At 55.7% G+C, this 51,656-nt stretch overlaps 2 protein-coding genes across 6 annotated transcripts; one reads left to right on the top strand and one right to left on the bottom strand.

Moving 5' to 3' along the window:
• Positions 1-12,274: 12,274 nt before the first annotated feature.
• Positions 12,275-34,210, top strand: PRCC (proline rich mitotic checkpoint control factor). Its single transcript, XM_019807679.2, has 7 exons — positions 12,275-12,742; positions 21,731-21,778; positions 24,519-25,085; positions 27,701-27,796; positions 29,604-29,747; positions 31,603-31,668; positions 33,776-34,210. Exons 1-7 carry the CDS (start codon positions 12,275-12,277, stop codon positions 33,860-33,862), a joined length of 1,476 nt encoding a protein of 491 aa, XP_019663238.2. The 3' UTR covers positions 33,863-34,210.
• On the bottom strand, positions 32,013-47,642 carry SH2D2A (SH2 domain containing 2A). 5 transcript variants are annotated; one of them, XM_034667416.1, is made up of 9 exons: positions 47,484-47,642; positions 46,744-46,958; positions 45,884-46,068; positions 45,188-45,277; positions 44,870-45,038; positions 41,479-41,625; positions 40,993-41,289; positions 39,295-39,465; positions 32,013-32,358 (listed from the first exon to the last, which is right to left on the bottom strand). In XM_034667416.1, exons 1-8 carry the CDS (start codon positions 47,515-47,517, stop codon positions 39,298-39,300), a joined length of 1,305 nt encoding a protein of 434 aa, XP_034523307.1. In that variant the 5' UTR covers positions 47,518-47,642; the 3' UTR covers positions 32,013-32,358; positions 39,295-39,297. The 5 variants fall into 5 exon arrangements, with proteins under 5 accessions (XP_034523307.1, XP_034523306.1, XP_034523304.1 ...); XM_034667415.1 differs by lacking the exon at positions 32,013-32,358 and adding an exon at positions 34,147-35,840; XM_034667413.1 differs by lacking the exon at positions 32,013-32,358 and adding an exon at positions 35,794-38,818 and having other exon boundaries at positions 47,484-47,641.
• Between the last annotated feature and the right edge of the window lie 4,014 nt (positions 47,643-51,656).

The following is a 51,656-nucleotide window of genomic DNA, read 5'->3' as shown; positions in this document are numbered from 1 at the left end:
GGACGCCCGGCGGCGCGCGGCGGCACAGGCATGAGGAGCCGAGCGCCGAGCTCGCCGAGCGGGCTTTGTGTGCGGCTGTCGGGGGGCGCCCGCCCGCCCGCCGGGAGAAGCTGGCGCCCGGCTGGACGGAGCGGCCTAGAGCCCCTCCCCTGGCCTGGGGGGCGCTCGCACGCGGGGCCCGACGCGGCCGCGGGTGCCCATGTAGGCGCCGGCTGTCCCTGCCCTCCGCTCCTTCCGTGTCCCCGTGCGTGCGGGGCACCGACGTGCAGACACCCGGGGATCCGAGCGGCCTCGGCGGAGGGGAAAGGCTCGAGTTTGGGAGCCGGGAGGTGTCCGAGGGCTTGTGGCACAAAGCGGCCACGTTCTGGGCGCTACTTCCTGGCAAAAGCGAGCTGGGCTCCGCGACCCGCTAAGCCCGCAAAGATGAGCCCTGTTCTCGGGGGAAGACACCGCGCAATGCCAATCAATCCCAAACCGTCAATAAACCAAACCGTGAAGCCTGGGGAGCCGGGCACTACCTCTCTGGGGGTGGGGGATGGAGGATGGGGGCGTGGGACTGGGGCAGAATCTGGGAAGACTTCACAAAGGTGGTGACTTGGAACTGGGCATTAAAGAATGAGTGATTTTGCTGGATTCCAGAGACTAGGTTTTAGCCAGGCTTCTAGGCTGACAAGTGGTGGAACTAAAACTTGAACTCGGGTCTCTTCCCGTTAAGCCAAACAGAGCAACTGTAGTTACTTCTTTGATTTGTTGTCATTGTTGATCTTGAATTTGCTGAAATCCGGACACCTATGGTCTCTTAGAAATAAAATACTTGGATCTCTGATGGCACTTCCAGATCCTTAAAATTTTGCGACTGGATATTCTGGCTTTGAATAGGTAAAATCAGCATGCATGCTTTTCTTCCCACAAGTTTCATGATCCACTTCAACCATGTGCAAGGTCTCCCTGCAAGGAAGGGCAGGATGTAGCCCAAAGACCCAGGTCCACATGCTGCTCCTGAGAACAAGGACCCCTTGAACTTCCCTGACTCACTTTCCTCCCTGGTAAAATGGGCTAGCACTCCTCCCATGCAGACATCAGAGGCATGGGATGGCTGCTCATGTTAGTTGAGGCTGTTGCCTACAGTGCTTCGTATCAGCTGGCTGTCCTTATACATAATGTCCTTATGGCAATGCATTTCACAAGTTTTGCCTTTATAACTATGGCCTCTCAGCATAATTCCCCCTTGTGATAGGAGTCCCTCTGGCCCTGTCCACAGGGGCTGCTGGCACAAAGGGACACTCCTGTTGCAATAAAAGAGGCAGGCATGGCCTCAGCCACAGACTTGTCGATTTGTTTCAATAGCAAATCCAAACTTGTTGCAACAGAGCAGCTAGATTCCAGTTGTTTACTCTGCAAGGAATTCCAGTTTGAAATGCTGTCAGTGTGATAGTCCAGATTCTGTGCTTTTCTTTGTTGTTATTGTTGTTAGCAGAGAATCTGGTCACAGATTCTTAAACCTGTTTCAGTAAATCCTGTGCCCCGATAGGTTTCCTTTAAGTGTCCAGGCCAGTGTTATAAATACGCAGTGTTTCAGTGCAACAAACACATTCTAAACTGTTTTCCGATTTAGTGCACCCCGTTCAGTTAAAACCGAGAGCCCTATCCATTTCTCCACTCTGTGCAGCATAATAGCCTGTTGGGAGGTGGCAGCAAGGCTTGAGAATTCTTCAACAAACCTCGTCTTTCTGTCCATCATGCAGATGCTGGTTGCAATGAAACTAGCAGGATTCCCTTTGTTGCAGTAATCTCCCAGGCCTTGGGTGCAATTTAATATCCAAGTTCTCCTTACAGTAACATGCTCAACTACCGCACAGCTGGCCCCAACAACCCAGCAGAGCGCAGAGGGTCAGTTATACGGGTGGCTGGGCACAAGCCTGCCTCCCCTGGGAATCAGGTCTAACTTAGTGCACTGCCAACGAATCATCTGAGAATCCTCCTAAAAAGCAGATTCTAACTCAGTGGGTTTGGGGTGGCTGCCTTTCTAACAGCTCTCAAGGTGCTGCTTCTACTTGGGACCCACCGTTTGAGTGGGGGGATCTACAACGCACAGGTCACAGGCCCCCAGATTCCCAGCCCAGTTTGGAGCCAATTCACAAACATCTCCGTGAAATCATTCCGTGGATGCTGGTGTTTGGTTCAACTTCTATGTGGGAGGGAGGTCAGGGGATTTGGGGCCCCACAGCAGAGAACACTGTGGATGCTGAACTGACTCTCGGGTTCTGAAGCCTGTCTCTGGAGGAGCAAGGTCAGGGGGATGGCCCTTATGATCTCTCTGGGGAAGGGGGAGTTAACACGGTAGCCGGAGGGCTGGTTCTCAGGGTGCTTGGGAAGGGGGCCGTGTGGTCTGGTGGAAACCACCTGGGTCTGCCTGTCAAGGAAACTGGGTTTTAGTGTCTGTTTGTTTAAAGATTTTATTTATTTGTCAGAGAGAGGGAGAGAGAGAGCGCGCACAAGCAGAGGGGGCGGCAGGCAGAGGGAGAACCAGGGTCCTTGCTGAGCAAGGACCCTGATGTGGGATTCAATCCCAGGACGCTGGGATCACAACCTGAGCAGAGAGCAGACGCTTCACCGACTGAGCCACCCAGGTGTCCCAAGGAAACTGGTTTGAATCTGGCTTTTGGCAAATGACTTAGATAGAATTTCTAAACAAAATTCTCTTCCACTGTAAAACCGTGATACAGAGACTACTTTGTGGGGGTGTTGTGAAGGGAAGAGGAGCTCGGCCCTGTGAAAACCTCAGATGCTTCGTTGGTTCAAAAGAAAGTTCAGTTGCCTTCCCTTGGACTCCCAAGTCAGGGGTTCAGCTCCTGTGCTGGGCTCTGTGGGAAGCCTCCTGTCCCCCATTTACGCTCTGGAAAACGGAGGTAGGGAGGGTGGGTAGTTCAGACCGGCATCTGCATTGCCCCCTCCCACTAGAGCCACCAGATGTACAAAAGGGGGTGTGCATTTATCCGTTTTACCGGGCGTCCAAGGGGCCCAGTGGCCTCCTCCTCTGAGCCCCTCTCCACCCCCGCTACCCTAGCAGAGCTACCTAACCACCCAGTCTCCGTTTGCATGTCTGTAAAGAGGGCTTTTGAAGAGAGGGGAATGAATAAATGTATCTAGGTGCGCCTGGGTGGCTCAGTTGGTTGGGCATCTGCCTTGGGCTCAGGTCCTGATCCCGGGGTCCTGGGATCGAGCCCGGTGTCGGGCTCCCTGTTCAGCAGGGAGTCTGCTTCTCCCTCTGCCCCTGCCCAGCTCCTGCCCGGCTCCTGCGCTCTCGCTCTCTCTTAAATAAATAAATAATAAATCCGAAGCGTTTTGAGCAGAACCTGAACATGGTCCGTGTCTACTCCATCTGCCATCGCGGTATTTATTGTTCTACTAGACTTTCAGTGACCTGCACTTTGAGAAAGTGGGTCCCTCTGCATCCGGCTGCTCGGGCACCAGCCTGTGCCCGGTCCAGGTGGGGGAAGTGCCTGGCTTGGCTCGGGTTTGAGTCCCAGCCCCACCACTGTCCGACTGGGACCTGCTTCTGGTTAACAACCTTCCTGTGGGGAGGGGACGTCCAGGAATCCGTTCATGTATGTGCTCTGTGTGAACGCTGAGAACGGTGGGGGTCTGGTATGTCATTGGCTGCCCTGTGTTAGCTGTTAGCTGCTCGTATAATCTTAGCTGTTTTTCTTTTTTCTTTTTTCTTTTTTTAAAGAGTTTATTTATTTATTCGACAGAGATAGAGACAGCTAGCGAGAGAGGGAACACAAGCAGGGGGAGTGGGAGAGGAAGAAACAGGCTCATAGCGGAGGAGCCTGATGTGGGGCTCGATCCCATAACGCCGGGATCATGCCCTGAGCCGAAGGCAGACGCTTAGCCGTTGTGCCACCCAGGCGCCCCTTAGCTGTTTTTCTTGAAAATGCCTCTGTGTTATAAGTCTTCCATATGTATAATATCCTTCCTAATAAAGAAATATGTTTTTAAAGATTTTATTTATTTATTTGACAGAGAGAGAGGCAGAGAGCCCAAGCAGGGGGAGTGGCAGAGGGAGAAGGATCCTGGGATTGTGTCCTGAGCTGAAGGCAGACACTTAACCATCTAAGCCACCCAGGCGCCCCTAAAGAAATATTTTTTTTGAAAAGAGGGCTCTGTTTTACAAAAAGTGACAATCATTGGATTCATATTCTAAGACTATACTGTCCAATAATATGTGACTATTGAAACTTGATTAATATTAAGCACAATTAAATGTTCAGTTCCTCAGTCATTCAAGCCACACTCAAGCTCTTGGTAGGTAGCCTCGCATGGCTGGTGGCCTGTGTATCAGACAGCACAGACATAGAACATTTCTGTTATCACAGAAGGTTTCTTGGACAGCACGGCTCCAAGGCAATGACTTTCCACTTGAGCTCTACGTTAGAGTTAGTTGAAGAATTAAAAAAAATACTAATGCGGGGGTGCCTGGCTGGCTCAGTTGGTAGAGCATGTGACTCTGGATTGTAGGGTCGGCAGTTCAAACCCCATGTTGGGTGTAGCGCTTACTTAAAAAAAAAAAAAGAAAGAAAGAGAGCTAATGCATGGGCCCAAGTCCCCAGAATTTAGCTTTAATTGGTTGATAGTGGGAGCCATTAAAGGGTTTGGGCAGGAGAGAAACATGAACAGAGGTGAACTTCTGGAAGTTTCACCAGGTGGAAGCACGGAAGTGGAGGGGCCAGGGATTGTCAGGTCAGGGGAGAGGGCACCGCCTGGCCCCTGCTGCTGCTGTGTCCCCTGTGGGGAGGCCGCAGGGGCCCTGGGGTTCTTCTCTCCACTCTCCCCAAGCATGGCAGAGGGGACAGCTCCATAGCTCTCAGGGGAGGGACCTCGTGCCTTCCAGAGTGGGAAGGGGCAGAGCATCTCAAGATCTCTGTGAGGCCACATCATCATTTTAAAAACTCAGTGTAATTTTTCTGATAAGTAATTGGTACATGCATATGATACAAGATTTGGGAGATAAAGAAGGTGACTTTGAGAAAAGCAGTCTCCATGGCACCTTTCTCTCCTAGCTTTACCAATTTTCTTCTTAGAGACAACAGATATGACAGATTTCCCCCTGAGTCCCTGGGGTTTAAAGGAAGGAGGTCTGGGGCCAGGGTCAGGGCGACAGAATTGTCGGGGCTCTAACCACGTTTGGCCACACTCCGCAGCCAGGGACAGAAGCCTGGGGAGTAGAGGAGCTGGGAGGTGATGGGCGAGGAGGGGTCAGGTTCCTTTCCTGGCCTGATACGATTGAGCCCCCCTGGACTCGCTCCCTGTTCCTCCCTCTCAGGAGCTACAGCATCCCTCCAAGTGGGGCATCAGGATTGGCCCTGTGGGAGGAGGCTGATGGTGGCTTCTGTGAGGACAGATGGCAATGGAGTACTGCAAAGTCATTCCCGCCACCACATTGCCTATGACTTGGGACTTCATTCATTCACCTAGTCATTCATTCCTTCACCCCCACACATTTCCTCGGGCATTGTTAGTTGCTGTGCCAGGCCCGCAGTGAGTTTGCTGGGGGAAAGGGGTAGGTCTGGAGATGAACGAGACAGGTGGCTGGCCGTGAACAGTCTGGGCTCCAGCCTTGGGTCACCTGACGCACGCACCCTGGTCCTGCCCTGACTTCATGTTTCAATTTGGAAGCTTCTAGTTTTCTCACTCCAAATTCACCTTCCCTCCTTTATTTTTTGATATTTGTTTTTTCAAAGTATTCATGCAAACCAACCTAATAATGTCAAGACTATACAAAGAACACTTACAAACACTTAGTAAAGGACAAACAACCCAACTGAAGAACGGGCAAAGCACAGGAGCAAGAGTTTCAGACAAGAAAAAAGAAATACACGTGGCCCATACATGTGAGAAGATACTCAACCTCATTAGTGATCCGCAAAACTCAAGACCACTGTAAGAGACCACGTGTGCTTGTCCAATAGGCAAAAATTAAGAAGCCAGCAGTAGCACCAGCTGCTGGGGCTGTGATCACTTCTGTGTTGCTTTGGAAGTCAGTTTGCCAGCAGGTTGTAAGGTCTGACTTTCCCATATTCTGTGACCCATTATTTCCACTCCCAAGTGTGTACACAAGAGAAGCCATTGTGTGTGTGTGCGCTCGGCGATGTGGGGAAGGAACATCACAGCCTCGTTCATAGCAGCAGAAACCCGGAGCAGTTCAAAGGCTTGTCAGCAGGAGAATGGATAAATAAATTGTATATTAACACGAAGGAATTTCAAAACAAAAGACAACAGACAACGCTCAATGTGGATAAATTTAAGGAATATACTATTGAGTGAAAAAGAAATCGTTAATACCCTTTGATAAAGTTAGAAACAGCTAAGAATGACCAGTATATTTTCAGGAGTACGTATGGATGTGAGAAAGCTGTATATATGCAGAAAAGTTTTCAGGACCCTGGATAGGAGTGTTGGGGGCGGCAGGGAGCGTGATGGGCCGGGGAGCCCAGGACAGCATGGTCAGCAGGAATGGCTGGCAGGTGGGTACGTGGGTGTTGATTACACACATACACATTTTTCAGTAGATAAATCAAAGAGGGTCCTGTGTGGACCAACAACGAAAGCAAATGAAGAACCAACCAGGGGTTACGGTCACCCCACTTCTGTGCACTGAGTTTCGTCACCGCCGTTGATCCATGAATGCACAGGGTTCAGAGAAACAGAGTTCTAGAAGTTTTCATCCAAAACAGTAGTCCCGGCCCCTACTTTTCTCTATTCTCTCTCCAGAGACAACAACATTCAACATGCAAAGTATTTTAATTAATTTTTGGTGATTTAATTCTGTATTTCCAAGCAGCATGTTTTTACGGCTGTGTCTTGATTTCTTCAGTTGTGGGCATTATCCATTGACAGAACCTTCTGGAATACATTTTGCTCTTTCCTCTGTCCATCTCAGCTGTAGGGACTCGTCCCATCCCCCAAATTTCCCCCGTCCCAGCAGAGGCACATGATCATTTCTGTTGTATTCATATTCAGTCCTCACATATCGTCTACCTCCGAACCATGATTATTTTTTCTCTTATGTGTAACATTCTGTTTTCCCTAAGTTGTTAACTATTTTTTGTTTTGTTTGTTTGGTAGGTTGGTTTTCTAGATTCTCACTCACCGAATCAGCCACACATCCCTACTATTTCCATCTCTTCTCAAAATATTTGGACACCTCAGATGCACTACCAATTTCAAATTCTTGCTGATGTGGCAGTTAAAGCCCACTGTCCTGAACCAGACCATGGGGGAGGGGGCCCAGCTGCCCCGTGGCCTGGACTCTCCCTCCCCAGCACCCAGGGCCCCGCCCCTTCCATGTTGTAGGGTGTGTATTGTAAATCCTAGGTGTTTCTCTTTCATGATTTAATCCATCCCCCAGCCCAGGTTTTTGATGGAACACATCCTCTAGTAGCTTCCTGAGAAAAGGTGCTCTTAACAGACATTTTTGGAGAACCCCCATGTCTGAAAATGTCTTCATTCTCCCCCTGCTCACTTGGTTGATTGTCTGGGTCTTGAATTCCAGACTGGAAGTGTTTCTCCTTCAGAGTCTGGAAGGCCTCGCCCCCGTCATTAGCTTCCAGTGTGTTCTGTAGGACGTTTGCCGGCACGCTCTCCTTACCTGTCTGGGTCTTGTCTTCCAAAGCTTGTAGGATCTTCTGTCTCCAGCATTCTGAAATTTCCTGATGGTGCGGATCTATTTTTATGCATTATCCTGAGTGGCTGGTAGGCCTTTCACTCTGAAAACTCCTGTCCTTCAGATCTGGTGTAAACGTTCCCTCAGGGGCACCGGGCTGGTTCCATCGGTGGAGCATGTGACTCTTGGTCTCAGGGTCGTGAGTTCAAGTCCCACGCTGGGCATAGAGCTTACTTAAAAAGAAAATTCCTTTAATCATTTCCTCCTCTCTGTTTTTTTATTACCCCCCCACCCCATTCTGTTTCTGGAACTCTTATTACTCAGATGTCAGACTTCCTGGGAAGGTTCTCTGGTTTTCTTGTGTCATCCAACTCTCTAAGTGAGAACTTTATTTATGCTTTTACATTTTTATATCTCAGGAGCTCTATTTTATTTTCTGCATATTACCCTTTTTTTAGGGGGGTAGGGGAAGGGAGGGAGAGAGAATCTTAAGCAGACTCCACACCAGCGCTGAACCCCACACAGGGCTCGATCTCACAACCCTGAGACCGTGACCCGAGCCAGAATCAAGAGTAAGACACTTAACTGACCGAGCCACCCACGCGCCCCAGCATATTACTTTTTAGGGCATTCTGTTCTGTTTCATGGATCCAGTATTTATTTGTGTTTATCTGGGAAAATTATTGATAGGTTTTTAAAGTTTTCTTTTCCTTGCACTTTCCCTATTTCGGTTGTTTGCTTTGTCTCGTCCCTCTTGCTGGAGGCTTTCCTCAGCATGTGACCCCCCTCCTGCCCCTGTCTAAGAACGAGGGACTGAAAGGCCTTCTTCTCCCTCTGGGCCTATTGCAGCCTAACTGAGAGCCTCACACCTGGGCTTGGCTGGTTGGAGCATTGGTAGGGGGAGTCCCTGATATCACACTCCATGGGTCTTTCCTCTCTGGCTGAACAGATTTTCCCCAATATCTAGCCTGGAGGGCAAAAGCCAGTGGCCAGTCTTCTGGAAGAAATAGGGCTGGGGTCTGGTATTTCATGTGCATAGTGTTTTAATTCTCCTTTTTTCTATGCAGTGCCTCTGCCCCTGTGCCTGGTTTTCCCCACAGCAGAAACCCTCTGTTTCAGTCCCTCTTGAGGAAAAGGGGAAAAAAAAAAACCAAACACCTTTGATTTTTTCTGGGGTTGGGTAGAGGCAGTCTCCCACCAGCATGAAGTGGGGGAGGGGATACAGGGATCTGTTTCTTTTCTCTAAGATTTTATCTTAAGGAAGCTCTATACCTATACTGGGCCTGGGGCTCGAACTTACAACCCCAAGATCAAGAGTCCCATGCTCCATTGACTGAGCCAGCCGGGCGCCCCTGGATCTGTTTCTTTCTTTCTTTTTTTTTTTTTTTAAGATTTTATTTATTTATTTGACAGACAGAGACAGCCAGCGAGAGAGGGAACACAGGCAGGGGGAGTGGGAGAGGAAGAAGCAGGCTCCCAGCAGAGGAGCCCGATGTGGGGCTTGATCCCAGAACGCCAGGATCACGCCCTGAGCCGAAGGCAGATGCTTAACAGCTGAGCCACCTAGGTACCCCTCTTAAGCAGTTTTTAACCGGTCTTCACTTTTGTTCCCTTCCCTTCCCCTTCCCTTCCAGAGGTACATGCTGTCACCAGTCCTGAGCCTCCGGAGGCTTCCACAGCAGGTCAGTAATGATTCGCACCGTTCCCCGAGGCCGGCGTGGCTCTCAGCTCCCCAGGGTGTGCCCTGCTGCCACCATGCTCTGCCCGTCTCCCATCTTTGTGGGTTGAAATCTGTTCAAAATGATCTTTAATGCCTTGTCCATAAACATGCCTTTGTTGACGTTTTAGTCACTCAGGAGGGAACCAAATTATATGTCTGTTCAATTCACTATCTATTACCGGAAGACTTTAGTATTGTAATTACTACTTTAGGATAGGTCACATATGTACAGCTCACACATTTCTGAAGGTATAAAAGGGGACACAGAAATAAATCCCCTTCCCATCCCTGCCATGAAGTTTTATCATCAATTTTTGCGTGAAAACAATTTTTGAGGGCAGCTATATACCTAATAAGACAAATCGTTAATCTTTACAGTAAGAGGACCCAGCTCAGACAGTATTTGGGGCTTCTCTTCTTTGCAGGACAGCAAGATGTGCGGGCAAGCAACGGCAGTCATTTTCCTCTGAAAGTTTCTCATTCTTTTAGGTTCTAAATCATTTCATTGTGTGTCGATATGAGGTGTTTCTCACAGAAGTAAGACAGGGCTCCTTAATACTCTAGCCATTTTTCAAAGAAAATTGAGACTCAGAGAAATGACTGCCCAAAGTCACCAGAAAGCAGGCTCAGGAGCCTAGATTTGTTTTTTGTTTTTTAAAGATTTTATTTATTGGGACACCTGGGTGGCTCAGTCAGTTAAGTGTCTGCCTTGGCTCAGGTCTGATCCGGGGGTCCTGGGATTCGGGTCCTGGGATCGAATTCCACATCAGGCTCCCTCTGCCTGCAGCTCCCTCTGCTTGGGCTCTGTCTCTCTCTCTCTCTCAAATAAATAAATAAAATAATAAATAAATAAATAAATAAATAAATAAATAAATAAATAAATAAATAAAATTTATTTGCCATAGAGAGCAGCAGGCTTCCTGCCAATGCGCGGCTCGATTACAGGACCCTGGGATCATGAACTCAGCCAAAGGCAGATGCTTAACCATCTGAGCCACCCAGGCGCCCTTGGGAACCTAGATTTGAAAAGCAGGTGTTTGAAGTCAGCATTGTGCAAAGCGTGCCAGCTGTGAGGTGGGACCGGGAGGTCTAACTTCTCACTGTGGTCCTCGGTGCACCTGCTTTGCAATCAAATGAGGAGTTTCTTAAAAATCCAGACTTCTGGGTTCCTCCCCACACCTATTGAATAGGGATCTCAGGCTGGGATTCAGAGATCTGCATTTTTAAGAAGCTTTCCCAGTGATCTCGGGCACATTAAAGTTCAAGAATTGGTACACGGGAAAACTGCTCTGTGCATCCAGAGCAGGGACCAAACAGACTTAAGGAGGCTTCATGGAGAAGATGGCATATGAGTTTGTCTATAAAGGCAGAGTGAGATTTTAGACCCATCGACAGGCTGTGAGAAGGGGGCCGCGCACGCTTATTTGATGGAAGAGTCACTGTCCCTCTTGGTTGTTGCCATCATCATCGCCCCCCTCAGGAGCCTTTCCATCTTCCTCTTGGGCTTCCTCCCCAAACCTCAACAGTCTCCAGGGCTGAGCTCCGCGGAATCTCCTGCTCTGGGAGCACAGAGGCGGTGCCCACCGAGGTGGATTAGCACGTGAAGGACATGCACAGAGTGGACAATAGAGGACATCCAGTCACAGGCGGACAGGAAGGGGCCGAGATGGGTAAAGAAGGAAGGGAACAAAACCATAGGTGGACAGGGACGCAGTCGCGGGCAGCCGTCCACGAGCTGGAAAAGGCTGGACATGAAGGTCACAGGACCACGAACACCGGGCCACGAGGTGCAGAGAGACGGATGCAGAGGGTGTACGCAGATGGACAGGTGGGAGGCTCTGGTGGACAGGATGGGTTCAGGTGATGCCTCAGATCCCCCAAAGCGCTGCGGGGAAGGGACTAAGCTCAAGCACCTGGCTCTGCCTTCCAGGCGCTGCCCATCTTCCTTCTCACTGGCCTCTGCAGAGAGGGGCCAGGCGCCAGGCTGGACGAGCCAGGTGTCCTCCTGGATGTGCACCTTGGTCAGGGCGACGGAGTCACCCCCCACCCCCGGGGTCACATTCACTTCAGCTCGCAGACGTGTATCGTGAGGTCTGAAGTCTCGCTTCTTTCTCACTCATCCCCCACTTTCGTACACGTTTCTCGGGCCCCGGCTCTTACTGGGGTGTTTTATTCCAACACCCAGTTTCAGGCGACTGGGGACCTGCGTTTATTCAAAGATCACTTTCCCTTTAATGGATTTTCCCCATCCGCCACCTTCGCAGGCTCCTTCTCCTTCCCGACACCGCTTGCAGTTTCTAAGAGCACTACATCTCCCATCAACCTTAGCGCCCAAGTGGCTACCCCAAGGAACTTCAAGTACCGAAGTGCTCTCCTACACGCCTCCGTGACTACCGCGGTGACCGATGGGGCTTGTAGTCCCCTCCAAATTGCCAAAAGCCCAGAGAAACTACTCATCCCAGGAGTCCTCGCGTCAGAGGCGGGTTTCCCTCCGGGCTCTCTGCGCGACACTTAATCCTTCCTCGGACTCTAACTCCCGCCGTGCCTTGCGCTGAGCTCCCGGCGGCAGAGAATGGAGTTGTGGCCAAAGTGTCCTCTGGGAGTTGTAGTTTCCATGTTGGTGAGGCGAAGAGGAGGCGGAGTGACTCGGCGGCCATTAGCTGTGTGTAGTTGCCCGGGGCTGGGAGCTTAAGTGAAGAGGGAAGCCTTACTCGGTGGAAATCAACCGTGGCCATGGGCTCCTACCGGGGCTAGCCCCAGAGTACGGAGAAGGCGGGCTTTTCGGTGACCCGCCCCGCCCACTGGCGGGGCCCACTAGGCCTCCGGGCATCCCCGGTCTCAAGTAGGCCTCGTCTGCCGGCAAGGGCGCCCCAAAGGCGGGAGGCGCCATGTCGCTGGTTGCTTACGCCAGCAGCGATGAGAGTGAGCCGGATGAGGCCGAGCCGGAGCCGGAGGAGGAGGAGGCGGCGGCCCCTACAGCTGGGCCCACTTTAGGGGGCTTGTTCGCTTCTCTTCCCGCACCCAAGGGCCCGGCCTTGCTGCCTCCGCCCCCCCAGATGCTGGCCCCAGCTTTTCCCCCGCCGCTCTTGCTGCCCCCGCCCGCCGGGGACCCCCGGCTCCAGCCTCCTCCGCCCTTGCCCTTCGGCCTGGGAGGCTTCCCCCCACCTCCGGGCGTGAGCCCGGCTGAGGCGGCGGGAGTCGGGGAGGGGCTGGGGTTGGCGCTCCCCTCGCCCCGGGGCCCTGGCCTCGGCCTGCCCCCCTCCATGGGCGGTGCCGGGCCCCCACTGGGCCTTCCCAAGCCAAAGAAGAGGACGGAGCCCGTGAAGATCGCGGCGCCGGAGCTGCATCAGGGGGATGTGAGTATCCGGGGAAGGCAGCCCCGCATGGCCCCTCGGTCGGGCTTGGGCCGGGCTGCGCGCGGGACCTGGGAGGCTCCGGGACTGCCTCCCGTACCTGCGGCCGGTGCTGCGGACCGCGGGATTCCTGCTGCCGCGAGATCCGTGGAGCAGGTTCGTCAACTCTGGGATCTGTCCGTGCGGGTTTCTGGAAGCTGGGCCCGCCCTGGCCCGCCACCCTGGGTTCCGCTCCCCCGTTGCATCTGCACCTCGGGCCGCTTCTCACTCGTCTTCTTACCTTGTGAACAGCGTGAAATCCGGCCCCTGAGGAAGCGACAGGAGACAGGATTCCTGAGCCCCTGCTGGACATTTGGGGCGCACTCTCCCCTGGCATCCAACATAAAACCATCAGAATATGAAGGAAAAGAATAGGGATCCCAGGTTCTGTGTTTGAGGGTGGTTAGGGAAGAAATGGAGCAAGTGTTGAGTACAGGGCATTAGCCAGGTGTCGGCCCTTCCCTTCCGTTATTGTAGAACTCAGAACATTCTAGTTTTTACACAGGAGAAGCAGGCGTGCAGTGTGTGAGGTCTTACCTAGAAAATGGCACAGTGGAGGTGAAGAGCTGGGTGGGTCATCTCCAGGCCTGTGCCTCGGTTTCCCCATTTAGGTATTGCTACGCCACATGAGTTAGGCCGTGTGGGTCTTATTTCTAGAAGAGGTAGCCAAGCTTACGTTGTTTTCTGTATGTTGGAGCAGAAGACAGAAGGCCTTTTCTGGGGTGAGAGCTTTGGGAATAAAGGAGACGTGAAGCCTGGCGGGCAGGTGGTGTTTTAGGTTATCCTGAATTCGTTCCTTTCTCTCTTGTGTGAAGTTCGTTGGTCAGGCCTTTGCTCCCCTTTGGCGACCCTCGGAGAGAAGCTTATTTTTGCTCTCGCTTTTCTGCAGGCTTCCAGTTCTGGCTCGGGGCCGGTTCTGTGTTTGGTCTCACTGGTCCCTCAGCTTCTTCTCCAGACAGCCTGCCATTCTCTCCCTCACCTCCTTCTTGGACAGGTGCTCGGTGAGGACGTCTAGCCTCCTGTTGCTCCTTCTGTGTCTGCGCGCACTCGCTGGCCATGTGGCTGCTTCTCTTCTTCGGCTGTTGTGCAGGCTCCGCGAGGGCAGGGCCGGCTGCTCATTCTGTCCGCTACTCTGTCCCTCGCGGTTGAAACTGCTTGGCACCTGCCGGCACTACCTGAATATTCTCTTGAGTCAATGAGCTCGAATGAATGTGTACTATTCCTGAAAAGGAGGTTCCAGAATCTCCCTCACTGACCTGTTCCGAACCTTCCACATTATTTCCCCCTTCTTTCTCAACTGAGTCTGTCGTTTCTACGTCTAGGATCCAAAGCAGCCTTCTTTCGCTCCGCTGAAACTGATTTGGGCCTTGATTTAACCTCCAGCAAAGAAGAGTCCCTGATTAAGGCAGAAAAAAAGAGGTTCCTTTCCTCGGCCTTCTCTTTTTCCTCCTCTTCGCGTTCCTCCGCCGTGTTTGCGTCGGAGTAAGTGAGCCGTCTGGGGGAGGTGGCGCTTCGGGCCGCCGGCCCTCTGCACCGTGACAGTGGAGAAGCTCAGCTCCAGGTCTGTGAAGGCGGCCTTAGAAAACGTAGCTGGAAGAGGTCGTAGAAGCTTCTATTCAGGCTGGCTCAGGTGGCGGATCACTCTGAGGACTCTGCGGTCTGGCCTTCCTCTGTCGGTGGAGCTCACAAAATTCCTGAGGTGAACGGTGACGGGGAGGAACCAGATCTGAGCCCTTAGCTTCTCCTGTTCCTGGTTTCGTCCTGCCTGCGTTGGTGGTGGTCTGTGCGGGAAAGCAGCCTCGGAAGGTTCAGGACGGCCAGGGGCGGGCGGCCGTAGCCCCTGCAGGTTCGGAGTGGCCCTGCACCTAGTAGGCCCTGAGTACGCGTTTGAAGAAATGAATGAGGTTTCCTTAAGTGACTTCCTCTCAGGGTTTGGTGTGGAAGTAGAGTAACTCGGAACTCTTGTTCGTTCGTTCGTTCCTTCCTTCAGTACGAAGCTGCTTGTCTGTGCCAGGAGCCGAGAGTACAGGGGTGAACGTGACCGGCTCTGCCCACAAGGACCTCACGGTCTACTGGAGGACACTGACGAGGAGGTAGATTTTAGGTCAAGTCAGAAGAACTGCACGAGATCCGGTGCCGTGGGCACACCTGGAGGGCGCTAATCCAGTCTAGAAGTTGGGGAGGCTTCCAGAGGGAGGAGATGTCGGAACAGAGAAGAGATAAGTGAGTAGGAGGGAGCCAGAGAAAGGGGGGCGCTGCGCGGAGGAGCACGTCAGGTCATCGGGCAGACAGTTGGGGCAGACAGTTGCAGGGAGCCCCACGGTCAGAGAGTGACAGTGCCTCGGGGGCACCTGACGGGGCACCTGACGTGAATAAAGTGCAAGAGCCGGGAAGGGGGTGCGGAGGCCAGAGGGTGTGGGCCTTGGGCGCCATGCAGAGGCCTTTGTACGTGATCCTGGGGTAGTGAAGTGCCCTTAGAGGCCAAGCAGGGATTCTCCGGTTTCAGAGTGGCAAACACCTTTGGGGAGCAAGACTGGCGGGCACAGTGTGAGAGAGGGTGCCGGCCTGGGCGCAGGGGTGCAGGTCTGTTCAGGAGGCAGGAGTGGCTGGGCAGTCTAGGCCGTTGATGGGATGGCCTGGATGAAGGCCAGGATTCGAGGTTGACCCCCCCGCCTTTTAGCTCAGGCAGCTGGGAGGGTAGTAGTGCCGTTTATTGAGGGGGTACAGGAAACCGGGCGGATTGGGGTTAGGTGGGTTTAATTGGTTGCAAGTATGAAAAAGCACTTTAAGCTAGCTTGAATAATATCTCATCGTAAACATACCGAGGTGCCTTGGAAAGGGCCTGGAGTCAGGAATTGGAGGTCTCTCGGGGACCCGCACAGGTCTTTGCAGATTTGATCCATTCTTTTTTGTCTGCAGAGCGGTTTCCTCTGCTCCTCAACCTTTCCTGCAGGGGAACGATGGCCACCCACATCCCCCACCTTCTTTTATATTTCCTTTTAGCGTGCAGCCCAGATGGAACCACATTCTTAGTCCCAATTCTGGTTTTCCGTGAGTGAGCACATGGTCTGCTGTGGGTCAGTTCCTCAGCCAGCTGCCATCAGGGGACAGGCAGTGCCCAGTTCTTTGTCCAGGTCAGCTTTCCAATTACATGAGGAAGTAGGAGTGACCCGCAAAATGGGGGATCGCCTCCTCCTCTTCCCTTCTTTTCTCCTTGCTCCGACCCAAGCTACCTCAGGGCATTGGTCGATTGTTGATCTCGTGGACTTAGGGGATGCAGACTTCTAAAATCAGAATACAGAAAGTCAGAGTTAGAAAAGAGAGTCTGCTGTTAGAGTTTTCGGTCTCAGAATGTGCATTCCAGAGCAAACACGTTTCAGGGTTATCGGGTTTAGTATTACCGATACTTTCAGATCGTTTACCCAGATAGTGGAAAATTGGCAGCTGTGAGATGGGAGGTTTTACTCATTTTGGTCATTTCTGTGAAGCAAGTAAGAGTTGAGTGCAGCAGATAGAGCACAGTCTCAGCCCTCGGTCGGGACGGAAGGACATTTGTGGGGCACCTGCCACACGGCCGAGATGCTGCCAGCTCAGCCTCGTCCCTCGTTTACAGATGAACTGGAGTTGAGAGAACAGAGGTGATGGGTCTAAAATCCCGGTTTGGCAGTGGCAGGAGTCCTGTTTGACCACAGGGCTGTTCTGTTCTGTCGTCGTGCCTGTGGAAGAGAGAGCCCCGAGCAGCCGCCGGCCTGGAGTGCAGGCACGGGGCGCAGGCACGGGAGAGGAGGCGCCGCTCTGAGGGGCACGTGTCCGCACCCGATCCCGGAGACCAAAGAGGGAAACGAGTTGATGAGTCTGACTAATTGAGATAATACCGAGGAGTGTAGTAGTGATTCGAGTTTGGAGCCCCGGGGGGGTCTGTGCCTGGGCCCTTATTTCCTCCTTGGCTCCTGGCCCTGGCAGCTAGTGATTGCTTTTTGGAGAGGGAGTCTGTCAGAACCAGAGCTGGAGAAGATAAGAGGGAGGCTGCCACGGGGAGCAAGGCTCCGATAGATTAGCAGATCCCACCGGGCCCGGCTTAATGGAAAATGTCTGTTTCCGTTCTTGCTCAGCAGTCTCCGGTGTGTGTCTTGTCACTCTTGGCAGCTGGAGCGGAGAGGACAGTGGTGGCCATCGAGGCCCAGGTTCTTGTGAGGCCAAGAAGAAATATATTACTTTCTTCCTAAGGCACAACCAGTTTGTGCCTCTAGAACCCAGGAGGGCCCGTTGTGGCGGGGCCCTGGTGCCCTGGGGTCTCGGACATCACCTGTCTCCAGGTCTGACAGCACAGCCCTGACTCGGTCCGCCGTTGGCCGGTCATCTGTCCTCCAGGAGTCGACTCCGGGCCTTCACTGGATATCCTGTGGAAATCATTTTGGCCGTTCCTCAAAAAGTTACTTAGAATTACTCTGTAATGCAGCAGTTTCTTTTTTTAAAATTTTCCTTAAAATTTTTTTTTTAAGTGAACTCTACATTCTCCTTGGGGCTCAGACTCACAGCCCTGAGGTCAAGAGTCGTGTCCTCTACCGACTGAGCCGGCCGGACGCCCCTCTAGTCCTGCAGTTTGAATCTTAGGACTCAGCCCTGCACACCTGCGTTCCCAGCAGCGCCGTTCACCGCAGCCAAAGGCGGCAGCAGCCCAGGTGTGCGAGCACACGCGCCCGTGCGGTGGCCTGTTGTCTGGCCGGAGGAAGGAAGGAGATGCTGGCACGGATACAGATGGGAGCGCGCCGCATGGCCCCGTCGTGTGTGCGTTCACAGACACGGAGGGGAGAGGGGCGGTGCCCGGGGGCTGGAGGGCAGGGAGTGGGCCACGGGTGGCTGTTGTTCAGGAGGTACAGACTTTCTGTTTGCGATGCTGGAAAGTTCCAGAAATGGATGGTGGTGATGGTGGTACAGCCCAGTGAGTGCACTTGATACCGCTGAGTTGTACACTTAGAAATGGTTAAATGGTTAAAATGACATATTTTATGTTCTATATGTTTTGCTGCGATAAAGGAGGAAATTTCAATATACTTCTGTCCCTGTCCCCGTCAAGGAAGTTCTCTTCGGGTCTAAATTAAATGCTGTGTGCTGGGGCTGAGCCAGTCACCTCCAGCAGGGTCTCCAGGGAAGCCAAACTGACGTTCCTCTCCAGGGCTCCGACGGGTGCCCCCGCCTCGGGCGACTGGGGGTGATGGCACATCTCTTAGCGTCTCCATGCTCTCTGGCGCTCTGCATACTGAAATGGATTTTCTTTGTAACTCTCCTTCAGTTTCCTGTTAGTGTTTAGTTCACCCCCCGCCCCCCACGGCCGTGAGGGCTTCGCCGTGGCCTCTGAGCCTCCACAGTGAGCCTGGGAGCTCCGTGTGGCCGTCCTCTTCTAGGGCAGAGTTGGCGCGAGTTCGTGTGAGGGGCAGGCCCAGTTTCCCTCCCTCTGCGCCCCCAGACCCCCTGGACTTGCCCTGATGCGGTTCCAAATGTCTGGGTCCTGTTGGTCAGCTTTCGGGGGCAGAGACTTCGCTCCGTCCCTCCCTCAGAGACAGATAGTGGGGACTCCATGGGGTTCAGGGCTTAGCGCACTCGGGTGGTTCTGACTTGGGTGCCGTGTTTTGGGGGGGTCTGCCATAGCTCGGGCGTGTCGTGAGATGGTTTTTTAAGGCCGTGCGGTGGGTTAGGACCAGGCGTTCAGAGAGAGGGGGTGATTGGAGGGCCCGTTGTAGCTTCCTGAATCCAGAAATAGCAAGCCATTCCTAAAGTCTTTACAGGCGTGTGGTTTTGTGCTTTCACACTGGAAACTGAGGCTGTCAGTACGGTGGAAACAGTGTGCCGTTCGGGAGAGAAATGGCATTTCCTCGGCACACCCCTGGCCTCCAGCTCTGTTGGCCACAGGGCAGTGAGGCTCACGATAGCCTCGTTCTGTTTATCACGGGAGCTGAAGAGCAGGATATGCTTGTGCGGTTTGGTGGACGTCGTCGTCTTAACTGGACTACAGTTTGTCTGCAAGTTGTTGCAGTTGGACCTGTTGCGTGCGGTGTGGAAGCGAAGTTGTGCCTCTGCGCCCCGCAGTGACGTGGTTCCGTGCCGTCTGTGGGAGGAGACAAGGCTTCACGGTCAGAAGGAGGGGGTGGTCAGGAGTTTCTGGGGCACTGGGAGTTGGGGACAGAGAGAACAGGTCAAAATGTGAGGTGTTCTGGGCTTCGGGCTGTTTTCTTCGGTTGAGTTTGACATCTTACAGGCCCAGAGAGGGGCAATCCCTGAACTCTGCCTAGAATTTTAATTATGTACATCTTCATGGTCAGTAGCTCGTGCAGTCTTAGTCGGGACACGGGTTTTATTTCCTACAGGCTTGGGGGTGGCGGATGAGTAGCAAAGCCGAGCCTCAGACCTGTATTTCTGATTTTGCGCCCATGCTCTCGTCTGTGTCATGCGGGCCTGCTCGGGGTCGCACTCCGGCCAGGCAAGCGCAGACAGCTGGGCGTGGTGTCTCGGCGGAGACGTGGGAGCGGAGTGGGTGCAGGGCCTGGTTCTGCTGTGTTCTAGCTGCCGTTTGACCTCGGCAAGCCTCACCTCCCTCACCTACAAAATTGGGGTGATAGCGCCTGCCGGGAAGTGCTGCCGGGAGCGGAGTGGGTGCAGGGCCTGGTTCTGCTGTGTTCTAGCTGCCGTTTGACCTCAGCAAGCCTCACCTCCCTCACCTGCAAAATTGGGGTGATAGCGCCTGCCGGGAAGTGCTGCCGGGAGGACTAAGTGAAGCACCCTTGAGTGAGCTGCCTGCCACCTAGATGACTGTCCTTCCCTTTACCACCGCTTCCCTTGTCCCCCACATTTAAGTACCAGGACAGGCTCCCCTTACGGGATCATCATATGTATGCGTTTGGCAGCAGCTCGTAATGGAAATCACTGCACACAGACTCCTACTCTGTAAGGCAGTCTCGAACTCTATGGTGGAAAAGGCAAGGATACGAATGAGAAAATGTCACTTTGAGGGGCGCCTGGGTGGCTCTGTCACTTGAGCATCCATTTCTCGGTTTCAGCTCAGGTCATGATCTCGGGGTCATAAGATCAAGCCCCACGTCGGGCTTTGCACTGAGCATGTAGTCTGCTTAAGAGTCTGTCTCTCCCTCGCCCTCTGCCCCCCCCAATCATGTGTGTGCTCTTAGATTAATAAACCTTGCTTTAAAATTTTTTTTAAGAAGGAAAGAAAAATGTCACACAGAGCAAGCCCAAGTGGACCAGGGTTAGCGCGATGCCCCCCGCCCCCAAGTGAGTATGCAGGGACACCGTGAACAAGAGCAAGGTGGGAGTCACCAGGAAGACTCCTGGACAGAGCGCAGACCTAGGAGGGCGCCCCGCGGCTGAGATACAGGCCCAGGGATGGGGTGCTAAGGCAAGGCCCCCACACGAAAGAAAGCAGTGTAGGACCAGCAGATCTTTGAGGGGATGTTTGAACCACACTTGATGACCTTGTGTTTGTTTGTTTATTTATTTACTGAGACAGAGAGAGAGAGTGAGGGAGGGAGGGGCAGGGGGAGAGGGGTAGAGAGAACCTCAAGCAGGCTCCATGCTCAGCACGGAGCCCAATGGGGGCTTCCATCTCTTGACCCTGAGATCTTGACCTGAGCTGAAATTAAGAGTTGGAAACTTAACCGACTGTGCCATCCAGGCTCCCCTTGATGTCCTTATGTTTTACTGCCTTCATTGTGGTTACTGGGGTGCTGGTCATTCTTCTTACTGGACCATAAGTTCCTTGAGGGCAGGGAGTTCTTTCATGTTACAGCACACACGCAAGATCTGAGACACTGGGGTGAATGGTCTGGAGGCTCTCCTTGCTCCGGGCCCTACCTTGTGCCTTTGGTTATCGCCTTGTCCATAACACAGCCTGGGGCAACCACTGGGAAGTTCTGTCTACATACGGGCACTGTGTCACATAAAGTAGGATCTCGGTTACTGTGAGGTCCTTGTAGCCGATGAGCCCAAGAAGGAACTTGTGGGATAGGAGGGTGAGGTGAGAAAGTCAGGCAGAGGGTTTGAGTTCTTGCAGAATCTTGGAGATGGGTGGGTCTTAGAGGCCCATCATGTGCAGATGCCCAAACCAAGGCCCCGAGAATAAACAGAAGGCTTTCGAGGTTCTTGGCTCGGGGATTCTCTTTTTAAAATCGAGGGGTAGAGCTTGCTGTCCACGTGCCTGGCAGCTTTCTGACAGTGGACGGCGCTCAGGAGCTGTGCCGAGCCGCATGTTCAGGTGGTTCAGGGTGACAGCTGGTGTGAGGAACAGTCCCGGTGAGTCAGAAGGCTGACACAAGTGGCCTCCTGTCTTGCCCCAAGCGCTCCCCGTCCCCACGGGCTCGCCTTCTTCCTGGACATGAACAAGTCTGTCTGGCAGACAGTAGATCATACTTGGAGAGAGAATGGATTTCCTCAATGGCTTTGACCTTTAATGCTGCACGGAAGAGTAGTTAACACACCACGTACTCCCTCCGGACTTCCCCGCCGTGTGGTTATGTAGCCTGGATGAGTGGTTTCAGAAGTGAAGCTGAACTGGGGGGCGATTGTGGGCCAAATCCCATTCATCTTCTCGTGGACAGATTTATAAGGAGAAGAACGGGCATAGTCTTTTCTTTGCACCAAGTCTCAATGGGAGGAAAGAGTTCTCCTTTGACGGAATAGAAATTGATGGCAAGAAGGCTGTGCAACAGGTCTGGGGCAGGAGAATGAGTGGCCTGGGGAGGTGGGCACATCCCTCTTCCTCTGACGCGGGTTGCGGGCGGGAGGGGAGCTCTGCTCTCAGGCCGGTGCATCTCTCGCACTGGTGGGGCAGGGACAAGATGCTCGTGTGCTGCGCAGCCCTCCTTCCAGGCCCCTCGTCTGTCCTGGTTGCTTCCTCCACTGCTCTCATGCAGGAGGGCCTTATTCTGTTTCTTTTTCTCTTAGTCAGATTCCGAGGAAGATGAGCCCTCAAAGAAGAAAACTGTCCTTCAGGTAAGCTTCGCGACGTGGCAGAAGCCGCCTCTTCTCTTCCCATGCAGCTTCCTGAGAGAGGGAGTTACGGCCCCCAGCAGTTTCCGCAGCGCGCTTAGAGCAGATGCAAGTACTGGAGGACCGACTGTTTCCGGGTGGTTTTGTGTTCCTGGGTGACGCCAGCCCTGGTGCTCTCTGCCCTCCCCTCACCACTCCTTGGGCAGGCCTCGGGGGTGGGGGGTGGAAACCACTGGATGTGTTACATTTCTGCTCCAGGGATTATGTAGGAAGGGTAGAGCAGAAGAAACAGATTGGTCGAAACCATGGAGGGAATGTATTTTAAAATTCTCCATCTTCCCATCTCATTTTAACCTGGAAAATAAACACTTAAATAGCATTTACTGTGTACCAGGCACTGTTCTGAGCGCTTTACCAGCATTTACTTGATTTAATACTCCAAGTGGTGCTGAAGGCCTAGTGGCCTCATCACGCCCACATCCTACCTGAGGAACCGGAGGCTGCAGGAGCGTGCCCCGGGTCAGGTGGCAAGTGGGGCAGGGCTGGGGGTCCGACTCGCGTTCTGACTGTGGAGTCCAAGCCCATCCCTGCTGCACCTGGCTCCTGCTCCAGAATTGTGACCAGACTCCTCAGCTAGACAATGCCGGGAGATGACCTCTCTGCCCTTTGCCCTTTTCCCCCTTGTCCCATTGCCTCGATTCCGGCCCCGGGGGGTTTCTTCCCGTTTTGCTCCATCCCGGGGACTTAGATGCTCTCTGATCTCATGGATCGTATGTCTCCGGAAAAACAAAAGCAAAAGTGGTCCTTCCTCTCTGAGATTGTCGTCCCGTGGTTCAGGTGTACGATGCCGAAGCTGCCCCCTGCCCTGAGTCTGCCCCCGAGTCTGCTGAGGTGTCACTTCCGCCACTGGAGGTCTCATGACCCAGTCATGTGGGAGTGAGACATGGGACTGGGGGAGTGACGTCGTGACCCTGTTTATAGGGGGTGATGGAGGAGGTGGCTGGGCAGCTCTAGTCATGGAGGACACTGGCTCAGGAGTAAAGAACAGCCTTCCCAGCTGGCAGGAGGGGGTGGGTGGATAGAGAGCTCAGCTGGGGGCAGAGTGGGGACCCGGCATTGCAGGGGTCTGCGGCTGTGACCCTAGATGTCATCTGAGAAGTCGGATGCCTCAAGGTAGCCTGAGCATGTACTCCACAGGGCACCTTGGCCTGGTCCCTACACGCTTGAGTCTCTGCGGTCTGCCAGGACGCACAGCGGGGAGAGGGGCCCACTTGCCAGATGAATGCTCCTGCCTGCCTGACTTAAAAGCCCTACTTCACTTGCTCCGGGTGTTGCTTGGCCAAGGGCTGGNTCCTTTTCTTCTTTCCTTTCCTTCTTTCCTTCCTTCCTTCCTTTACTTCCTCCCTCCCTCCGTCCCTCCCTCCCTCCCTTCCAGATTTTATTTGCTTATTTGAGAGAGAAAGCACGAGCAGGGGAGGGGGCAGAGGGAGAGGGAGAAGCAGACTCCCTGCTGAGCAGGGAGCCTGATGTAGGACTCGATCCTAAGACCCTGAGATCATGGCCTGAGCCAGAGGCAGATGCTTAACTGACTGAGCCACCCAGGCACCCTTCCATTCTCCTTTTTCAAATGGACACCTCCCTCAGCCCTACAGTTAGGCCAAGCTGGCCCTGTAGCAGACAGAAAGCAGAATCGTATAGATTTTTATGTGTAGTAGGAACTCTGAATGGGCTGAGCCAATTAGCTTACAAATTGAGAAGTTAAATGCTTGACTGGGGCATAAGCTGAATGTACCACATCTGTAGGGCTTTCCTTGGCTAGGGGAGATGACTTTGGGCAACAGGAATGGATATCTTTTGGACAGAGCCTTGTTTTTTTTTTTTTTAAGATTTATTTATTTATTTATTTGACAGAGATAGAGACAGCCAGCGAGAGAGGGAACACAAGCAGGGGGAGTGGGAGAGGAAGAAGCAGGCTCATAGTGGAAGAGCCTGATGTGGGGCTCGATCCCAGAACGCTGGGATCACGCCCTGAGCCGAAGGCAGACGCTTAACCGCTGTGCCACCCAGGCGCCCCCAGAGCCTTGTTTTTGACTGAGTAGCAATCGAAAGGAAGTGGAGGGTTCCTATGTTAAAAGGAAGAGGGAGAGGGGTAGAGCAGTCAGCTGGAGAAAGCCTTGGGTTGTTTGGGAAGAAGAATGATGTGGAATTAAGAGCATCATATCTGAGATGCTGAACTCTAGGAAACAAACAGGGTTGCTGGAGGGGCGGGGGTGGAGGGATGGGGTAACTGGGTGATGGGCATTAAGGAGGGCACTTGAAGTAATGAGCACTGGGTATTGTATGCAACTGATGAATCACTAAATTCTACCTCTAAAACTAATACAATATATGTTACTTAAATTGAATTTAAATAAAAATTTTTAAAAAGAGCATCATATTTGCCAAAAACACAGAATTAGGGAAGGCTGTGTGGCAGAGGGCAGTGGAGCTGGCTTGGTACGGAGCCATGGAGAACAGGGATGGCATCTTACCTTGGGAGAAGCAGCCAGTGGAAGGGCCTGGGGTGGGAGGAGTCAAGCCCAGTTGGATGAGCCAAATGGGCGGAGGTAAGAAGAAGCAAAGGCTGGTGAGATTGTAGGCTGGAGCGCCTATCTGTAACTTCTGTTCTGGGTGTTGGTAATAGAGATCACAAGATCTCACTTGTCCCATTTCTTCCCTCCTTCCCCAAACCTGCGCTCACCAGGGATCCGGCGAGGGGACTGGTCTGTCTGCCCTGCTTCCCCAACCTAAAAACCTGACCGTGAAAGAGACTAACAGGTTGCTCCTTCCCCATGCCTTCTCCCGGAGACCCTCGGATGGCTCCTCTGACACTAAGCCCTCCAGGCAGGCTTCTAAGACCAAGCCCTCTCCCCTTGCCTCTGTCGTGGGCACCACAACCACCACTCCGTCACCCTCTGCCATCAAGGCTGCTGCCAAGAGTGCTGCCCTGCAGGTGACGAAGCAGATCACGCAGGAGGAGGACGATAGCGATGAGGAAGTAGCCCCCGAGAACTTTTTCTCCCTCCCTGACAAGGCTGAGCCGCCTGGAGTTGAGCCATACCCTTACCCCATCCCCACTGTCCCTGAAGAGCTGCCTCCAGGCACGGAACCAGAGCCGGCCTTCCAGGACGATGCAGCCAATGCTCCCCTTGAATTCAAGATGGCAGCGGGCTCAAGCGGGGCCCCTTGGATGCCTAAGCCTGGGGATGACTACAGCTACAATCAGTTTTCAACATATGGCGATGCCAATGCCGCTGGTGCTTATTATCAGGTGGGTAGCTGGCATGAAGGGCAGGCCAGGGCATGCTGGAGCTGGCGGCCAGGGAGAGCTTTGAGCCACTGATACAGCCTCTGTGGTATCACTTCAGCTGAATTAATGTCTTCTGGCGTCTTAATTTTCCTGTACATATCGGGCCTCAAAACATGCTGCCTTTGTTCTGAACCACGTGGGTCTAAGATTGCCTAAGTCTCGAAGTCTGATGGAACTGATAGAACCTTTGTTCTGAAAACCAGCCCTCATTGTAGGAGCTGGTGAGAGGGGAGGGAGAAGGCGGAAGAGGAGGGGCCCCTGGTCGGAGAGCTCCAAGGTGGCCTCGCAGGTGTGGGTGGTGAGGATGAGTGAGCTCTGGAGGTGGGGTGCACCGAGAGCAGGACAGGAGAGGAGGGCTGAGGGCTGGGGGCATCTGGAGAGTTGACACAGCAGGGAAGAGGGAGAAGGGAGAATGTAGGAGGCAGCGCTGGGAGGTTGGAAGGGTGGAGGCGCCTGCCCTGGGGAGGCAGAGGGCCGTAATTTGTGCTGTGAGAGAGAGTGGGGTCTGAGGGCAGTTTGGGCTTTGAATCACGTGCAGCTTCCTCAGCTGTGCAAGGGGCAGAGTAGCGGTGGCCTCCTGGTGTTGCTAGGCCATCCCATCCACTTAGCGTGGTGCCTGGGACAGCAAATGCCCAGTAAATGGTTGCAGTGACCTTTTATCTAAGTGCCATTTGGAGGAGCTACTTAACTTTGTTGTGGGTGGCATGAGAGTGAGAGTATGGCATTCCAGGTTGTGAGTGGGTTTAGGAGACTTTCCTGGCAGCCGGAGTGTCCTGGATGGAGAGGGCTCCAGGGGCTCGGGGACTCTTGGCGGGGCTGCGGGTTGAGCAGGGCAGGTGGCGGCAGTTTTCCTTGCAAGACTTGGACTACTGTGATTCTCTGAACGGCCAGCGTTCATCTTCAGCCTGGGCATGGGTAAGGACCCATAGTGGGTGGGCTTTGGGGGGACCCTGTTCTTTTGTTTGTTTTTTTTAAGATTTTATTCATCTGACAGCACAAGCAGGTGGAGCTGCAGGGCAAAGGAGAGGGAGAAGCAGGCTCCCCGCTGAGCAGGGAGCCTGATGCGGGGGCTTGATCCCAGGACCCCAAGACCATGACCTGAGCCAAAGGCAGATGCCCAACTGACTGAGCCAGCCAGCGCCCTAACAATTTCTAAATATTTGTATTTCCTAAATATTTGCTGTTGAGCCTTGATGTATCCTGTAGGCTGATCAGGGACAATATATCTCCCTTCAACATCGTTAGAAGGAAGGAGGAGGAAGATAAAGAGTGTTTTGACTTCTTTAGCCAAGGGGGGGAAAAAGCCATTTAAATGAGAGCAGGCATTCTGTATCCATTTATAAAGTCCACTGAGGCAGCCTGTGCACCTGAAAGCATGTTACATACACTCGGGGACCCTGCAATTGCATGTATCTTACTGTGAATACTTTTATAGAAAATCGTGGGGTGCCTGGGTGGCTCAGTCGTTAAGCATCTGCCTTCGGCTCAGGGTATGAAATCGGGTATGAAATCGGAGTTCTGAGATCGAGCCCCACATCAGGCTCCTCTGCTGGGAGCCTGCTTCTTCCTCTCCCACTCCCCCTGCCTGTGTTCCCTCTCTAGCTGGCTGTGTCTCTGTCTGTCAAATAAATAAATAAAATCTTAAAAAAAAAAAAAAGAAAATCATGCTGCAATCACTCTGGATTTTCATGTATTTTCTTTGGTTGGTATTAAACCTTACTTTCCATTTAGCTCACCGTGAAGTGAATGTTCTTAGAGGGGCATTTTTTTGGAGCTTGGGGCAAAAGTGGAAGAACTGGGAGAAAGTACGCCCAGGGAGGAAACAGGTTTCTCAGCCCGAGGGCCGCCTCTCCTGCTGGCCTCCCGGGGGCTCGCCCTGCCTGCGCCCCTCTGGGACCCACAGTGCATGTGCCAGCTCACCTCTCGGGCTGGTCCTCGGATTCCTGAGCTGAGTGTGTGGTAACACACACCTGGCTTGTTCCAGCCTTGTAACTTCTGTACCACTCTTACAGCCAGTGATTGTATCCCATCTGGATGCAAGTAGACTTGACACACAATGTTATGTTAGTTTTAGGTGTATGGTAATTTACTTTCTGTGCGACGCCTGCACCCTCCCCGCCTGTTGCAGGCAGTCTCCTTATCCACAGGTCCTAAAGAAGACCTCACATCTCCCCCTGCTCTCGGGGAGCTTGTCTCTGCCTCAGGCTGAGGAGGGGCGGGGCTGAGGGAGAGGGGGCGGGGCTGAAGGAGGAAGGGCGGGGCTGAAGGAGGAGGGGGCGGGGCTGGGGCCCTGTAGCTTAGGGCTGGGAATCCGCTCTGGAAGCGGCTGAGGGAGCAGGGTGCAAACTGAAGCAGGAGAGAATGTCTTTATTTCTCGTCACCCTTCCCGGACAAATGCCCGCCTGGCTGGTGCAGATCGGCAAAGCCGCAGATTGTTCCTTAGCCGATGGGTCCTCGGGAACCTTGGGATCCGCCTTTCCCGCGTGCGGCGCCCGCTGCCTATTGCGCGCGGACTCTCTGTTGGCCGCCGCCGCCGTGCCCTCAGTTGGCGTGTTTTCTTCCCCTCTCGGCTGCAGGATTATTACAGTGGTGGCTACTATCCTGCACAGGACCCGGCCCTGGTCCCCCCCCAGGAAATTGCCCCAGACGCCTCCTTCATCGATGACGAAGCAGTAAGTTGAAGCACGGGTCACTGCCTCCGATCCATGGAACAGGTTTCAAATCAAACTAAAGGAAAAAGCGTTTTTAACTGTATTTGGTCAGGATTCGCAGCGGCAGCATCTAAGTGGGAAACTCCACAGCACAGTGGCTGAGATCAGAGAAGCTGATGGGTTTCCTCATAAAGAAGGGGAGAGGCAGGCCGGCCGGAGATCCAGTCCTCTCCTGATCACTAGTGCAGTCCCCGGGTTGTGGCCCGCATTCTTCTGGCCTGTGATGGCAGCTGAGGTGGCCGCGGGGAGAGATCCGGAGGAAGGACCCTTTCCACCTCCGTTAGGAGACCTCCCCAGAGTTGCCGCTAACACTCTCACTTCTGTCTCCTTGACCAGAATCTGGTCACGTGGCACCCGTGGTGGCAGGGCAGCCCGGTGGTATGTTTGGGTGGGGGTCACCTGCGTAGCCAGAATGTGGCGCTCACTTGCATGAAAGGAGAAGCAGCGGAGAATGGATTTGGGGAGGGAACAGCAGCTGTGTGAATAATCCCTGTGTTCCGCACTCCTGGGTCCCCTGCAGCGGAGCTCCCTAACCCTAGCCCAAGGAGAGGTGAAAACCCCACGTCCTGTGCCATCCGACTGTGCAGAGGGTGTGAAGTATTGTTCTCTCCGTAGGGAAGTCAGGGCCCGTTAGCAGGGGGTTGGAGGAATCCGGGGTGCTGCCTCTTCACAGGTTCTTAAGAAAAATAATTGTCTGCGCACCTTTTCACAGAAGGTGTCCATCCCTCTGCATTTTTCCTCCTGTGGTTCATGTCGTTTTCATCGCTCCCCTGTGGGTGTACCCTTGGCAAGTTCTCCAGTCAGGCCCTTTGCCCCCCACCTGGGAGGCGGCACAAGAGCTCATCCTATGGCGAAAGTTGGTTTTTTTGTGGGTGGAGTGCCCCCCAGAGCCTCACTAATAATGCTCAACCAGGACCCGGGTTCCACTCAAGTCTCTTGAGTGTTTTGTTTTGTTTTTCCCTAAATGTTTTTATTTTAAGAGAGAGGGAGAGAGAGAACGAGCAGTGGGGAGGGACAGAGGGGGGAGGGAGAAGCAGACTCCCTGCTGAGCAGGGAGGCGGACCTGGGGCTCAATCCTGGGACCCTGAGATCATGACCTTAGCTGAAATCAAGAGTTGGACACTTAACCATCTGAGCCACCCAGGTGCCCCCAAGTGCCTTTCATTAGAGTCCTCATCCACACTAACTTCGGGCACATCTTTGGGTGACTTTGACGTGATCTGTGTTTTTGGTGAGGAGGGAGAGGAGAGAGCAGCAGTCTCCTAGAAAATTTGCCAGGCCTTTCTTGGGAGGCTCCCTCTCTCCAGCTCCCTCTCTGGGTCCACTCTGGGGTGGGTCTGCTGATTTTGTGATACCAAACCAATGAGAAGGAGCAGATGTGTGAAAACCAAGTTCTAGAGGAGGAATCCTAGATTTTTTTTTTTTAGCTTGAATTTTAATTTGAAAGTTCTTTACAGTCCTTTTAAGTAGATACAATGTACATATAATTTGAGTACAAATTGTAGCAGGGATCCCCTGCACTCACTCATGTTTGGGAACGCTGCCTTGGCCTCCCTTTCGCTGAGGGCAGGAGAACTTCTGAGCAGCTGCCTTTCATCTGGCATCAGGGGAACTTGGTAGTGGTGGGATGAAAGGGGGTATTGCACAGGGGAGGTCGGGAAATTGGGGGTGCAGGGAGACTGGGGAGTCACAGAACCATTCTGTAGATTCTGGATCCCCTGATCTCCCACCCAGAGCCCCTACTCCTGCTTTCTTTTTCCTTTTCCAGTTTAAGCGGCTGCAGGGCAAGAGGAACCGAGGGAGGGAGGAGGTCAACTTTGTGGAGATCAAAGGTGATGACCAGCTCAGTGGGGCCCAGCAGTGGATGACCAAGTCATTGACAGAAGAGAAAACCATGAAGTCATTCAGCAAAGTAAGTGGGAAGGTCTGTTGCGTGGCCCCAAAGCAAAACCTGGGCCTACCTCTGTCCTGACCCCACACCCGATTGTTACTGCCCCAGCACCTTTCACACATGCCTGCTGCCCATGCTGTGGGGTGTGCGCTGAGCCTCACGGATGCAGCCTCTGGCTTCCAGAACTTTGAAGCACTTTGCCTCCCATCTGGTTGCTGAGATTGAGCCGTTGGAGCAGTTTCCCATCCTGCACTTGGGAAGAGCTTCGACATGTTGTGGCTGCTTCCCTGGCTGGACGGAGCCCGCAGCTGCTCTGCCCTCTGCCTGTGGTCAGATCCGTCCTCTGTCCTGTCAAGCTGGGGCCTGGCTCAGCACATCTTTGAGGTGTGGGCATAACAGCAGAGTCCTGGGGGCTTAGCTTCTGTGTGTGCAACCCCACTTCTCTGCTTGCTTTCTGTTATTTATTGTAGCCGGCTGTGGGCTTTTCAGATGCTTTATTCCTCACACTTCCCACACCGAGCTCCTGCCTTTCCGTGCTCATTTTCTTCAGTCTGATGAACCCCTCTCCACCTAGTAGCTGAGTACAGCAAATGTGGACATTTATGAGCCTGCCACAGCGGGGGGAAATGTGGGGAAGCCCTGGATTTGAGCCCAGCACCAGCAAGGCCAAGGTCGGGCATCTTACTCACTTCTCCTCCCCCCGACTTTCTCTGCTTTGTTCTGTGGCCACAGATGGCCATCTGAGCCCCAGCCGTTTGTTTTAAATGAATGCTGGCGGTCATACAGGACAGAGCAAAGGATTGTGGTTGGATCAGCATAGATCCATCACTGTTTCCCGGAAAAACCACTTAGGAGAGCATGCTTTCCTGACTCTGGGTTGAGAAGCATCATCGCGTAGTAACGGCGCTCACTGTGGGCCGGGGGTGGTTCATGTTTGCTGTCTTTGACGGTCGCGTTAAGTGATGTTGCCCAGCAGCAAGGAGTTGGGGTTCGCTGTTTTCCCAGGTCCAGGTTCTTTTTGCACCATCTCATTGGTTAAAGCTAGATTTTTTAAAAAGAAGAAAAAAATACGGTTCCTGTCCTTGAGGCATTTACAGCAGAGCTGGGAGAGAGATAGCAGACGCTCAAGTATTGACGAGGGATGACAGGCCTGCTGAGGACACTCCAGAGAGGAGTGCTAGGAGCTGGGTGGGGCTGATTAGGAAGCTTCTGGTCTGAGACAGCTCTGGCAAAGGGCAGGAAGACTGCAGGACCAATATAGACTTTGACAGTAAAGCATTTGCATCAGAGTTCGGTTAGGGCTTCAGTGCAGTTATGGGTGGAAGTTGAAAGATTGGAGACAGGTGGGATGACGGTGGAAATTCGGATTGCAGGGTCGCTGTACACATTGACGGGAGAAGGGAACAGAGATAAGGGGGGGGTATGGGGGAGATGGGCAGGGTTGTAGAGGGTCTGGAGGGACCGAGGTCACTCGTGCCTTGGAACTGACACTGTTTTAGACTCCCTGCAGGCACTGTAACTGGCATCAAGTGTCCACTGTGGGCAGAGCCCCGTGCTCGTTGCTGGGGGTGGGGTGGGGTGGGGTGACCAAAGAAACAGAAGACAGTCCTGACCTCAGAGTGTTTCTAGTGCAGTGGGGGTATTAGCTGGCTATTTCAGGCAGACCGTCTGAGCCTGGGGTTTTCGCATAATGGCTTTCAGAAAAATAACTGTTTTGTAATTATATAGACATAAAAACAGCCCCAAGCTGACTTTTCTCCCCCAGGATTTGGGCTGTGTGGTTGGTTTTTCCATCCCCAGCCTTGTACCATTGGGCACGTGAGATACTTCTGCTTTTCTTCCTGTGGCTTAATGATTGTGTTTTCTTCCCTCACAGAAGAAAGGTGAGCAGCCCACAGGCCAGCAGCGGCGGAAGCACCAGATCACGTACCTGATCCATCAGGTGAGAGAGCTGGGGACCCGGTCCTGGGGCTGGCGGGGCCCTGGAAGAGCGCTAGCCAGGCCCAGGCACCGAGGCTTCGCTGCCTCGCCCACGGCGGGTTCTCCAGGTGGCCACTAGGGGGGGATGTGTCCTTCAGAATCAGGCACCTGCTCCTGCCTGGGGTGGGGGTGGGGGGGGCCTGAGGACTCCAGCGCAAGGGCCTGGAGTAACTAGAGGTTGAAACAAACGCAGAGGGCAGTGGGCAGTGAAGTGCTTTCTCGTATGGTTCTTTTAAAGAGCTAGTTTATAAAAAAATAAATACACGGCAAGTTTATCTAGGGATTTAAGAAACTATTTTAACGACTGAACCACCCAGGTGCCCCCTTAAGAGACTATTTTAAAAAGATTGGTTCCCCTGCTTTTAGCAAAACATCCAACTGATAAGGAGGTTGGTTTGTTTCGTTGTTTTTTTTATAGATTTTATTTATTTATTTGAGACAGAGAGCAAGTGCGCCATGGAGGGGAGAAGCCGAGGGGGAGGGGCAGAGGGAGAGAGAATCCCAAGTTGACTCTGTGCTCAGTGTGGAGCCTGACACGGGGCTCAATCCCATGACCTGAGATCGTGATCTGAGCTCAAACCAAGAGTGAGACACTTCACCGACTGAGCCGCCCAGGCGGCCCGGGAGGTTGGTCTTGTATTCTCTACTTCTGCTGCAGGAAATATCAACACAAATAATTAAAAATCACAGATAACCCAAAAATCTCTTTTGGAATTAGAATGTTACTTATCTGATAGGACCCAGCAACTTGGAAATACTCATTTAATCATTAAACAGACACGTTTTTGAGACCTGCTGTACTGCCCGCCCTCAGAGACTCTGGCAGCAGTGTGCCGTCCCCGCCCTTTCCCTGGGGGTGCACATGCTGCCGGAGGATTTCAGTGGGAAGTCTGCTTTCATTGTTCCCCTCATGGTTTCACCTTCCTTTTCAGGGACCCCCTTGTGTCTTTACCCTATCTTGTTTTTTGTAGAAAAAGGATTTGAGGGTAGGAACTTCTTTCAAACCCAAACTCTTAATCCCTGCCTCCATCCAGGGGAGATGAGCAAGCATCCATTAACTCTTGCGGGGTCAGCGAGCCCCTCTGTGGGGTGATGCTTGTTGACTCCCCAAGTGCGTTGTTGAGGTCGGCAGAGGAAAGTCTCAGTTCTGGTACCTTCCATTTCGTTTGCCACAGCTTCCGTTTGTGCTGGAAAGTGGTGCGAACTTCTTGGGTACCACATCCACTGTATTCAGCCCAACAGTAACACTGCATCCCCCGATGCAGCTGTTGTGGGGCGGTGTCCTTTGTGGCCCTGCCCACATCTTTGAGGCCGTCCTCCCCAGTCCTCCCCCTTCCTCTCCATCCTCCCTGTCCTCGCCCCGTGGCTGGTCAGGCATCCAGGGCAGCTGACTTGTCTTCCTTTCAGATGCACATCTAGCTGTCCTTTGCCCATCTGTCACTTGAGTGATTCAGTTTTAATTCCAGCAGGTGAGGGACCAGGATTCCTTTTTTTTTTTAAATTATTTTATTTATTTTTTTAAAGATTTCATTTATGTATTTGAGAGAGAGAGAGAAAGCACAAGCAGTGGGGAGAGGTGGCAGCAGAAGCGGGCTCCCCACTGATCAGGGAGCCCGATGTGGGGCTCGATCCCGGGACCTTGGGATCATGACCTGAGCCAAAGGCAGTTGCTTAACCAACTGAGCCACCTAGGGACCCCTGTTTTATTTTAAAGTAATCTCTACACCCCACGTGGGTCTTGAGCTCATGCCCCTGAGATCAAGAGTGGCGTGCTCCTCCGACTGAGCCCGCTGGGTGCCCCAGGACCGGGGTTCCTGAGTTTTTGTTTTGCTTCAACCCTGTTAGCCCCAGAGAGATGCTGTCAGCTCCCCGAGAGAGGGTTCTTCTCTGCTTCCCCAGGGTCTTCCCCTTCTACTTAAATAAGAGAAAATGACGTCTTTCAGGGGATTTGCTGTTTCCCCATCACTGTTCCAGGGGAGAAAGATGTTAGATTGGGAAGCTCACGGAGGCAGAGAGAGGGGCCCCTGAGCACCCCCGTTGGCTCACCGCACGTGTCTTGCTTGCCACAGGCTAAGGAGCGGGAGCTGGAACTAAAGAACACCTGGTCGGAGAACAAGCTCAGCCGCCGGCAGACCCAAGCCAAGTACGGCTTCTAGGGCCCCAGACCTGACTGCTCCCGGGGCTCCTGCAGCCTGGCGCCTGGCCTCACCTCGGGGACCCCGCTGCTCCAAGCCCAGGGCCTCTGTCCCTGAGGACCCAGCCCTCGCCTCTGCGAGAATGGACACATTTGATAGAGTTTTCTTAACAAAAGTTAGAAAATTCAGCTCCTGTCTTGGAGCTAGCACAGACTCGAGCGATGCTTCATGTGGGGCTCTGAGTTCTGGACGGGAGTGGGGCTCCCTGGTGGGTGTGATGAAATGGGGAGCCCGTCCCTCCATTCTTTTTTTTTTTTTTTTTTTTTTAAAACCAGGGATGTCTGTTGAAATAAAACATTCAGTCTGACAGACATTGCCAGCCCTAACCCTTTCCTACTTTTTAGTGTGGTCTCGTTTTTCCATCTGGATCTTTCTCACTTGTTCTCCCGTTCCTGGATCTGACGTTACCCTTGTGTAAAGCTCCCTCAACTGTCATGAGCTGCCTCAGTGATGGCTTTGCCTTTCCCTCGGTGCCCACCTTCTAAGCTGGGTTCACGGCCATTGAAGACCCTAGGAATTAATGTACAACTTTGGGGCAGAGGCCTGTGGTCCCAAATCTGGAAAGTATTGCTGGTCTCAGACATCTTTGAAGATGAGAGGAAGTCAAGGACGTTCTTTCTGTGACACGAAAGAGTTGTTAGCAAATCCAGTCCAGCAGGAGAAATGGCAAGTGTCTGTCCCTGAAGAGGATGCACGGTCACACTGATTGCCATTGGCCTCAACTGGTTTGGAAGCTTTGCAGAGGGCTTGGGGGCTAGACACATCTTGGAGACTTCTGCGCCCCGACCTTTATGCTAGAGAGGGAGGGGGGCGGCGGGGTCACGGGCCTCAGTTCGTGCTTTTGCACTGGGATGCCCACCAGCAGCACGACAGCCGGCATGACCCCTCCCTCTCAGTGCGGGGTTCCCGTAGGGGCAGGAGATCCACACCCTGGGCCCAGAACCACACCAGTCCTCGTGCACACCGCCACGGAAGCATGTCGCCGAGGGCACCGGAGCTCCAGGACGGCTGTGCCGCAGCGGCTTCCTGCTCCTGCAACGCGGGTGTTGGCGGAGTCCTGCGGAGAAAAGCCTGGTGCCCAACCCGAGGGAGCTGCCCTGGGAGAGCTGACCGGGGGCCCCGAGAGCTGATGGGACGCAGCAGCTCGCCTGCAGCTGCTGCAGGCTTCTCAACGGGGAAGCGCCGGGAGGAGGGACTGACAGCCCTGCTGACGGACAGAAGGTTCTGGCCACGGGGACACAGTTGGAAGCGTGTGGTGTGGGGACCTGGGGGTGAGGGGAGGCGGCAGGAGGGAGGGTCTCGCCGTGCCCCCAGTCGTGTGTGCTGGGTAAGTCGAGGAGTCTGTTTCTCATTAAGTACATGGGAGGCTTTTGTCACTTACAGGAAAACCACCCACTTATCTGAAATCTGACCTACTTGGGGTTGGAGCCAGACAGGGCTCCTGCATCCCGCGGGGACGCAGGGCTGTAGTTGTCCAAATCTGTGCATCCGGCCAGTCTTCAGGGAAGAGCGGCAACCCACCGCCACTTCCACGGTCCTCAGAGGCACCGGGGGCGGAGGCCGAGGTCACCCTCCTGGGGTGTCGTAGGTGGTGAGGTAGGCTGCACAGGGGCCAAAGTCCGAGGTCCCCAGGAGCCAGAGGCGTGCGCCACACCCAGGATGCTGCGGGAGCAGCCCTGCCACCCTGGCGTGCCACGCCCGGGGGACTTGTCCCACATGCTCACTCAAGCGGCTGCATCACGGAGCTCGAGGGGCTCTGGGCTGGGAGCCAGGACATGCCGGGCACGGAGGGTCCCAGCATCTTCTGGAAGTGGATGGACTGAGGCCAGTCGTCTGTAGGCCTCTGGCCTCCCGCCTCTGCGATAGCCTTACACCACTTTTTTTCAAGGCACTTTTTAGTCTTTCCAAAGGTGACATTTTATTTGGTGGTTGGAATTTCCTGGCCACCAAGAGAAATGCAGATTAGAAATGGACAGTCCTCATTTGGGAAGGCTTCCTGGAGGTGGTAGCCTTAAGTTCCGGTAAATAAACATCAAAGGGAAAACACCAGGATGGCGAAGAGAAGGAGGAGGAGGAATGATACTTGGCTAAAGCTGGTACAGCAGCACCAGCTGAGGGGCACAGGGAGGCAGGGCAAAGGCTTTGGTCAGAATGGGTCCAGGCCTCCCCGGGGGGGGGGGGAAGGGGCTGACCTGTGCCCGAGGGTGCGGTGTGGCATTGACTAGGAGAGCAGAGCCCGGAAGCTGATGTCCCTAAAAATCAGACTTAGAAACTGCACAACAATGGCAAGGCTGTCACAGTCTCCTTCCCTCAAGGCTCTGGCCCCGGGAGAGGGGCCTGCTCAGGTCCTCACCCCGCTAGAGTGGACAGTGCAGCCTGCTCCTACCCTTGTTGGCTTCCTCTTCCTCCACCGAGCTTTGTTGCAGGTGGGGACAGATGTCCTAGGTAGAGGTGGCTGAGGGTGGGGCCTCAGTGGCACTTGGCCCCTGGTCCTCCACTGTGCACCAGGACAGACGGGGTCATGGTGTTAACTGCCACTTGCCCCTGTCCTGGAGCCAGCCTCCCTGAGCGTGTCCTGCGTTAGCTGGGGGAGCACACAGGATGAAGGGCACCGGCTCAGGGGGACAGTGCAGAGAGCTCGGCCACGGTGCTGGAGGGAAGAGCTGTGCCCCCGCACGCAGCGAGCCTTCTGTAGGCTCAGGCTGGGCTGAGACACTGCCCTCTCTCAGTCTGAGTGTGCCGAGTTCCAGAAAGCCCTGTATGGAGGGCAGGGAGAGGGATGGAAGGACCACGGGAGATGGAGCCGGCTGGGAAATGCCCTTCGCTTGTGCCACCACGGTCCCTGGCTGGGGAGGAGCCCCCTCCGCACAGACTGCCCGGTTCCTTCTCCTGTACCTTCACCCGGCCTGGCCGGCCACACCGCAGCAGCCCACCTCAGCGAGGGAGTGGAGTGGGCGGGATGGTGCAGGGGTGCCAGTGGGTGTGGCGAGCAGGGTCACTTCCCCCGCCCGGGTTTTCAGGGCTGGGCCTGCAGCTGGAGCCTTATCCTCTGGCCTGGGAGGGCCCCCTGGCACCTGGGGAACACGGGATGGGGCTGACCGGATGTGGCCTGACTGCCTCCAGCTCCCTGTCACCTCCCCTCTCCAGACCTCAGTTTCCTATTTGGTGGAACCCAAAAGAAAGAAAAGCAGCCACAAAGGGTCTGCTGTCCCCTGGAGCACCAGCAGTCCTGCTTCCCTGACCCCTCCCGTGCCCAGCCTCTGACCTGTACAACAGCTCCCTGTGCGGACAAGGAGGCATTCTGTGGGGAGGTGGTGGAGAAGAAGGGCTGTGGTGCAGAGGAAGGGCTGCCATGCCACTAGCTGGCACGACACCACCACAGCAGCCAGGCTCGTCGCTGATGCCACCATCCAGATTCTCCACTTCGGCGAGCCTGCCCCTGGCCGCGTGGAGCAGCCAAGGAGGGGCAGCTTTGGCCCCGCCCCCCACCCCCCCTCTCGCAGGCTTTGCTCCTTCAGAAACACCAACAGGGTCACGAGGCATTTCTGCCCCCTCCCTGCACCGGCCTGGCCCGTTATATCCCCAAGTGTAAGGAAATGCCATTTTCAGACCCTGACTTGCAGCTCTTGCTGACAGCAAGCCTCTCCTTGTCCCACGGCCGCTCCGCGCAGGACTCAGCCAGGAGTGGCCCCGCAGTCTGCCCTGAGACAGCCTCCCCATCTCTGCAAAGCCACCTGCTCCCCTCCCCTCCGCCTCCCTCCCCATTTCTCTTCTTGCTCAGGAGACCTGCAGACGGAAGGGAGTGGAACCCCGACTCTGTTGACTCAGCAACCGACGCTCTCCCTGAGCTGCTGAGCACTGGCTGCCGAAGAGGGCAGTGCACTGGTCGCTGGGGCCGGTCCCTGTGCCAGGCTGGGGGTGGCGTGGCCGTGGCCCGCGGCACCTCGGCCAAGGGAGAGCCGCTTCAGGGAACGGTCTGCGGGATTTCTGGGCCCCCTTGGCAGGAGGAGGGACCGTGGCGGGCATGGACTGTCCTGACTAAGCTCTCGTGGGAACGAGTGTAAGGACCAGCTGCCCCGATGGGACCACAGGAGCACCCAGAGCCTCGAGCAGCTTGTGGGCAGACGCAGCCTGGCTGAGAGAGTCCCCAGTGCCACCGCAGGGGCCCCCCAGTCCTCTACTGGTAGGGGTTTGGGGAAGGAGGTGCAGGGCCTTCCCCTCTCCTTCCTGCCCCTCTTTCTTTCCTGGCGCCCCCAGGTGATGCAACCGCCCCTCTGCCCGTGGGTACCTGCCAGCCCAGCCAAGAAAGACTTCGCGGCTCCCTACCTTGCAGTCCCCCAGCCCCCAGATTTGTGACCCTTGCCCAGGTATCCTGGAACCCGCAGACCCGCTGCCCCCACTGCGCTGGCAGTTCAACCCCTTGCCTTCCACGATAGGAGAGAGAGTGAGACAGAAGGAGACTGGAGCACTTGATCCCTGTGGGGGGAGGTGGTTGGCGATGATTTATTAGCCAGACGAGAATCAACAAACAAGTTCTAACATCTGTTCTCGCCAAACCATTCCTCAGACAACAGCAGCATTGGACCAGGGCCCAGACCCAAAGGCTCAGAGGGCCAAGGAAATCGGACTCCGGGAGGAGAAGCCAGGGCAGTGGGGGGCAGCAGGGCCGCCCTAGCACACTTCCTCAGAGGCCTGCCAGATTCTCGGGGACTCAGGACGGAACCAGTGCGTGTGTCCCTACTAGGGAGCCGGGTCCACCTTTGCTCCTCGAACTCCAGGCTTCCCTGGGGGGCCCAGACCTGTCCAGAGAACAGGGCCGAGGTGGGATCTGGAGGAGGGAACCGGCACCCAGACCTCCGTGCCGTGGAACTCTGGAAAGTAGCCAGATTTCCTATCTGAGGAAATCTCAGACATTTCCTGCGGAGAGGAGGATGCGGGGTAAGAGACAGGGTGCCAGACAGGGGAAGAAGCAGCCTGGGTTCTAGTCCTCGGCTTGGGCCGAGTCGCTATCCCCCTCAGGCTTTGTCTCCTTATCTGCACCGCCAGGGACTTGGCCTGGCTCAGTAAGGGCAAAGGAGACACTGCTCCTCTTGCCTCCCTGCCTGCGGCAGACATCACTAATCAATCATGATGTTCTTTTCTGCTGAGTGCAGAGATGACCAGAACATCCTTCCCAGTGCAGGGCTCCAGGCAGCCACGACCAATGGGTGGCAATTGGCATGCAAGATGACACCTTTGCGCCATCTTTGCAGTAGATGACGGCTGAGGTCCTTGCTAGCTCTGGTGGACTATGGTTTGTTCCACACACATTTCCTGAGAAGGGCATCTGGTGTGCAAAGGTCTGTGGACCTGGTGTTATCCTTCTAGGTTATCCTCCCCCAGCTCAGACTCACCGGCTACTGAGGAGGCCCCAGGGAAAGCCACGTCTGTCCTTTGTCCTCTGTCCTCTGTCTAGAAAGCTTGTGGGGGAGGGTGTGCCCCCAGCAGGGCAGGGGCTGGTGGGGCACGGGAGGGCCTTGTCCGGTCACAGAGTTCTCAGCGTGCGGTTGCCGGGCGCCTGGGTTCTGCGGAGAGAAGGATGATCTGAGGTCACATCTTCAGGCCCATCTGCCTCTCAGGCCCACCTGTCCCCTCAAGGGCTGTTCTCTGGTCCTAACGGGTGTGGGCCTGCGCAGGGAAGATCTAAATCCCTCGCATTCACTAAGCAACCATTTCCTGAGCACCTGCTCTGTGCCAGGCACGGTACTCTGGGTGTTCTGGGAACAGATGAGTAAGTCTCAGCCCCTGCTCTCAGGCGGCCTGCACTCTGCTGCGGAAGAGGGGAGACAGATGTCCCAGGGGACCAGTGGCGTGGCGAGTGCGTCAAAAGCACAGTGGATGGCCGCTGCGGTAGTGTCTGGGAAGTCTGCGGGGGAGGGAGGGTGTGCTCAGAGAGACATGAACAGCTCCGGGAGGGTGGAGCAGCGAGGAGGTGGTCCCCCGCCTCCACCAGTATGGAGGGCTGCGTGGGCCAGGTGGCTGTTGGAGAAAGATCGTTTTGGCTTCCTTGGGGCAGAGTGGATCAGAAATGTCAAGATTGGTGGTTAGACCAGTTAAGAATCTCTGGGAAAATCCCGATGAGCAATAATGAGGCTGAAACTGGGGAAAGGGACCCACCAGGAATTGGGGCCTATGAGGAGTCGGGGTGGGGAGGGTTCTGGCTTGGATAGTCAGGTGGCTGGGAGATAGAGGAGGGTCCGGGGAGAAGGATGAGATCAGGTTGCTGTGTTGCGTTCAGGAGGCTGTGGGGTGCTGGGGGCTGAGCGGGAGCCTGGAGGGCAGTGGACACGGACCAGTGGGCTGCTGGCTTGTCTCTAGTGCCACAGCAGGGGAGGGGGTGGGGGTACAGGCTCAGGGGCTGAGGCAGGCCTGCGGCATCGCAGGGAGGGTGCGGATGGGCCTGTGGAGGGGGCAGAAGCCCAGGGAGAGGCTGGGAGTGGCCAGGAAGTCAAAGGCAGCCCTGGACTGGGACACTGACTTGCACTGATCCGAGGGAGGTGGGAGAGGTGGAAGTGGGAGGGGGGAGTGTGTGGAGGAGAGGCGTGCAGGTGCCTCCTCCCCTGAGCTCATCTGAGATGACACCAGGGACTCCAAGTGCTCTTCCTCTTCGGGGATGGTGGGGCTGTGAAGGGGAGGGGAGGGAGCCAGAGCGGGACAGGCCCATGTTCCAACCAGGGAGACAGGATGACGGCTGGAGCCAAGATTCATGGCGCAGAATGGGGTATAGGTGGCCCGGACTGGGTGAGAGGGACAGAGACCAAAATGCAGCCTCCGCTGGGGGAGGGCTGAGGTGAAGGCCTCATTGCCTCTGAGAAGTGGAGGGGGTTGACGCAGAGGAGGCCGGGCCCAGTGACTGCAGGGAGAGGGCAGGGAGCCACTTCTGGGCCCGGAAAAGGGTCCCTGGCCGGCGGAGCCTTTGTCTCCCCCATGTGAACTCAGACCTCGGACCCTCACCCTGAGACCGGCAACCACTCTGAACACCTTCGCTGCCCTCCCCAGTCCGGCTTTCAGGACGTCCTCCCAGCGGCCCGCCCCCTCCTGCACCCCGTTACCTGGCCCCCCGGGACCGGCCTGGACCTGCACTTGCGCAGCGCGGGGTGCCCGAGGACGCAGGGCGGGCCCGCAGCGCCCGGCGGCACCTGCGCCTCGACCTCCGCGTACACGTTACTGGGGGCTTCCCCGGGGCTGCCCCGCCCCATGGCGTAGAAGGCGATGGGTTCGTCGGGCTCCTGGTAGATGGGGTTGGAGGGCTTGGGGGGCGGGGCCGGGCGGGGCCTCGGGGCCGGGCTCGTGTAGACTTCGGGGGGCAGCTGAGGCTTGGCGGGCACGGGAGGCTTGGGCCTGGGCAGCTGGGAGACCGGGAGAGAAGGCCGGGCCGGGGAGGAGGGGGCGTCAGAGCCACGCAGGCGGGGCGGAAGCTGCAGCCCCGGGGCCCCGCCCACATACAGAGGCCCCACCCCTCCGGAAGGCCCCGCCCCGCGCTGGACCCGCCCTTTGCCGCACACCCTTCCCCTCCCTCAGTCCCTCTAGCCCAATACCTCCTTGGGCTCCCCGGCCCCCTCCTTCTGCGTGGGGGTCATGTTCTGCAACTTTTTGACGATCGGGCTATACTGAGGGTGTGTATCCTTGTTTCCAGAATCTGGCATTTCAGAGCTCAGGGAAAGTCCTGCAGGCTCAGGTGTCTGCTGGGAAAGAGTGAGATTTGGAACAGGAGGGATGGTGGGGAGGGGGGTGGCCAGTGGGTGGAGGAGGACAGAACAAGCCGGTGCTGGTGGAGGATGTGTGGGGGAGGGGCACAGAAATGTGGGCTGGTGGGGTTTCCTGGGTGAGGAACCGGGAATGGAGATGGCAAGGGGACCAATGGGGGTGGGGGGGAAAGTAGCTCTGGTCACATGCTGTGTCTAGCCTTGACCTTCATTCCACCTGGAACACTGGCCAGGCCAGGCTCTATTTGTGCCTGTGGTTGTAAAAATGCAACAAGGCTTTAGCGTAAAAATGTTCAGCATGGGGACAGATCCCCCAGATGGCCATGCCCATGGTTAGTTCTGCAGGAGCCAGAGGAGTACTTTATGGAGGTTTAAGCTGTATATTTTAGGGGTGGAGAGACCGCCTCCAGGAGGATGAACCTTACAGTGGGAGGGTCCCTTCCCAGGGCAGCTGGGCTGTAGCTGAGAGTTTAGCTTTCCACAGGCCCCCGGCTTCTGGTCAGCCCCCAGTTCCGCTGTCCACAGGCCACAGTGCTTTCCTCATGCTCCTCGGGACTCAGCAAGTGCATGTCCACGCCTAGAGGTGCGTGAGCACTGCGGGCTTCATGGGTCCACGTCAGAATTCTCTTTCCCTGCCCCTCCTCCCTCCCCTCTTTGCAGTCCCTTTATGCCTTTATGACCCCCACCCTGCTGCCAAGACAGCCCCTTAGGAGCCAGCCCCACCCTCCCCCGTCTCATGGTGCACAGGCTCTGCTCCCTCCACTGCCTCGACAGCTTGACAGCCACACACTTCCCTGAGTGCCACTGCCACAACCCCAGCTCAGGCCTCCGAAGTCCTCCCCTGCCTCATCTCGCCCTGCAAGGCAGTCTTCACTCCGAGGCCAGAGTGAGAGGAAGAATTTCCCCTGGCAGTCCTTCGGTGGCTGCCTGTCCTCCAGGGGGATGTCCAGACTCCAGAGGAGTGTGGTGACAAGACCCTTCAAGACCTGGTCGGACAGCCGGCACATGACAGCTCTGCCTCCAGCTCTCCAGGGCAGCGGCTGCCCTCACCTCCAGACTTCCCTCCCCCTGTTCCCACTGCTGGGGAATCTTTGTGTCCTCCATTCCTCACGAAGGTCCACGCAACACTTGCCCACAGCACAGTCCCACAGACACACTTCCTTGAGCTGACTCGGGTCCCCAGGGAGCTCCTCCTGGCCAAGGCTGGTGGTCAGTGCAAGACACTCCCTTCTGTGGGGCATTTTCTTTGCTTGGCTTCCGGAGCACCGCAAGCTCCTGGCTTCTCTCCTCTCCCGCTGGCTGATCCTTCTTAATTTTCTTTGTAGGTTTGTCCTCATTTCTGCAAACTCTAAATGCTGGAGACTTGGTATTCCTTTCTTTTCCACCAACACTCCCTCCTGAGTGAGATTTCATCCCTCCTGCTCTACAATCAATCCTTCTATATGTTGATGATCTCCAGCCCAGACCTCTGTCCCAGACTCCAGACCCACATACTTCAACTGCCTGCTGGACATCCCCATTTGAAACAAAGATTTGGGGAGAGGGGAGGGCAGAGGGAGAGGGAGAATCTCAGGCAGACTCCCCGCTGAGCATGGAGGCCAACACAGGGCTCGAATTCATGACCCTGAGATCATGAGCTAAGATGAAATCAAGAGTCAGACAATTCACTGACTGAGCCACCCAGACACCCCGACATGCCCATTTTTTAGAGTAAACTCTATGCCCAATGGGAGGCTTCTACTCATGACCCCAAGCTGAGTCACATGACCTACTGACTGAGCAGCCAGCTGACCCTTGACATCCCCATTTGAATATTGACCCGGTATCTCCAACTGTGCATGTGGCACTGAGCCCCTGATCTGCAGCCCCCCACCCGGGTTTGCCCCTCCCCCAGCTTCCCTCCCCTCAGTCAATGGCAGCACCATTGCTCCTCACCCAATCCTGCAAAAACCCTGCCAACTCCTCCTTTTAGAAGACACCCTGCAAGGCGCCTGGATGGCTCCTTAAGGTGAGCGTCTGACTCTTGGTTTGGGCTCAGGTCCTGATCTCGGGGTCGTGGGATGGAGCCCCACGTCGGGCTCCACCCACTCAGGGAGGAGTCCTCTTGTCCCTCTCCCCCACCCCGCCTCCCCGCTTTTGTGCTTGAGCTGTCTCTCTCTCTCTCAAATAAATAAACAAAATCTTAACAAAAGACCCCACACTCTGCACTCCGCCCCCTGGCCCAGGCTGCTATCGGCTCACCCAAAGTACTGTAGTCACCTCTGTCTGTCCCCCGTGTGCCTCCCAAACTTGCCAGGTCATGTCCCTCCTCAGCGTGACGGTCCGGTGCCATCCCACCTCACTCAGAATAAAGTCCAAAAGCCATATGAGAGTCTCCAGGGCCCCCTTCCTTCACCTCTGGTCTCACTTCCTACCTGTCCACCCAGGCTACTTCCTGGCTGCTCTCACTCGTCCTCAGACACGTCAGGCAGCCTCCTACCGCAGGGCCTTTGTACCTGCTGTTCCTTTTGCCTAGAATGTTTTTCCTCTAGTTGTCTGCACGGTTCCTTCCCTTCCTTCATCCAGACCGCATTCAAATATCCCCTTACTGGAGTAGCCTTCCCTGATGTCCCTACATAAAATAGCCCCAACCCTGGCACTCCCTGTCTTCTTAGCACGTGTTTGTCATTACTGGGCACATTATGGATTATCTGTTTATCTGTCTCACAGGATTGCTGTCTCCGCACTAGAATGTAGGCTCCAGAAGGCAGGGCTGTTTTGGTCAGTTGTTTCGGCTGGATTCCCAGTGCCCAGACCACCGCCTGGTGCATGGTGGTCCTCGGAACCGACTGGCCACCGTCGGGGAGGCACTCCCTGACATGCTGCCCACCACGTGAGCCCAGTGCCACTCACTCCACATTTCCTTTCTCATCACACTTGACTGCTCGTACTTATCTGTCTTTGCTGCTGGTAAGTGAGCTCTGTGGGTTTGAGGCCCGTCTGTCTTGTCCATTGTTCTATTTCCAGGGCCTGCTGGGTACTTAGTGAATAGTCTTGAACCCGTGTGCCTGCTATCTTTGTGTGGGTGGGCTGCTCCCTGGAGGACCCATCCCCTGGCACTCATCCCTCTCGAAGGGATTCCTGGGGGCACAGGATGGACAAGGGACCTATGGCTGGGTTGCAGGCTGGGATGAGAAAGGGGGCTTCTGCAGCCAGGGTCCCTGGGGCTGGGGGCTGGGCGTACCTGGCGGACGAGGGGCTCTGTGAGCGTCTCCCCGTAGGGGCTGAGCGGGCACGCCGTGTAGTGTCGCAGCAGGTCCTGCAGCCTCTCGTGGGCGCTGTCCTCGCCCAGCACCACGTGGCGCCCATCCCGGAGCTGGGCCAGCAGGAAGTGGCGGCAGCAAGTCCGGCTCCTGGAGGGCGCCCGTCGGATCAGAGCTGCTTACCGCTCACCGTGCCAGGCCCTCCCTCCCAGCCGGTCCTGCCCCTCCTGCGTCAGGAGCACCCAGCCCACCCGGCCGCTGGGCGCTGGGCGGAAGCTGTCCCTGCTCCCATCGCTCACCTGTAGGTCAGCACGAAGGTCACAGCGCTCTCACTGAACCGGACCAAGTAGCACCCCTCAGGCTTGGGCTCCAGCAGCCTCTCGGCCTCCCTGTGGGCCATGGAGAAGGCTCTTCCAGCCTGGGGCATGTCCCCTCTCTCAGGCAGACCCCAAGCCCCAGCCTGTGGGCTCAAGTGGAGAGGAGGGAGGGAATGGCAGACAGGACGTGGGTCTGCTGTATCAAGCAGGGCCTGGAGAGCACAGGGGCGAGGGTCCCACCCAGGAGATCTCCCAGCCCTGCATCTTCCTGCAGCCTCATCCTGGAGGGCTGCCTGGTGGGGGTGCCCTGGAGTGGTAATAGACTTGTAGATTTCCTGAGTCACAGGCTGAACTGGAAGAAGAGAAGCAAAGCTGAAAAATGCAGGAGGGACAGCCTACCAGGGAGACAAGGAAGAGCAGAGGCTGGAGAGGCAGGGAGGCTGGGAGACCAGGGGAAACATGAAACTGGAAGCCTAGAGACGGGAGTGAAGTGGAGGCCCCAGAGCGAGCAGGCTGCAGCCTCTGCAGGGACGTGCCTCAGGACAGATGCCTCAGACACGGGCCCGGGAGCCTGCAGGACTCGGGGCTGGGCTTGCAGCCTCCATGCACTGCTGCTGGGCCCGGGGCCCAGGACTTGCCCTGCGCTTCTCTGGGCCCCTTTCCGCCACTGTGACTCACCTCCGGGTGATGAAGCCGTGGAACCAGGCGGGGGCTGCCCCGTGCTGCAGGAGCCAGTGGGCCTGGGTCTTCTGGAACCAAGCCCGTGTCTCAGCCTGCAGGGACTGGACTCCTTCCTCAAGCACCTCCTCAGCTTTCCCAGCATCCTCTGGGCTGGAGGCAGCCCCTGGAGGTTGAGGTGATGCCTGCAACGGGGGAAAGTTCAAGAAGGGGGAAATAGCCCTGATTCGTGGGCTTCCTCCTGATGCCAGCCAGCCTCCAGCCCAGGTGCCCATTTTAGGCTATAGCTGCCCAGAATGTGCCTCTCGGAGTCCAGCTTAAAACCCCTCCTTCAGTTCCACCTGCTTTGGTTTCTAGGGAATTTCTGTGCACTTCGTTCTGGGCCTGAAGGCCTTTAACCCGGTCACAGTGAGCTCTTAACCTGAGCTTACACAAGGGTGAAGCCTTCAGAAGGACAGGAAATCATTCCCTGGCCTGCAGGATGAGGCCCATGATGGTGCCTGTCAGCCCAGAGGACAGAATGAGGGAGGGCTCACCCTCTCCTGGGAGGGGCTGGGCTGGATCATGGGGAGGACTTCCTAATGGCCCGCTGGGTGAGAGGGGCTGAGGCCCGGATGCGCTGGGCAGGTGAAGGCCACGGACAGAGGTGCAGATGCCTGCTTCTGGGACTCGGTACCCTGTACCCTGGTCACCTGCAGACTCGGCCCCAGCGTCCAAGGGACCGTGAGGGGACACTATAGCATGAGGGAGATGCTCCCCCTCTCCTCTCCCTCCCTCCCCCCCATGCCCTAGCCCTGTTGGCAGCCCCAGATCAATCCTGCTTCCTCCCTGTTAGTCTTTGTCCATCTGCAAATCCTCACCGGTGGGGGGATGGGAGCCAAGGCAGATGCTGTGCCAGATGGGGTCCCACTCACAGCAGCGTGGGCGGCTGGGACCCTGGGGCCGAGCGGGGCCTCCACAGCCTTCAGGGCCTGGAGTCTGGGCCCCTGAAGCAAACCCACGTCCTGGCAGCTCCTGTGGGACAGTTCCACGGGCTGGAAGGTGCTGAAGGTAGGCACAGGGGCTTTGCAGCTTCCTGTTAGCACAAAGAGGACAGCTGGGATTCTCAGGACGGACTGCTTCTCCCCCAGCCTCCCAGGGGCCCCTCGTGCTTCTGACCAGGGACCTAGAGGACAGGGACAGTCACCAGAGGAGAAATGCAGGGGGGGCACAGGGAGTCTCTCAAGGGGGAGGAGTAAGGAGCCCAGGAGGCCCTGGCTGGCCAGGGAGACGGGTGTGGAGGAGCAGAGATGCCCACGGTGAGGGGTGCGGGGTGCGGGGTGCGGGAGGTGGCGTGACTTCTCTTTGTGGCCAAGATCCTCTGCCCCCCGGGCCTCGTCGTCCTGCTCCCTCCTCTCTCAGAAGCACTCAGCAGACCCAGCCACCTATGTCCCCAGGGTGGAGTGGACTGGCGCCCGGAGAAGGAGAAGGAGCCGCGGGCACCCTGCCAGTTGGCCGTGCCAGCTCTGGCTCAGGGCGGGGCCCTTCACCCCTGAAGTGGGAGCTCAGTCCTGGAGATGGCAGGGGTCCCTCCACCCACAGTCTCCGACCTCACACTTACCTTGGAGGCATATCTGGGCCAGGGGGAACTCCATGGGGCCCAGCCTGGGAACGGAACCCCCACAGCAGGGTGTGTGTCTGTGCTCTGAAAAGATGTGCACACTCAGCAACTCATCTCTCTCACCCCGGGCCCCGAGGGCAGGAAATGTCGCCTTACCCACAGCCCTAGCCCTGGCAGAGGACCCGCGTCATGGAAAGCCGAAAGACACTTGTCCCTCCCCCGGAAGCCAGGCCGCTGCAGGTGGTGGTGGGTATTTGTGTCATTCTGTGCTCAGGCTTTGGGAAGTCCTGACTGCCATCTGACTTCAATCCCTCCTGTTTCTCCCTCCACTCCTCTCACTCCAGACCAGGACTTCCTTTTCTCCCTCTGCCTCCCTCCCTGTCTCTCCCTCAGCTTCGGTTCTGAGCAGTAGCAATGGGGATGTCAGCCTCAAAAGGATAAGCCCTAATAAGGGGCTGGGCTTTGGGCTCCTGGGAGATTCCTACACAGGATTTTGCTCTTAGGGTACATGAGGAGTGATGGGAGCAGGGTTGCAACAGGAAGGATGTGGGGCAGACCTCTGGAAGACTTTTTGAATTCATACGAAATCTGTGAGATAAAGGGGTGGGAGGGAGGGGGCCTGGCTTCCCCTTCCAGCAGATAATGAAGCTGGGTTAGGGCCCAGCAATCCTGGGGGAAGGAGGGACAGTCCTGGGGGAAGCAGGTTCTGATCAGAAACAACATTATTAGCAGTAATTGTAACATTGATGCTGACTTCTTAAAGTCGCGGTGCGCTTATGCCTCCTGCCACACCAGAGACCAATCCCATTGCTGTCTCATTTGATGCTCTCCAGTAAAGGGACAGGGACCATTACCCCCATTTTCCAGAAGGGTACACTGAAACTCAGAGAAGTGATGTGCCCTGGCCAGGTGTTCCAGCATCTCAGAAGTTGATATTAGAAACTAGATCTTCCTTTACTAATTTCACTATGATTTATGCCAACGGTCCAGGACTAAGTGCCAGGCACTGTTCTTGGTGCCAAGAACCCAGAGAGCAAAAGGATCTTGCCTCAAGATGCCAGGTGGGGGAGCCGGGCCTGCCAACAGAGGACGTGGTGGTGCAGGCTGGCGCTGCGGGAGCCCGGCTGGCCGGGCACGCATGCGTGCATGGGGCTCTGGGACCTCAGAGGAGGGTGAGCGGAGTCGTGGAGGGAGCAGGGTGGAAGAAGGCGGGCAGAGGCGTTTCTAGAAGTGGCACCAGTGTTGCAGATGCGTGTACAAGGGAACAGGCACGGCGTGCGGGCAGGTGCAGGGGAGTGCGTGGCCGGGGCTGGGCTGGCTTCGGGGCTGCCGCGGTGGTTCCTGGAGCTCGGTTGTCTGCTGCCCTGTGCCCAGGAAGGAGCCTGGACGCCTGGCTTGCAGCCCGAAGAGCTGCTTGCCCACCAGCTCCGGCAGGGGAGCGCTTTCCGGCCCACGTTGTCACCACCCACACCCCAGGGCCTTACCTCCCCGCAGCTGCCTGCTCCCTCCTCCTGAAACACTGTGGCCTTAACCAGGTCCCAGACTCCAGGGATTGGCTATGAGACTGAGAGGTGCCCTGGACATCTTCCCCAGACCCCTCCCTGTACTGTCATGGCCCGTTGGATGCTGGGCCTCTGCTCTGAGCTGCTGCGTGGCTGGTTCTGCTCAGCACAGCCCAGTTCTGGAAACCCTGCCCGCTGCTTTGATGCACTTTGCGACAATTGCAACAGAAGCATTTTTCACCTTTCAAATGGAGTCCCTCCCACGCTCTTTGTCTGGAGGCCTGGGCCCAGGCAGGTGCAGGGATCTCTGAGACCCAGGTACAGCTCACCGTCCCACCGCAACTCTGTCCCAGTGCAGGCCGGCTCTCTTGTGGGCCTCTCTCATCGGATGGAGGGTGTTGGGAGAGCCTTAGTCTCTCTGAGGCTGTGACTCTCTGTCCCCTCTACCTGTGTGTTCGTCCCCCTTTACCCTCGTGCCAGGGTCAGCCTGGGCAATCGCTCCATCCCTCCAAGCTTCAGGTGCCCCATCTGGGAACTGGGGCAAGAACACCTCTCTGGAGGGGTGGCTGTGGGGTCCCCCCAGTAAGTGGGTGCTGAGCCCGCAGAAGGTCTGTCTGACACAGAGGAGCGGCTCAAGGGCGGGTTCCTGTCTTTCCTGCCAGCTCCTGGCACTGTGAGGGGCCCCGTTAAGCACTGTCTCCTCGGCTGGGGCGAGGTCAGGCTGCAGGCCTCCCCTCTGGCTGGGTTTGTGGAGGCCGGGGTCTGGGAGCCCCTCAACCCTGCACACCGCTGGGCAGAGATCAAGACGGTTTGTATGGTGCCCCCGCCCTGCCCCAGGCTGCTTTCTCTGAGGCCCCACATGTATTAGTCTGAGCTGTCGTAATGAAATACCACAGACTTGGGGGGCATAAACGACAGAAGTTGATTTTCTCACTGTTCTGGAGTCTGGAATTCCAAGGTCAAGATGCCAGCAGGGTTGGTTTCTGGTGAGAACTCTCTTCCTGGCCTGCAGATGGCTGCATCCTTGCTGTGTCCTCACACGGCCCGTCCTCTGCACTCGTGCAGGGCAGCTGGGGGTCTCTCCCTGGTGTCTCTCCCTCTCCTCACAGGGACGCCCATCCTAGCAAATCAGGACCCCACCCTGATGACCCCTTTTAACCGTAATTACTTCTTTAAAGGCCCTATCTTCCCATATAGTAGCAGTGGGAGGTAGGGCTTCAACATATGAGTTTTGAGGGGACAAGATACCATCCACGCACGGAATGTCAAAGCCCGTCCTCTCCTCGCGAGGAGCTGGCATCCTATGGTGGACAGAGACTACTCGGCAGTTCAAAGCCGTCATACCTAGAGCCATGTGCATCCTCCAGGGCCTCAGGGGACAGAGCTGCCTTCTGACGGGTGTGACAGGGCGTGGAGGCCAAGAGCGGAGGGCAGGGGCGCCTGGGTGGTGCAGTCGTTAAGCGGCTGCCTTCGGCTCAGGGTGTGATCCCGGCGTTCAGAGATCGAGCCCCACATCAGGCTCCTCTGCTAGGAGCCTGCTTCTTCCTCTCCCACTCCCCTTGCTTGTGTTCCCTCTCTCGCTGTCTGTCTCTCTCTCTCTGTCAAATAAATAAATAAATAAAATCTTAAAAAAAAAAAAAAAGGAATGATAGGAATTAACTAGAAGCTGGGGTGGGGGGGTAGGGAGTGGGCCACTCTGCCTGTAGCCAGGTTTCATGAGGCCAAGAAAACTTTCAGAGAGGAGGTGGCCACTGAGGGAGTGGGTTTACGGGTGAACAGGTGATCTTCAGGATAAAGTAGCAGGGATGGGTAGAGGAGGGTGGAGGGGGAAGTGGTTGAGGATGTGGGGCCCTGAGCCCCTGAGTCCTCTGGACATGAGTGAGCGGGAAGGGTGGGGAGCCCGGGGGACCAAACCGAGGGGTGCTAGCTGGGGCGCTTTGTCTTTGGCTCCTGGGCACTGGGGAGACATGGGGGGCTCCCAGCCGGGGAGCGGTGAGGTCGGACAGGTCCTTGCTCAGCCCGTGGCAGCTGTCCTGGGGCGCTTGCCCAGCACTGTGCACCCCTCGAGGGCAGGGCGCGGCCTCTGCTCCTTGCTGTGACTCCTCCACCCACGGCAGGACCGACTCTCCCCGGCTGTGGATTCCGCGTGTGCTCAAGGGCGTTTGGTGCTGGGGCCGGACGATTGTACCAGCCACCTTCCTGCCCCTAAGGACCTCCTCGCAGCCCTCCCCAGGGTCCCCCAGCGCCGGGTGGGCCACCCGGTCCGCAGCAAGTCCTGGCGGGGACACACGATGATGGCTTCGGGCTTTGAATCCCAGCTCTGCCATTTATTAGTTATGGGACTTTGGGCAAATCATTTCACTTCCTCGGGCCTCAGTGTCCTGATCTGCCCAACGTCAGGCGTAGTATGAACCCCGCCACATTGTTCCCTGTGCGAGAGCGCGGGCCGCGTGTAGACATGTAGTAGGTGCCCAGTGCCTTTTAGGAACGATAACCACAGGAGCCAATAGCCACCAGGGAAGCCGCTCACTCACCTCTGGCCCCCCCAGCCCCCACCCCTGCTTGTTTACTGGGTCGCTGCAGTCCGGGCTTCAGCTGCAAACCGCATTTCACAGACTCCTGTGCTAGCAGGTCTCTGTTAGTTTCTGCCGATGGGGAGGTCTGCTGGCGC

This window comes from Ailuropoda melanoleuca, chromosome 8 (assembly GCF_002007445.2).
Source record: "Ailuropoda melanoleuca isolate Jingjing chromosome 8, ASM200744v2, whole genome shotgun sequence".
NCBI lineage: Eukaryota > Metazoa > Chordata > Mammalia > Carnivora > Ursidae > Ailuropoda > Ailuropoda melanoleuca.
Note: the sequence above shows the minus strand (reverse complement) of the source record. Positions and strands in the feature narration are given on the sequence as shown.

Excerpts from the sequence above, each read along its gene's own strand:
- SH2D2A (XM_034667416.1), bottom strand. The coding sequence starts at position 47,517 with ATGGAGTTCCCCCTGGCCCAGATATGCCTCCAAG. Across the intron at positions 45,278-45,883 it reads CACGGCTTCATCACCCGGAG|GGAGGCCGAGAGGCTGCTGG; the intron begins GTGAGTCACAGT and ends CATGGCCCACAG. Across the intron at positions 39,466-40,992 it reads GGCCGGTCCCGGGGGGCCAG|AACCCAGGCGCCCGGCAACC; the intron begins GTAACGGGGTGC and ends TTCTCTCCGCAG.
- PRCC (XM_019807679.2), top strand. The coding sequence starts at position 12,275 with ATGTCGCTGGTTGCTTACGCCAGCAGCGATGAGAGTGAGCCGGATGAG. Across the intron at positions 25,086-27,700 it reads CCGCTGGTGCTTATTATCAG|GATTATTACAGTGGTGGCTA; the intron begins GTGGGTAGCTGG and ends TCTCGGCTGCAG. Across the intron at positions 29,748-31,602 it reads CCATGAAGTCATTCAGCAAA|AAGAAAGGTGAGCAGCCCAC; the intron begins GTAAGTGGGAAG and ends CTTCCCTCACAG.